General features: G+C 45.3%; 3 protein-coding genes across 3 annotated transcripts in view; 2 read left to right on the top strand and 1 right to left on the bottom strand.

The window, feature by feature from the left end:
* LOC146202257 (uncharacterized) overlaps positions 1–5,810 on the top strand; it is an 8,255-nt gene extending 2,445 nt beyond the window's left edge. Inside the window, exons 3-4 of the mRNA XM_084584304.1 lie at positions 207–251; positions 5,511–5,810. Coding sequence (XP_084440430.1) covers positions 207–251; positions 5,511–5,735 — 270 coding nt within the window. The 3' untranslated portion in view covers positions 5,736–5,810. The remainder of the gene's footprint in view (positions 1–206; positions 252–5,510) is intronic.
* Positions 5,811–25,030: 19,220 nt separating this feature from the next.
* On the bottom strand, positions 25,031–43,663 carry mRpS24 (mitochondrial ribosomal protein S24). The gene is made up of 3 exons (XM_084588053.1): positions 43,588–43,663; positions 38,935–39,133; positions 25,031–25,803 (listed from the first exon to the last, which is right to left on the bottom strand). The coding sequence occupies exons 1-3, from the start codon at positions 43,624–43,626 to the stop codon at positions 25,514–25,516; spliced, it is 528 nt and encodes a 175-aa protein (XP_084444179.1). The 5' UTR covers positions 43,627–43,663; the 3' UTR covers positions 25,031–25,513.
* Positions 43,664–44,051: 388 nt separating this feature from the next.
* Sar1 (Secretion-associated Ras-related 1) lies at positions 44,052–68,858 on the top strand. Its single transcript, XM_084588052.1, has 7 exons — positions 44,052–44,207; positions 44,707–44,763; positions 48,137–48,256; positions 49,118–49,183; positions 54,360–54,463; positions 62,282–62,413; positions 67,670–68,858. The coding sequence occupies exons 2-7, from the start codon at positions 44,721–44,723 to the stop codon at positions 67,781–67,783; spliced, it is 579 nt and encodes a 192-aa protein (XP_084444178.1). The 5' UTR covers positions 44,052–44,207; positions 44,707–44,720; the 3' UTR covers positions 67,784–68,858.
* The last annotated feature ends 3,231 nt before the right edge of the window (positions 68,859–72,089 follow it).

Here is a 72,089-nt window from a genome sequence, read left to right as displayed (position 1 = left end):
CGCACACGCACACGCACACGCACACGCACACGCACACACACACACACACACACACACACACACACACACACACACACACACACACACATATTACCGAAGCATTGCAAAAAGGAAGTTGTATAGAGCGCTGAGACCGTTTCAGTGCATCGAAACCATCTTCATTTTTAATTTGTTGTTGTCACTTCTTTAGATCATTGTTATCGCAGAGAAAAAGGAGACCCAAGTTCCACTTCAAGCCGCAAGAACCACGGGTGAGTGCACTCATCGTCAGGCCACGTGCTGCTCCGCTCGGTGAACGTGTCGCGAGGGCTCGCGATTTTGCCGCTGTCTTCTGCCGTATATAAGCATGATACGCACTCCGCGCTCCACGGCAAAATAAAGGAATTTAGGGTACAGCTACTATCTGGCTTTAGAAGAAACTGTATGTGTCTTGGCTACTCTTATAGCTAAAAGTTGGTACCCGGCAACAGACGCAACCATCACCCGCTGTACTTTGTAAGCAGTTAAATACAAACGGCAGCGTCGTGGTGACTTCGGTTGACATGTAGATGCAAAGCAGAGAACCAGGAGTCAACCTGCTATAGCTTCTGTTAGACTGCATGACGTGATCACTCGAGGCACGAGCAAAGAGTTTGGTTGCCGATGTGAATATGCAACGCATGGGCGGCATATAGCAGGTCCTGAGCCCGAACTAGGTAACGTACTGAAAATGGTCGCTGAACACTTCATGTGCAGCCACCATTTAGTGTGCGTGCATTATTTAAATCTCCGAACGAACTGTTTATAATTCCCGTGCATGCACTCTGCCGAGAGTGACTGTTGAGTTAAGACGCCGGAATGGACGTATTTGCGATTTTTTTTTTTCCAACTTGCTGCTGGATTCTAACTCTGATAAAGCTTAAAAAAAAAAAAAAAAAAACATTTAAACGAATGCAAAAAAAAAGAACAGACAGTAAAAGGTGGTTACATAAAAGTCGCAATTATGCATATAGGCTGGCTGAAGACTCACCCGTAAAAATACATACATTGGAAAGTAACAAAAATGTCACCTTTTTTAAGATAAACAAGACAGCGCTGATTGCTAAACGAGCGTGATTGAAATGAGTGCCTGCGTCTTACTCCGTTGTCCCATCTCCTCCATGTTTCTCCATGTCCCCTGTCTAGCAAGTAGCGCATAAATCCCCATTGTTCCGTTCAGACTTTTGTCTAAAAAAATGTGCCCTCAGAGAAATTCTAGCAACCAGTGAATCAAACCGTAGAAGAAAAACTGTAAAATGGCGTCTGTATAGTGAACACCAACTGTTGGCATGCGGACAAAGTAAACAAGAGAATGTAGGTGCTTTGTAGCTCAATCGTTGTAAAGAATATATGCTGAATCGTTGTAAAGAATATATATGGGAAAGTCCATTTTAATTAGCTCCGAAAAACATAACCCGTTCTATTTCTGAGTGGTTAACATGTCGCACAACTCTGCCTTGAGATCCAGCCACGTTTCACCTCCCATACTAGCGGAGAAATGCCGTGGCACCCTATTAACCAGGTGCAATATGCTATTGTGAAGACCGCCAGTAATATCTAAATATATTTTGGGTGTACAATGGCTGTTGCGGCATAGTAATTGAGTAATTGCAGTGGTTTCCGTTTAAGTTTATTAATATACTCCAGGGTCAAAACGGCGTGTGGACATGATACGGAAAGAGGAGCCGAAGTTAAATACTGTATATAGGAACCTCTTCAGAAATGCAGAGTCAACCACGTCTATTAGCAAATAAAATAAATGGCATCAAACTGAAGCAAGAAAAAAACGAGAGATACTCGAAGAACGATAACAATTACAAGCCTTAAGAAACGTATCGGTAATTATACGAATGCTGCGAAACCGAGAACACTGCGAGAACACAGCAACAAAGGGGCAAAATGCATGCCTCGTGAATGCTTAAGTAAATCAAGAGAGAAATTCTTTTCACAGGCATAATTAAAAAATAAGAAACCATAATAATTGTTTTTTTTTTTTTTTTTTTTTTTTTTGCAGCGCGTAGCTGAACAAGGACAAAGTAGGAACAAGTAGGACGCACAGGCGCTCTCTGTGTGTCCTATTTGTTCCTCCGTGCCTTGTCCTTACCCGGCTGTACGCGCTGCAAAAAACGATGGAAAACCAACTAGCCCGACAGCTTGTCCTCTTTTAAATTGTGCAGATTTAGCATTGACAGATAGGCTCTTTGGGCTTTCGCATGAGGTAAATTACCGTATCCTTCACATAAGAAATACACTGGTATGGCTAAATAGCTGGAGTGGTAAATCTGTGCTCTGAATAAAAAAAAAAAAAAAAAAAAAACGAAGAGACTGTTAACATCCTCCTTACAAGGACTCTGAAATGATACTTACAGCGATATTCAAATGCAACAAATTCGTAGAAGTGGTCTTTATGAGCATTCGAGCCAAATTTAGATGCTCTGCTTGAGCTCTGTAATTTACAAATAATTTCTGATAAGTGTCCCTGGTAACCGCTAGCAACCAGTCAGGACGATACCACACTGCGCTTTCGTAGCCACCCCTTCTCGTTGGCGTCAAGTGGGATTTCTGGGTGCGCTCTCTCATTGGGTGCTTCCACGTGACGTTGTCGGGATGCAGCGCTGTAGCACGGTGCCGTCGCGACCTGTTTAGGCGAAGCGTACTGAGCGCGTTGTGTTAAAAAGCCTTCGCCGTATCCCAGTTTGAGAGGCAGCTTTCAAGTATGAGTCAAAAACGTGCCAGTGAAAACACCTGGCGCCGCATGCAGCGGCACCGCAACTCCGAGAACTGATACTTATTTGCCAAGACGGATGGCGTCTCCGCGTTCTGGTGTTAACTGCGCGCTATTTGCTGGACAATGAGGGGACACCTTGCTTGGAGTGAACACGATATATAAAGTCTTGATTGACTGACTGGGGGTGGTTGATATAGTGTGATTGGTTGAGAGACTGATTAGTTAGTATAGAGTTGATTGGTGAATGGAACCAGCGTGTTATACGCAATCTCAGGCGTGTGTCGCTGAGTTTGAACAATTGTGATAGAACCTGTGGCCAGTACTGGCAACGTTGTCTTGCAATAATGGGGAGGGGGGGGGGGGGGGGGTTCGTTTGAAAGTGTGTCTTCTCATGATGTGGGTACGCGACAAGGGAAACTCCGTAAGACGGATACCTAGATTTCTGACGCAGAAGAACGCTCCAGGCAGTTAGACGGTTGAAGCGAAAGTGGGATGCCTATAGGTACGAGCATTAGAGGTGAGAGAACGCTCTAGACAGCTCACGGTATCGGGTCTACTCTTAATTCACAGTAATGCACAGCTCCTCCTATAGTTTTAGAGCGCAGCTCTTTGGCGCCCGTTCCTGCGTTTCACTACGTCGCCGTTGTCCCTCGTAGAAAGCGCCATAAATAAATAAATAAAGAAATAAATTCTGCCTCCCCCGGTAATCGAACCTCCACCCTTTGGATCCCCGGACGAGCGCTTTAACCAGCTGGACCACGCCCAGGATCGTGAAACGCACATCATGATTCTCCTTGTCTACCCTAAAGGTAATAGTAGCGATGACAATGACGTTAAAGTCAGTGATAATGAGAATGATGACATTAGCCGAGATAATGACGGTGCATTTAGTTGGTAATTATAATGAGAGCGAACGTGGTGCACCGTGTGCACCAGCAATGCTTAGGCTTTCGCATTTCTGCAGTGTATACATTCCACAGTGCTCTCGGAAGTTTGGAGTGCAGCTCTTTGGCGCCCGTTCCTACGTTTCGCAGTAACTATAACTAGTAGCGTATTTGTCGGCGTCGCCGTTGTCCCTCGTAACCACCTCCGCAGCCAAAAAAGAATGGTACCCTAGGATAGAGCGTCAAGAAAAGGTATGCAAGTGACAAAATGGTTGATGTGGTTTAATGGGATAATAATTAGAGACAATAACAATAATAATTGGTTCACATAAAAGGAAAAACGAACGTCTTCTATCGCTCCTGTTCTGTGGACACCTTAACCGCGCCGTAAAGGAAAAGAGGAAGATGGGAGTGCAAGCGGAAAGAGTGAAAGGGGTGCCGTAGTGGAGGGCTTCGGTGTAATTTCAACCACCTGGGGGTTCTTGAGCGTGCACTAACATCGCACAGCACACGGACGCTTTGTTTCGCCTTCATCGAAACTTAATTAGAGCCAGCTAAGTAGCTTACATGAAAGGAAAAGCCCAATATCTGTCACTCGCGGAAGAGGAACTAGTTGGTATTCAATATGTGTGAAAAATAAAAGGTTGTCTGTAATTATACATATATGGCTTGCTCGAATACTTTGCCTCAATCTATCGAAAAGCTGAAACAGCTAATGAGCTGGGCTCAAATCTCACTTTATGAAGTAACATAATCGTCGGGAATTCTTTTTTTGTTTATTTTTCTTGATAGCTGGTCTGCACTGATTTGAAAGGAGATGAGCAGCTTCTGTTCTAATTGCCGATATCTTCTGTGTTGCTGAAGCTGGCTTAAAAATGCTTGCGTTCCGGAGAGGACTGATGGAATACCAATTGCTCGTGTGCGCTTTCCAGTTTTAGTAAATAGTGGTTCCTGGTCTGTTTAAGGGTATGACGCGGCATCGGCCTACCATCATTCTTCATACACACACATGCTCATTAGCGTACATTCGTAAGATACTACTTCACGTTAAAGGGCCGCATCCCATTCATTCATACATTCATATATGCCCCCGCTTGTTTCCACACCGGGCCTTGTGAAAACGGCGAATGCCGACGGGACAACGCCAGTTTGAAATGTGCACAGGACCAAGAATGGATCCTTGCGGAGCAAGAATGTCAACGATTTGTTTTAGTCCCATTGAAAGAATTACACGGCGGCTTTCGACTGACGAAATAACTAGAGTATTTTTAGAATAATTATAATTTCGAAAATGTTCCTATTCCTGTCACTGCGGCACAACTACTCCTGGACAGCGCGGTGCAACATATCAAAATCGCGCGGCCGCTCATACACCAAATGTCCCTTGGCGGCGCACGTGTCAGGTGACCCTGGCTGAAAGGGGAGAGGAGGAAGCCCGTGTGAGACAGAGAAGGTGACGTTTTGTTTTCGAGCGCACGATCAGCCCCAATGCATCGCGCCACAGCGATGAGCAGAGTGGAGGTTTAGAAATTTGGCTTTCTAAAAGCCAACACAACTAATACTGCCTCGCAACAAACCTTATAATAAACTATGCACATAATTATGTTAAAATTTAAACCATTACAATTTCTTTATCGTATTACAGTTACCGTGATTACCCTCTTTTCTGAAGTTTGCCGCTCGTATTACTGTGCCACAAAATTAGTTATACCCCATATATGGTGTTTCTTTTCTTTTTTTTTTCTTTTTTTACTCTTAAGAGAGGCTTTGCTGAAGTACTGTATTCTGTGCATACGCTCCCGTCAGAAAAGAAAATAAGCGTCCATGATGACTTCCGCATTACTTTCGGGTTCCTGTTTTCCTCCTGTCCTGCGCTGCAGCACCGCTTCGACGTCCAGGCACAGGGCAGCGGCAACGGTCGGCGTAACTTCAACGCTGGCGGCGCCGTGCGCGGCGAGTACGATGTGTACCGCGGGAAGGGCGGAAGCCGTGTCGTCGTCTCTGGTGGCGTGGCCGATGGCGTGAGCCGCGTGCAAGGCAAGACGTATCACGGCAAACCGCAGACCAACGTGGGCGTCGAGGTCCGCATACCATTCAAGGGATGACGTGGGACAACGGCCAGGGGACCACAGTGTTTGACTTGAACGACTCAGTGTTAAAATTAAAGGGTCTCTGAAGGACCGTACATTTACTATGGTGTTTTTTGTTAGCTTTTTTCTTCACGTAGGACACCCCTCTAACTTGAGAACATCTAGTCCGCTGAGAACCTATATTTCTCTCATAATTTCAAAGCGGTCACCGGCGCCGGCATATCAGGGGTGGAATTAGAACGCATGTTGTGCGTGATTATAACGCAGTTTTAGTGCCGACTGCCGGGCTACTCCGATTAATTTAACAAGAATCGGCTGGAACTCATCCCTGGGGCAGTAGCCGCGGTTACACGAACTCCAAAAAGTAAGTGCAAAAATATACACGCTTAAAGTCAGTGCAGCGACTTATTCAGTGTCCCATAAAACAAACACACACACACAAACACACACACACACACACACAAACACACACACACACACAAACACATACACACACACACCATAGAGCTAAATGCATTGTCTTGAAATTATTCGCCAGGTATGTGAAGGAACAAAGTCCATACTTGACCTCATCAATCTCAAGCTCTAAAGCATTACAGATCGATAACATATATACGAGGCGTTTTTTTTTTTAATCTGTTTACAGATCGTTATTTAAACCCTGCGAGAGATACGTCGGTAAGGTCTGTGTAGGGGAATTATACAGCATGGCATACATCACATACGTGATAAAGCTCGGTGATGAAACGGTTAATTAACGATAATTAACTAATCAACTTTTTTTACTTATGATTTTAGGGATCAACATTATATAGTGACAATCTGAAGGATGTCAACATGAAAGCTGAGTGGAGTTTTAAATTTTCTTTAATGGCTAAGCGTTTCTAAATATTAAACTTATATGCATGTTTAGCTCGTAAAGTTCGCTTCCCGCAATGCACAATTTTAAAGTGATGTCACTGGGCGTAGTACTGTTGCAGAAGTCACGCTAACTGCGTCTACGGCGTAAAACAGACAAACGGCTTCCGTATTTGCTATTTTAGAAATGCGAGCGACAGCTTTTTTAAATTGTTCATGGTTGGAAGCCACCTTAACGAGCTATAAAATGCGTATTTTTGTAGTTAAGTATTTCGAAATCATCGCCGATAAAGGAAATTTTAAAACTTCAATAAGCTTTTATCTTGACCTTCAGTTTCTAAAATGTTGGCCCTAAAATCATAAGTAAAAAAGTTGATTAGTTCATTTTATTAGTTAATAGTTAAAAAGTTGATTAGTTAATAAATTTAGTTAATTTTGGTAAATTCATGGTTTCATCATTCGACTCTGACACGTATATTGCCGCGTAGTGCTGATAATTTCTTGGGCACCAAAGAGCAGACAGGCTTAGTAGCACTTAAATAAACTGTTTATTGGGCTGACTTGCGCCATTAAAAAAACTAAACTCGGCGGCGGCGATACTGTACATAGCGATGCTCGATTGTGCCCCATTCCTGCCAGGGCCTTTTTTTTTTTTTTGGCCTGCAGTATTGTATAAATAAATAAATAAATAAATAAATAAATAAATAAATAAATAAATAAATAAATAAATAATAGCAGCAAAGATTCTTGCTGGTCGTCGAATTACTAATCCCCGTCGCACCCGTCAACACTGAATTTAAAGGCGGCGAAGAAACATCTAGATAAAGCCGCAAACGGTGACTAGAATAGCCTGGAACATTGTACACATGTCAGTGGCTGGAACCCTTCGAGATACATCTCGGCGCATCTTGGGCAACAAAGAAAACGACGGTTGCGTCTCGCGACAACGAGACTGAACGAGGAGTACAAAATCGATCCGCGCGCTGGAATCACAGTGATAAGGCCGCATGCCGGCGAATGTCGAAAAAGAACAAGAATTGTTCGCAGCATTACTCTCCCCTTAAAGATGCTGTTGTAGCGAGAGTCGTCCGGTTGGAAGCAACCCCTTGAATCAAGTTTCATGTTCGAGTTTCGAAAGCGCTTGTTCTATCTGCTGTGTGCTTGTAGCTTCGATTGGTGCAGACTTGTAACGTTCCAAATATTACACTTGTCCCCGGTTCCATTTGCGGGTACTGTATAAAGAAGAAGGCTTTTTTTTTTTTGAAGTAGTCATCATCATCATCAGCCTGATTATACCCACTGCAGGGCGAAGGCCTCTCCAATATTTCTCCACTTACCCCGGTTCTGTGCTAGCTGCATCCACTTGACCCCTGCGAACTTCTTAATCTCATCCGCCCACCTAACTTTCTGCCGCCCCCTGCTACGCTTTCCTTCCCTTGGAATCCACTTTGTTACTATCAGCGACCATCGGTTATCCTCTCTTCGCACTACATGTCCTGCCCATGTCCATTTCTTCTTAATTTCCACTACAATGTCGGTAACTTGAGTTATTTCTCTGACCCACTCTGCACGCTTTCTATCTCTTAATGTTAGCCCTAGCATTTTTCGTTCCATAGCCCTCTGGGTTGTCCTCAACTTAAGTAGAACTCTCTTGGTTAACCTCCACGTTTCAGCCCCATAGGTGAGTACAGGCAAGATGCAACTGTTGTATACTTTCCTCTTGAGCGATACCGGTAAGCTGCTAGTCATAATCTGCGAGTGCTTGCCAAATGCGCTCCATCCCAATCTTATTCTTCTTGTTATTTCCTTTTCATGGTCCGGATCTGCGGTTACTACCTATCCTAAGTAGACATATTCGCCGACTACTTCCAGTGATCCGCTACCTAACGTAAACTACTGTTCTTTCCCGAGGCTGTTGAACATTACCTTAGTCTTCTGGATATTGATTTTCAAGCCTACTTTTCTGCTTTTTTCTGTCTAGGTCATCAATCATTATTTGCAGTTCATCCCCCGAGTTGCTTAGCAAGGCAATGTCATCAGCAAATCGCAGATTACTGAGGTATTCTCCATCTACCCTTATCCCTAACTGCTCCCATTCCAAGTCTCTGATTACTTCCTCTAAGCAAGCTGTGAATAGTAGTGGGGAGATTGTGTCTCCTCGCCTAACACCTTCGGCACATTGAAGTAATCAATGTGCCGATATTTAATGTTCTCGACAATAATTTTTTTTTTTTCAAAAGTAATGATGGAAAAAGAATTATTGGACATGTTAGATCTTTTATTGCGAATGCGTATAGTTTTAAAACATTATTCGCACTATATGCAGATATTGCGCATAAAAACAAGCAGTGACAGCTTCTTCGGGCACCGGTACCAGCCGATTGTGGCAGGGGTTGCTTCGCTGTAATCAAAACAGCGTAGCAGACGAGGCTCGCTGCAGCAGCAGGAAGTGTGGGCATGCCCTCGCTTGCTTCGTCATCTCGTGCATCTTCCGGCGCAGCAGCGCCAGGCAGTCGACACTTGGCCGGGTGTACTACATGGCAATCTGCGGACGGTAGGCAGCTGTCCTCCGGTGGCTCCTTTGAATGTAATTCAAGATGGCCTGCGTGAGATATGCCGTAAGTGCAATTCCTCTATCCGCGATGAGCACTTCGACGAAACACTTTGCAATTTCTGCTATAGTACCTTTCGGCAGGGTTTTTGCTTCGGCGTCATATAAGCCGGAACCGCATGTCGCGATTTAGGGCGCGATTGCCGCGCGGATGGTGGGACGCGCGCGTCATTCTGACGCGTTCCCGCTAAAGTCCCTAAATCCGTTTTTTAACAAAAACTTCGACGAAACACTTTGCAACTTCTGCTATGGTACCTTTCGGCAGGGTTTTTGCTTCGGCGTCATGTTAAGCCGGAACCGCATGGCGCGATTTAGGGCGCGATTGCCGCGCGGATGGTGGGACGCGCGCGTCATTCTGACGCGTTCCCACTAAAGTCCCTAGATCCGTTTTTTAACAAAAACTTAAAAAAACGGATCAAGGGACTTTAGTTCCCACTACGAAATCGCGCCGCCGCGTGGTTCTACGCTTCGTAGAAAAAAACGCCTCGCGCGGCGCGTCCACTGACGTCACGGCCGGCGTCCACCAATCAGCGTGCAGTCAAGTGTCATTTTGGTTTTTTGGTTTGCCAACAGATGGCTCTGCTCTCCGCGCATCTCGGCGGAACCTTTTCGGCGGAACTTTGTTTCCTCGGTCACGGCCGGTCTCGAGGGAAAGAGCGCTTCTATTCTCGCGCACTCTCTCCCTCGAGACCGGCCGTGCCTCGGTAAAGCTGGTGCGCGCGTCCAAGGAGTCACGTGCTTCACGTGTCGTGCAAGGTCTGTCGTGTTCGTTCGCGCGTAGTGTTTCGCACGCAATGTTGTTGTTCGAAATTAAGTTTGATAAATACACTTTGGAATTGTAGTGTCCTGTAATTTAAAGGGCATATTATATATGCGGTAACAGAGATAACTCATCTCGTTGGGAGTTATGTGGTCTGGCAACCCGGAAAACGCGACGCGACACCGCCGCTCAATTTTTCTCGTGCGGGTGCTCGCGCGCCGGCGGCAACGCGGCCGTACGCCACGCGTCACGTTTTTCGCTCGCGAAAAACGCTCCATGCGGTTCCGGCTTTAATCGGTTGTCACGATTATCCATTTGTCCTCCACTAACGAAGTTGGGAAGGGGCCGAGGAACTCCATCCCCATTTGTTGAAAGGACTTCATCGGGGGCGGTATGCGGTTCATTAGATCAGCTGGTCTGATTGGAGGCGTCTTGAGTCGCTGACACTCACGGCACGTTTGCACATAATGAGCAAAGTCGGCAGGTAACCGTGGCAAGTAATATTTTTGTCTGTATTCGGTGCAACGTGCACGCAATCCCCAGATGCCCTGCTGTCGACTCATCGTGCAACGCCTGCAGAATTTTCTGTCTGAGCTTCTTGGGCACAAGAAGTTGCACGGTTCTGTTGGCTACGAAGTTCTCCTTCACGACCCGCATGTAGCGTTTTTTCGGGCAATTCGTCGGCGTTGACGGCAGCGGAGCGTTTTTTTGCCGCCGGAGAGGACGATGTTGCCAAATCGTCAGGATCTGGCTGAACAGAAAAAAAAACCGACCACGCGCCGACGCCGAAAGTGGGCAGCGGCAGAGGGCCAATGAGAGCCAGAGCAGCCGTCGCGTGATGCCGGCTGAGAGAGTGCCCATGGAGGAGAAAATAGCCTCTAACCGGACCGCGCTGCGTGGCTCCTCCTGTCTGGTATGTGGGGACGCGGGGATAGCAGCGGGGGCGGCAGGGCATTCTACAGAGAAAGGCCACACGTTGCAGTCTTTTGCACACAGAGTGTCTTGAATAGGGGAGAAAACCTGGGCCAGGGGGCGCTGCGCCGCTCTGTGCGTCAGCGCCCTCCATGGAGATCTCGTCAAAACCTACGCGCAGTGCGACCGCGTCGTCTGCTCCGCGCTGCTCTCCAGCACGTGTTTGCGCGCGCGCGCTCGGTTGTTTCTCTCCTCCTCCGGCCGCATTGTGGCTGCCGTCGCGCCCCAACAAAGGGGGCAAGAAAAAAAAAAAAAAAACTGGAATGAAAAAGTGACGGCGCGCTTTTTCGCAAAACTCGTGAAAGTGTTTTTCTCTCTTTCGTGTTGAAACGATGGTTGTCGTTTTTTTAGGTATCTACCGCTCGTATCTCGCACCTCTGTTTGTAACTGGCGGTGCCGCAGCAGCTGCCATCGCAGAACCAAGTCGGCCTCAAGAAACAGATATATGTCATTAATGCCATCACTCGACGCTTATAAAGGGAAAACATATACGCCAATCGTTCTATCCTCATACGCGATCCTGCTTTGGGAGCTCAAAACTGCGCATTCGCTAGAGGAGATAACTGAACTAGGGATTGCACAGCGTAGCTGTGGAATTAAGAAGACAAAGGTTTACTTGGAGAGATGTCCCCGCCTGCATGAAAAGTCGTCAGGCATTTCCTCGCTCTTCGTCTCACGGAGAGAGGAAACTGCCGAAAGAACGGCATGCCTCGGCTTCTCGTCAGTGATCCAGGTCGTTAAGAAACCTCTCATCGTTAAAGGTAGATAAGTGATTGATTTCGGATGGCAGCGCCACAGCAGCGAACTCCCCCTGACCGCTGTCAGCAGGAACCAAAGGGTAAGGCGGCATGCTTTGTGCCTTTGTAGGGAACGCGTCCTAAACGCGCCGAAAGCAGGCACCACGGCGCCGGCAGCATCGCCTAAAACGTCTGTCCCCAAAGAGTTGAATAGGCCCCTTTCAAGTGAGCAGTCAGAAATGGAAAGGAAGCTCCCCAACCAGCGCCCGGAGCACTCGTCGCTGTGTACACGTATCAATTCTCAACGAGAAGGCTGGACCCTTCATTCTCTAAACAACATATGGAAGAGACATCAAGAGATGCCGCCTCAAGTCCTTCAAAATACCTGTCGCTTGCCTCTGCCTTCGAATACCGAATTCGCGTTCATGTTTTTTTTTTTTTGTCTGAGCCTGCCAACAAGCGCTCTTTGAAAACAATGTCCGCGGCGATCAATTAATCATAATTTCTCACTTTCGAAAGCACCGATAAAAAGCGTGCCTCCAGCCAGCCTCTATGTCAGCCGGGGCACAGGAAAAAGCAAAAATAAGAAACACCACTGGCAAAGAGCGCCGGCTTTGCGCGCACAGACGCACGACCATCCCCCCTCGTCCTCACTCTCATTCTCCCCGCTCCGCTTGCACGTGCGGCTGCCTGTAGCACGCGCTCCCGAGCGAGCGGGCTGCGCAGACTCCGCAGACAGCCGCGCGCAGCGCGGGCGCGGATGCGCGTAGGTTTTGTAGTTCCTCTCCGCTCCGCTGGAAACCGAGCGCTGGCGTCGCGGAGCAAACTCCAGCTTTGGTTCCCTATAGTCGCAAAGTATCTAAGCCGATTAGCTGACGTGAGCGATGTGCTTTCTTTCCCTGTTCTTTCTTCTTTCGCCCCTTTCTTTCCTCCATTTCCCTGATCGTTTCATTTCCGCCGGCCGCAGTTTAGCTGCTAAGAGCTGCCGCGGTTAACGCAATCTTTTTTTTTACTCAGTTGTTTGCGTTAACAAAAAAAAAAAAAAAATAACAACCAAAAGGAGATGATTAACAGAAGGTAAAATATTTACAGCGGTGGTATGCGCGTGTGTTGCTCTACACTGTTCCACTTGCAACTCACTCAATTGGGCGAAGACGAGCAGCTTCTGAATTCCCAGCCCCAACCGAAAATGTTTCGCTTTAGCAGCCTTTCGTGCGAGTTCCAAACACAGTATTTGTAGAGTAGGGACCGGAAAAACTGAATACCCGTGCAACAGCGGCAGACTTTGGGCAACAAGCGGATGATATTCCTTGCGGCAAATATTTACGAGATGCCGCCAGGTAAAGAACTATTTCGATTCAGTCACCTGAGGTTAATGCAAGTATGAAAGAACCTGTCCCACTTGAAGACAACGATATACTAATAAATTGATTGTCAACTTATTTAGTGAAACAGCTCTAAAATTTTTTTTAACACGCATCTCGTAAGATTTTGCTGCCGATAATAAATGGGAGTATGATCATAGGAATAGCAGCGATTGCTTGCAGTAAGCAAACCTTGCGACGAAAAATGGACTATATAATTGTTGACAAAAGCAACTTTCGATGAGGTCATTATGGGACATAATTTAAGGTCCCTATTCCATAGGTATCATTTGTCCATTTTATCTTGTATTTTAATGTCAGCATGACGGCAGCGTCAGACAAGCGCAACTAACGCCCAGTCAGATAAATTGCAGGATAGCAGCTTCCGCTTTTGACAAGTCATCGCCACTCCCCGCACATACCGGCAAACAGGTGGTCGAGTCATGTAGGCAATGCTGAAATCCGATTGCCTGGTAGTGGACGCTTGAACACCCTGCCTGATTGTCACCCAACAAAAGTAGCCAGGGTAGAGTAAATAAATCCGAAATGGATAATGGATACTTAAGAATAAAACCCCAGTGGAGGTGTGGGAACTTCCGCAGTAGCCGCTCAAGCAGTAAAGAGTATATGAAGGATCGGTTGACCCAACAAATCTAGCGCGATTAGCATTGCTCCTAAACGTGACATGAAACGGCTACATTCGCTTTCTTTCTTTCCTCAAATTGTTACGGTAAGCCGTCTCTAGAAATCATTTAAGAATAAAAAGTAGATCGAAAGCTGCCATCACTGCCAGTGGTGCGCCGCCGCCTCTCTGTGCCACATAAAAGTTACACACTAATTGTAATCAGGCTTGTAGCCTTCAGCCGACCTGATCAGGAGCATAATTTTTTGTCATTTCTGACCGAATGGCTTCGCTGCTACTGAATTTTTTTTTCTTTCAGCTAGGTACTTTCAGAAAGCAAACATTTGCACACGAAAGCTCCAAAATGCCGATTTCCGCTACTTGTCGCTTGTTCCGCGGATGGGACCCCACATACCAGCGTTGCCAGCATGGCGGTTGTTCACAAGTCGGCCGCTAGATGGCACCACACATACAAAATGGCAAACATCCATCCGGAAGTTGATGCAGGCGCAATCACTGTTCCTGAAGCTCTGGGGTTTAGAGATAACAGTGGCCGGGTGAATAAACCGGCGGTGGAAACCAGCAAAAAACGGCTGGAAGATTGGTGGCTTAAAAGCAGAGAAGTGACATAATGTTAGTAATGTAGGAGCAAAATTTAATAAATAGAATGATGGTTTAGTTAACCATTCTAAATCAATAATTAAGATATATGGGGGAAAATGAGCATGATAGCTACTGCTACCACCCCGTTTCAAAGGGGACGCTCCTATATTCCATCCATCCATTCATCCGGCAGCGCCCATGATAAAACGGTCTATACCTTGGGGTGCCTACAAGGTTTTCTTAGAGGTTCGCTCGCGAGAGCATGGCGAGAGCGGGAAAAAAGACGGGGGTTTGGCGCTCCGACGGCGCCAAGGGTTTCGACGCCGCTTGGCTGCTGGCCATGCGGGAGTGAAATCGTCGACGCCGGCGTCGGGCGTGCGACGCGTTTTCGCGTGCAAAAAACGCTCCATGCGGGCCTTGCTTTAAGACGAACGACGATCGCCTGAACACAGCAGGAGGTGAAGCGATCTTTCCTCCGAAGTAATCGGCTAGGTCTTTCAGGGTCTGAGCGCTGCTGCTGTGCAAACGTCTGGCGCTTACCGGTCCCAAGGCGTCAACAAGGGCTCGTGACCAGCAGTCTGCGTCGCAATGTTTGCGGCCAGATTTGAGACCACTGTGATGTCTATAGTGATGTCAAATTCTTGAAGACGCAGGCTCCATCGCGCAAATGTATTTGCTGCTTTTGTCTCATCAATGTAGACCCATCGCCGACACCTGTCGGCGGTCGCACTGCACCACCGGCTCGTCCTCTCACTCCTTTGACGGTTTCGCCATTGCCGCAGGCACACGAGTGGGGAGGGAAGGGGGGGGGGGGGGGGGGGTTCGGGTAAGGAAAACCGCTCGGGAGCTAGGAGGGGTGCCACATTGGTTGGTGGGGGAGCGATTGGAAATCCTAGGCCTACATGCACGTCGCTGAACGGTAGCTGATTTAAGGCTGCTGTACGGTTACAGGCCATCAGCAGCGGGCTTACTCAGCCGCCCCTCTGACGCAGTCCGCGTCGCATCCAAGATGTGGCGCCACAGGCAACTATAATGTAAGCTTTGATTGCAGCGTTCGTTTTCCTGGTGCGTTTGTTGATTTCAGTTCGTAGTCTTATTTGTTTTTAATTTTGAAACACTTGAGATTCTTCTTAAGCAAGCAACACAGTTGCTTAGGCCACGATATTTCGCTCCATAGTACCCTATGTAAAAGGACGATGGCTTGCTGCCTATCCTAACCGCGAGGTATTTTACTCAAATAAGTCGTCGCTGACGGATTTTGCTCATGCGGAAGGGGCTTTCAAAATTTCCGAATTATCAGGCAACAGAAAAAAATATATAAAAAATCTTGCATTAGAGGATCGGTGGCCAAATATACTGTTTCAATATAGTTGGGCTATTATATGTGTTACCTAAATTAACTTTGTATCAAGATTATGTCCGGTAGTCCGCCAGTGAATGAGAAAACAGACCGCGCGTACTTCCTAGCCGCGCTAAAAAAGCAGACATGCTACTGAAGTTTGTGAATTTGTTAAGCCAAAATGAAATATTGGATGTATGGCTTAAATATTTCCAGAATTTGTTACCCACCATGCAGTTACAATATTGTGTCATGTTTACGTACAGTAACATAAGTGAAAGCAAAATGAAGATAACAGGGCTAGCTGCTACTGACATGCAGCTTTTATTTCCGAGAATTTAAGCGCTACATCCAACAATTGATTGATGCAGCACCTCATGTGCAACGGCTCAACTTGAGCTGCTTGGCCCTTTATGACGACGTATGGCGCCATAAAAACTAATTATTTCAGCTGTGAAAGTAGGAGCGTGTGCAATGTAAATTATTTCGAAGGATAGTCCGTTCTGAACAGCTGCCAGCTAGCATATCCATTATGCTATCAGAAGCATATTCAATATATGTGATGAGACCCTCGAGCTTTTTCACGAAACCGTACAACTGACTGAATTGATAAAGGAGGTCTCTTCGGCACAGTAGTTCGCCTCTCCTCTTTGCTATCCTCACCTCTCTTTTTTGGATGAAGTGCAATAAACACTGAGCAGATATCGCGCGGCACGAAATGGAGCTCGCATATACTGCGCTCGTGTCGTCCAGGCACTCATCAGCTCTGTGGCCTGTAGAGGTTCTACTACTCTTTCCGCTTATTTTAATCCTTGGAAACACCAAAGACAACTTCGGCCCATCCTTCACGTAAACGTTACCCCCCTCCCCCCTTGCGTAACAGCTTTTTACCGGTGTCGCGGCATTGCTCAGTCACTGCTAAGCACACTTATCTCTTGCATGCTGAGTGCGACAAAGCACACTGAAGCAAAAAAAAGAAAGAAAAACACGCGACGGCGTCCACAGCAAACTAACGCAAATCAACAACTTGGGCTATAATGCGCGGGCCGCTCCGCTAGAGTGTACTAGAATGTTTAGCTGCGCTGCTGTACTAGTGCACTAGTAGCTGCGTTGCTGTAGGGACACTAGCGCCGCCGTTCGGCCATTCAGAGAAGCTCATATTGTCGACCACGGCCGGTCATCCTCATGAATAAATGTTTATGAATGAATGAATGAATGGCCGGTCTCGAGTGGGAGCGCACTCTCCCTCGAGACCGGCCGTGTGTCGACGTTCGTGGTCCCCATAGCATCGGCCGCCGAGTTATAGCCACCGTGGTTACAGCACTAAAGCCGAGTCAGACCACTGCCTCCTTCTGGGGCACTGAACAAAGCCTGCTCCTCCCCCTCCCCCATTATTGATAAGCATAAAGGCTGAATCGCATGCACGCGAAAACTCACGCGAACGCGACAGCGGCACGCGTCGCGCGAAGCCTTCGCGCGAACAGAAATGCATGTGTCGCTTGGCTCGTCGCTCGGACAGCTCGGATCTGCCGAAATAGAAAATTTCGCTCGTTCGCCCGGAAGTAACCGTACGTCACTGCCGCTCATTTCGCATGCTTTCTTTATTTTGCTGTGTTGCATTGTGATTGTGCATTACCGCGTAAACATTTCGCTTTGTACGAACAATGGTGAATAGCCAAGTATTCAAAGAACGTCTAATCGCAACCGAAACAACAATAGAAACAAGGGGTCACGTGATTATTCGTGCCGATTACAGTGCAAGCTCACATACATTCGATACGGTTTGCTGTAAATACAATTTACTTTGCCATTTTGTCACAAAATAACTTTAATTCTTGCAATCGTCATGACCGTTGTTGGATTTGGCAATAGTTTTGCGGTGTACTAAGCCACTATGCCAGCCAAATGCCAGCCACACAACCTACGAGCGTTGTCGCCGTTTCGCTCGGTTCGCGCTGTCGCGTCTTCCCCAGTAGGCGACGGAGCGACGCCGCGCCGCCTTGTCGCTTCGCTCACATGCGTTTCCCAGTACTATAGTGCTCTAGAAGATTCCAGTACTAACAGCGGCCGGACGCCCGTATTCGTACGCGCAACTTTCGCGCCAAGCCAAAAAGCGAGCAAAAATGCTGGTATTGGTGGCGCCATCTGACGTCCATCGGCGGGACGAGCGTGGCGTTGACAAACGCCTGCCCCGAGTGAAAAGGGATCAGGCAACCATAAACTACAGTGTACATCATGGAGGAAGGAAAGAGCTTCCTTCCTCCATGGTGTACATAAACGTTGGTTGCAACGGGGAGAATATTTTTGAGATTCTCGGTGCGCAATCACATTTTTTTTTTCTTTTTTTTTTGCCTTTGTGTTATTTGGACAATAACAACCTGACAGGCGCGCTGCTCAGTCACGCGGGGATGTAGAGTGGCGCCGGTTCTGTGCGTTGTAATCTTTTGTTTCATTCTTTTTCTTACAATGGCTTGGCGGGGCGCGCTGCAGGGGTTATGCAGTCTATTAGCGCATTCTTCATTGTAATGGAAACTTACATTACCGTATGCGGGGCTGAAAAAAAAAAAGAGTACCTGCGCATGAATTATTTGCACGTACGCGCGCCCGCACATATGCAGTTTTGTAGTGGCGGAAAATAACTGTGAATACAGAGCATTTTCTAAGGGCGCGTAAACGTTCACGTTTGTAATTAAGCTGTAAAAATATAGATGTTGCTACATAACGGGCGTAACTTAAAGTACAAAATTAGCGGCCTGAGCACTGCGCTCTAATGCGCTGCGCACAGACGCAGACAAATCTTTAGCGTTTCCTCCACTGCTGCTCAGGCCAAAGCAGCTCATACCTCACTGGTCACTGGTTTGAAACCGCGCTGTCTACGTTGGCTAGCCTGCCCGCCCCACTCGCCCCTCCTTTCATCCTTCTCGCACTGCTAGGAAAAAAAAAAAGCGTGCGTGCTGCTGTGTGCTTTGCTTGCAGGATAGCTACACGCTTCCCGCTTCGCCTCCTACAGCTCGAAGCCGCGTTCCAACGGCCAAGTGCCTCCTTTCATCCTGAAAGCCACGGAGACATCTTGCACCTAAGGCTCCCACTCACTTACTCACTCTAGTGGAATGAAAACTGAAAACTAAAAAAAAAAAAAAAAAAAGAAATGGAAGAGACACGACACGCAGGAGTGACGTAGACCCTACGTCACTTTACTTTTGTGTCCCGTGACTGCGCGCCCAGTAACTGTAAAAATATCCTACCGTTGCGACGGTTGCGACGAGTCGAAGTCATTTGGTGGAGGGTGGGGGGAGCGGTAGTGGCGGATACACAATGGCATCTCGACACAATGATACTTACCACAGAAAACACTTTTAACAAACTGCCCAAAGTTTGCTTCGTGCCTGCGGAAACCAGCATTATTAATCGTTGCACGGGCAATCGATTAATGTAATCGGTAATGCTCGGTACAAGCTGCGCGAAAGTTGTTTTGGGTCGCTAATGCGGCATAATTCTGATCGAACCAGGCACATGCATATCATCCAAACGCAGTATTGAAAAAAAGACTGCCATAAGTCATATGTGCGTCAAATTCCAGCGCAGATGAGCAGTCAAGTCTAGAGAAGCATTTTACAGTCGCAGTTCAAGTCGCAACAGTCAATATTTCGACTTTCTGTTGTACTCTCAGAAGCACATCAAATGCAATGACAACTTTAGGTTTTGAGGTTGATGAATTGCAGATTCAGAATATGATATCCTGTTCGAATTCAACACAAGTCTGCAGCAACTACATCACAAAATAATGACTACCAACAATTTTGTGTTAGGAAGAGGAGAAATGTCCAAATTTGCATAGCCAGCAGCATGCACCTTGAAATCCAGTGAAGGTTGAAGCAATTTTATACCATACTTTGTCAAACCTACAGGTTTTCTGCAAGAAGCGAATGAAAATCACTTTGTAGAAAAATGTAACGTGTACATAGTTTCAGCTACTAACCTCGCTACTCCCTCGAGGCCGGAAGCCCCGTTCTCTCACTCATCATAGACAAGACAGGGACCATAATTTGGCAGTGGAATTGCAGGGGCTTCAAAAAGAAAAAAAGCATTGCTGCAACAGCACATTCTAAATCAAGGAGAGCCTCCGCTTGCTGTGGCGTTGCAAGAAACAGGAAAGCCCCCAGTCAAAATTTCAGGGTATCGCACATTCGACAGCGGAAGAGGGGAAAAATCTAGAGTAGCCACCCTAGTCAAGAATAACATTGCGGCCATTGAACATGACGCAAGTACGGATGAAGTGGAGGCCGTACTCGTAGAAATTCTCACCGGCAAAAAGAATATGGGAAGCATATTCGTCCTGAACGCCTATAGCCCCCCTCGTCACAAAAAGGCACAGTTTGAGGCGACATTTAAGAAAGCGTTGAGGACAGCAAAATCATGCCCTCTGCTCATAGTGGGGGATTTTAACGCAAATCATCACGAATGGGGTTACTCCAAAATCGACAGGAAAGGTAGAATGCTGTGGGAAGCGATTCAGAAGACAGGACTCTCGCTATTCACGGATCCGAACAAGCCAACCAGAACGGGCAACAGCATCTGCTGTGACACATCACCGGACCTAACACTAGGACACAGGACGGGCAAAACGTCGTGGAAGAACACGGGCGAAAATCTTGGCAGCGATCCCTTTATAATCGAAATCCAAATTGATAGGAAACTAGGGGTGCCCATACATAATTCAAAACAGGCCACCGTAACTGACTGGGACAAATTCAGGGATATCAGATCAACAGCAGACTTAGGCGAAATCGGAAACATAATAGAGTGGACGTCAACCGTTGTCTCACACGTAAAACAGGCCACCGAAACAATAGAGGGAGATGACCTCCCATTCCGATTAGACAACAAACTTAGAAATATGTGGAACCGAAAAACAATTCTCGAGAATAAGCTAAAGCGCCAGAAATGGAACAGGAAGCTCAGGAAGAAAATAGCCGAGCACAATAGAGAAATAGAGAGCTACGCATTCAAACTAGAAGAGAAAAGGTGGGATCAAAAATGCGACGAGCTAGAGAAGAATATGAGCCATCCCAACACGTGGCGGATGCTGCGTCACCTCATAGACCCCACCAACACCAAAACCCACGCTAACATTGAGCAAATCAAGGCCAGATACAAATTTGACGGAACCGATGAACAGCTCATCGACCGACTTAAAGACATATACTTAGGCCCCGCATTCCCGGCAGTGGATAAAGAATATCAGGGGGCGGAGAATCCGCTACTGGACGAACCCATTCTAGTAGCAGAGGTCAGAGCTGCGCTCTTTGACCTCAAAAGAAACACAGCACCTGGGCCAGACAAGATAACCTACGGCATGCTTAGGAACTTAGACGACAAGTCTATAGTTCACCTTACAGCATATTTTAACAAAGTTTTGGAATCCGGGGACGTCCCTAAACACTGGAAACATGCCAACATAATTTTAATCCATAAGAAGGGCAAAATCCCGGGTATAGAAAATATCAGGCCAATTTCACTGACCTCGTGTCTAGGCAAATTAATGGAGAAGGTAATTCAGACGCGACTGACTCGATTCGCGGAAGAAAACAGCATCTGGCCCCACGAGATGGTAGGTTTCAGACCACACCTTAGCGCTCAAGATACCATGCTAAGGCTCAAACACGATATAATAGACAAACAAAAGACCAAAGATACAAGAGCAATATTGGGCATAGACTTAACCAAAGCGTTTGATAATGTCAGCCACTCGGCAATCCTTGACGGCCTGTCAGATATTAGCGTAGGGAAGAGGACCTTTGATTACGTCAAATCATTTCTCAAAGACAGAACAGCAACTCTGCATATGCAGAGCCTCAGCTCGGAAGAGATTAAATTAGGAAACAGGGGCACCCCACAAGGGGTCATCTTATCCCCCTTCCTATTTAATCTAGTTATGAAAGACCTCCCGCGCAAATTAGGAAGCATCGAAGGGCTAAAAACGAGCGTCTACGCAGACGACGTCAATGTTTGGCTAAATGAGGGCAGTGATGCGTCTATCGAGGAAAGGCTCCAGCGGGCAGCCGACATCATAGACCTCCATGCCAAAAATAAGGGTCTGAGCTGCTCCCCGACGAAGTCGGAACTACTAATCATCAGGCCTCGGACGAGGACAGCCAATGCATCTCCTCCCAGAATCTGGATAGAATTGAACGGGAAAGAAATTGTGCAAGTAGATGAGATCCGAATTCTGGGCATGCTCATAAGCAAAACAGGAAACAATTCCACGACTATAGCTAAGCTAGACGCGCATGCAAACCAAGTAGTAGGCATCATTAGAAGAATCTCGGCCAGAGGTAGAGGGCTAAAGGAGAAGAACAAGTTGAGGCTGGTCCAGGCCTTTATCTTGAGTCGGATCTGCTACTCAACCCCATTCCTTAACATCAAAAAAGCAGACAAAAACAAGTTAGACGCCATAATAAGGAAATGCACGAAACGAGCACTGGGACTCCCAATCTCGACCTCAACCCTGGCACTAGAGGGAATGGGGGTGCATAACACATGGGAAGAGTTAGCGGAAGCAACGAGAACGGCGCAACTCGAACGCCTAAGTCTAACTGAGACAGGGCAACAAATTCTAAGCTGGGTAGGACTACAAGGGAACAGAGGCACTAAACACGAGACGTTCCACATTGAGTCCAAAATTAGGAAAGCCCTCACGATCTCACCGATACCCAAGAACATGCACCCACAACACGATCAGGAAAGACGCCAGCACAGAGCCAAACACTTGGTAACAAAACTAAGCAGAATGCCACCCGAGACGGTTGCCTACACAGACGCCGCTTTTGACGATGACGGGAACTCTGTCTCGGTGGTAGTCGACGGGTCCGGAATAGAGCAAGGCAAGATATATACAAGCGGAGTAGACGCCACGGCAGCGGAGGAAGCGGCGATCGCCCTAGCGTGCGTTAATACGAACGCGAAGGTGATCGTCAGTGACAGCAAATCAGCAATAAGGAATTTCTGCAAAGGCAAAATATCACACTACGCGTTGGACATATTATCGAAAAACAACATAGACAGAGGGATCACCCTAACCTGGGCCCCCGCTCACACCAACATACCAGGAAACGAAGCGGCCAACGCCCTTGCCCGAGCGCTCATTATCCGGGGGGGACGCCGGCCTCAACCTAACTTTAAAGTCGAGATGCTCGCGACCTACAACGAAGTCATTGAGCACTACAAGTTAGGACGGCGGAAATATCCACCCCCAGATATACTCCGTTTCATACATCAGGTGCAACGCAGCGAAAGCTACGCAAGTAGTCCGCAAGAAAAAAACAGGAGGCGTATCACTACGCTCTCGTTCTGTAGGCGAGTGGTTCCTGCCGAAACGGGCTCTATTCCAAGCATACACGTTTGCAATAGCATGCTTCGCATGCTTAGACATCTTCACAGAGCGGATCTTATAGAAAAAATGCGCACCAAGGAACCATTTTCTCAAAAAGGGATGCGCAGCGCGGAGGGCACAGCCAGCGCCATCTGGTGGCACACTGGCAAGGTGGCGGGGCAGCAAAACGCGGCACGAACAAAAACGACATAAAAAAAACATACAAATTAGCCGAGTCCGACCTTTTCTCCCTAAAAAAGGTGCTTTTTATGAAGTTGATGGCAAATGTAAAATGTATTAAGCTTGCAGACAAAGCGACTATTATTTTCTCTCGTCAAAAGCAGGCACTATTTTTTATCGCGGATGCGGAGAGCGCAAACAAGCGCTGTAGCTTTGGTAGTGTTGCACTTGATGTATGAAACGGAGTATAGGTCCCTCACATCCACAGAGGCAGTCACCTGGCGCCGCCTGCAAGCCAAGAACCACATGTCTCCCAGATGGAGATACCTCACGCAAACTGGAAATCCGGAGGACCAGTTCTGCAGATTCTGTAGCGATATAGGAACGTTACGTTAAAACATATCCTCTTGGAGTGCAGCCACTCCCCGGGCTACAATTTATTCAAGGACGCAGAAGCATGGGAGACCGCGCTTCATAGCGAAGACCCGGCGACACAGGCCAACATTGTCCGACTGGCAACCGAAGCGGCGAACCGCTTTGTCTACTAGCCCCTGCCTCTTGGGGTGACATCGGGCTCCCTGGACGCCTGCGAGCGGTGCCGGAGCTCCGGTGTCGCCTCTTCCGGACAATAAAAGTTTTCACCACCAACACCACCCTCAAGAAAACCATAAAGCACCAGCTAGTCTGGCTGGTTCTTTTGCTGGTATAATACAAAGGAACCAAGCTACCAAACCTACAAGACACACCACTTCTGAGGCTACCTACATTTCTTTCTCACACCACATTGATACCTAACAGATGCGCTTATCAGTATGCTGAAAAACAAGAATGCGAGGTATGCAGTGAGTTTACAAGAATTAAGAGTTTAAGCCTGCCATAACATTAGATCATAAGTCATTCAGGTTTGGTACTTATGCAAACATGCTAAATAATGCCTGTCAACTTTATTAGTACAATTCTGGTTAGCACCAAAAGAAAAATCTAAATTTAGGTATTTGCTACTGCCAGCTGCAACAGCAGAGGGGTACCAAGACATTTTCTTCCAGGCAAATTAGTTTTTGTACAGGACTGTGCACCCTGATATAAAACTTCAATACAGTATAATGATGAATTTAAAGACGCTAAGATTGCAATTAGCATGATTCTACCATATTATCATAAAAGTTGTGTTGTTTGCTTTCCAGTGCAAGCATTTGCAAGAGCCGTTACATTCAACAAGACATCAATAGAGGAAAACATAACTGGAGGTGTGGGGACACTTAAACTCCGGCTGGATATGGCGTGACAGCTTTAATGGCCCCTGTTTGCCAGCTCCCCTTACAGATCCTCTTTCACATACATGCACTTTGTTAGTCACTTAAATACTAACCTTTTGAGAAGACAGGCAATCACGGTGCTCATACAGCATATTTTTTTAACAATAAATTGTGCAGCAGGAAAAGAAGGTTGCATTCATGCAGTAATCACCAATTAAATGGCATTAATTTCAACTTACTAAATGCATCATTTGGTACAAACGCATTCAACAAAATAGTACAAGAAATGGCAACGAGTATTAAATGACCAGAAAAAATGTTACTTGTAATCACATAAATCCACTTGATGGGGACCTGTACTTCCAGTAGCAGGTCCCTCATCAAGCAGGTAATAAAATGCATCCCTAAAGGTAAAAATCATCTAACAGCTCTTATAAAATATTTTCTCTATGTACAAGGCGAAAAGTAAGTAGTTAAAGCCCAACAGGAATGTGCAAGTTGTTTCAGTGTTTAGATTTGGGCCCCTAAGGCAGATTCAAAGTGCTGTAGAAATCAAAATTCATTGACTGCAGAGTTTTCTTTATGAAGTAATGGATCTCACGTATTTAGCAAGACTAACACCAAAATATAACTTAGTCTGCTTTGCATTTCTTTTTATTGTCCCACAGTGTACACTCATATCACCTGTACAAAACATTCTGAACAGCAGCATAGATCAACAAGTAGCAATCAACATGATCAGAAATATTTTCTGCTGTAGTCCTAGTTTGACCCCATATCACCGAATGACTGGTCTCCAGAAGCTGCCCATTTAAATGGGTAATGTAAGACGTCTGTGGTGCAGCCAAGTTGCAACACAATTTAGTGCTTAAAAAAACCTCTGAACTAACATGGCATTCAATAAATCCTAATAAAATACGAACAAAAATGACAAATCTTCAACAGCCTTCCTTAGAGCACAAAACTGGCGCAGGGAAAAACCTCCTTTACCGAGATGCAAACATCGAAGGTTGTAGTGCGCTACCACAACACATTTGTAATTAATACATCAAGTCCAGCCTAGTCCAGGGCAGCTTCAACTTTCCACACAGAATGGAAACACAAGGTGGACATGACCACCTAGATATATTTGAAGACCATGTCCTTGCGATCAGCAACTGATTGCAGCTCCAGCTTGACTGGGCACTTGAGGATGTAGCCAAGGATTTCCTCAGTGTAGCCAATTAGGAAGTACAACTTGCGAGGAATCACCACTCTTTGCACAATGCCCCCAATGAAGATCATGTTGGCACGGCGCTTGATGAGGATTTCCGAAACAAACATACGGTGCCATGTGCCAGTCATGAACTTGCGAATGAACATGTCTTCCACTAAGGTTTCTGAGCGCCTTAAGCCACCTTGTAGATTGCCTAGAAAGGACACAAGGTGAGAGGTGAAGAGTAGTACCTGAGAATTCCCATAAAACCAAGCGCATTGCATATTCTTTGTCAGGAGATACTATAAAGAAAACAACTGGGCAAGGAACAAACAAGGCAGCTGGCTTCTTTGGTAAAAGAAGTACAAGGAAAAAAAACTCCATCACAAGTCATAGTTCAATCCATTTCTCCAGCATCCTCTTGAATCTTCATTGGTACTCACTAACAGCACCTGGTTCATATACTGAACTGCTTAACGCAAAACAGGAGTAAATCAAGTTACTCTGAATGCCTAATGACCTTAGCAGGAGTTCTGAATTATCTAGGTACAGCCTGGCTCAGTCATGTTATCCCCGACTGGTTTGTAATGAAGCAAGCATGGTATTATTCCTTTCAGATCCTTAACTCATTTTTGCTACGTCAAGTCATGAATGAACATAAATGTAGCTCGGACATTTCAGACATTGCTAGTACTAAACATCCTGCACTGGTGATTCTTCAGATACCAGCCAACATACACTACTATTACACCTTGACTATAGCACGTCAGCACGTTTTAATAACGAGAAGTCCTTTCCAAAAATCATTTATATTTATAGCTCGAAAGCTGCCTTAGCTATCATCTCTAACAGCCTCATTGAATTGCTGACCATAACTACATAAATAAATTCAAAACCCAAAAGTGGTTACTGCATCCCATCATAAGGCTCAGTGGTTATGGCGCTCGACTACTGATCATGAGGGCAACTGTTTGAACAGCCACAGAGGCCACATTGTGGTGGAGACAAAACACCAAGTACCCATGTACTGAGTGACGTCAGTGCACGTCAAAGAATCTTAAGTGGCTAAATTTTGTGGAGCTCTCCACTACGACATCCATAATGTTGGTTTGGGATGTTAAGCCCTATAGACCGTTTACAGTGAGTAGTTCCACTGTTCCCTAACAGGTGGCGCCACTATGACGGCCATCGTTGCTGGCCTTCGGAACGCATTGGCGTGCAGTGCAGACTGCTGCTGTGCATCTTGTGTAAGAATGTCAGCCGACTTTCAAACAGCTGATTTGATGCAGGTGTCATCTGTATTGTTAAAGCATTCTGCAAGGAAGCAGAGCTAATGATCCTGTTGTTTACTGGCGGGAAGAACAGACGATGCTTTCTACATAAGGTGCACATCATGACCTAGGCTACTCTTTTCTCGGAGATGTATTACGAGTTATTGTTCCTTTCTGGGACAAGAAACGGCCTGTGAAATGTAGAGAAAGGCTATACTTCACGCACCAGCTCATTTTAGCACCGGCAGTAGCCATGGGAACTGTATGACGTTTTCTGAGAAACTGTATATTGCGTCTTTACACTGCTGCCGCGTTATTTTTGCAGGGCGTTAAGAAGTACCTTGACGTTATAAGCAGTTATAAGAATTGATTGTGCAGAGAAGGGAAGTCAGTGTGGGCATGTCAGTGAATCTGCTTACTTTAATTAGGTACTCTTTCCAAGGATATGCGGGATCGAATCCTGGCCTCGGCGTCTGCTTTTCGATGCAGCCGAAAACCCAGGCGCCTGTGTGCTGTGTGATATCAGTGCACATTAAAGAACCCCAAGGGGGTGGGAATTTCCGCAGTCCTCCACTCAAAGCCTGAGTCGCTTTGGGACTTTAAACCCCACAAACAAAACCAAACTTTAATTACACAAGCACTGCTGCAATACATGTAATAACTGCTGCTTTTATGAAACTAATGCACGGACAATGATGAAATTTACCATGATAAGATTTTTTATATCCCCGCTTACTTGGGTTGCCTACTGTGGGTTCTGAATTCTGATGCAGTTTCCAGCAGCGCCGATGAACGCTGCTGAGCGCCTGATGCAGCCTTCAAGCAGCAATAGTCTTTTGAAGCCAGGACGTTTACAGGAGGTAAAATTATACCTTATCAATTGTCGGGGTTTACACGTGCGTCCATATTGAGCAGTAAATATTGTGCACAATGTTAAATGGTGAACATTCATAATGCGTCTCAGCCAGCACGGTCTGAACATATGCATTCGCACTTTGCGCAATAAAATTTAAAAAAAAATAGGTATGAGGGGATAATCAGTTTATAATCTATTCATTTTACAGAAAATGTTTTCCAGAGAGCTAGAGAGGGAATTGATTAAAAAACCAAATAAAAAAACCAAGTCGACGGCTGACGGGTTTGTCGAAACGTTCTAGCCAATGCAGACAGTTTGGAAGACGTAATAAATGAACTGCGAGGTTAACTTAAAGCACTTACACATACTATGGGCATTCACATGAAGTCTTTTGTGTGCCTACAAGCTCATTGCCCCAGTGATAGCGGGTACGCCGCACCATGCAGCCGAGTACCAGCACGCTGGAAGCCGTCAAACCAGAAGGCCGGCGATGGCGGAAGGGTCACATGATCAAATATGGCAGCGCCCATGCGCTCGCACTGTAAAAGGTCTAGACTAAACAGAGAGTGATTGCTGCTTACAGTACACTTGAAAAGAAATCCATCCTAAAGTTGCAAAAATGTGTAAGGAGTGGGTTGACTGAGTTTCGACAGTGAAGAAAATAAGGAACTGCTAAAAATAAAACATAACAAGGCCAACTATTTTGCTTTGTGTAAACAGTGTAAGGCACAGTTTTGCAGCACCAGAAGGTTGGAGAACCAACAGGCTTACCATGGCTTGTGTACTAAAATGGCTAAAGGCAATCACAACAAAGGCAGCCTCCTGATGCTTCCGTGGTGACCAGTGCAAGCCCGGTTTCAAAATTCCTCACTGAAACCTGGTGTCCTCTCATAAAATCTGCAATGGCTGACAATCTTAGCACCAATATATCTGGCTGAAACTGCAAGACGTAACTGCAGTGACTGAAAATGCCTAATTCACCCAAAATAACGTCATGTCTGTCGAACCTCGACTGCTTTGAATGTGCTGCCTGCTTAATAACGGCTGACATAACTACACCTCTTGAAGAAGTCGGCAAATCAATAGGTGGTTTTGTCAAACATGTTCACTCTCAGTGCCAATGAAGTACAGCAGAATAATTAAAGAGAACTGCTGTGTAATTCTGTTATGAGAGAACCTGTATTTATGTCTGCAGATTCTAAATATGTTATTTAATTTAATGTAAAACAATTGCCTGAGCACTTATGCAATATGTTATGTGCATTTGAGATGACCTTTCAAGAACTGTTTCCTGATGGATTTTGCTAAAATGCATACATGCCATTGGATTTGCCTGACATCAAGAAATGCAATAAGGTTAAAATTAAGTGCCGTCTGTCACAGACCTCGAGTTACAAAAAATTAAAACTTCCAATTCAAAAACAAATACAAACTTTTCTTCCTGTTTCCAAAGTGGCAACTTCAAAACCCTATAATTTAAATTCTGTGATATGCAGGATGACAATTATTTCATCCCTTGATGCAAGGTAAAACTAATGACATGGATTTTAGCAAGTTCTCCAAAGCAAAAATTCCTGAAAGTTAATCACAAAAACATGAGTAACATATAATGCAAGTGTAACGGAAATGCTTGACCTGAAATTAAATGCCACATTTAGAATCACTACATAAAGATGCCTGTTATTTCAATAATCCATAGTTGTGATTTCATTAATACAAAATTGACCAAAAGTACTCGGTACTGTGAAGTTAGAGACCAGCTCTTCAGGTACTTCAGTTTTGCAATATGCTGAGGTAAAGAATTTGAGTGAGATATGTTTCTATATACATGAAGTTAGAGGCTACTCTATATTTTCGCACATAATCATCCTTCAACTGGCACTCGATGCTTAGCTATCCCAGTGGTTGCATATCTGAATGGGAATCCAAGGCTCACAGGCTAGATTTTTATCTCATCTAGCCATCTATAGTCGGATACAGGATAAAAAAAAAACGCCATCCAGCTATCAAAGGATCCCTCAACCAATAGCTGCCGAGCTATACCATGACGTCACGGTTGACCGCCTTGCACCTACGAGCAGTGCTTGGAACGTGGTTTCTTTGAGTGAGTGCGTGCTGGTAAATAGTTCCTAAATGCTTTGTGAGTTCCAGCAAAAATACATGCATTTACTTAATCCGATCAATAGTTGCTTGCTCATCAGAGTACAACAGGTAAAACACCAAATTCTGAACAATGCAAACACGGGGGCCAGTTGGTTGATCATACTGTGGAATACTGCGCTACTTGATAGACAGAGAGAAGTGGAAGACGACACACGAATGAAGCGCAAACTTACAACTATTTATTTTTATCGACGAAACACGTACATATATACATATAGCATTCTTGTCAAATCACAAACACATCATTCATGCGCGTGATCACGCACGTTATCACTTCGACCACAACTCTGCATCTGCACAGCTATCATATCTAGCTCCTCTTTTGTGAGAGCCACAGATGGTGTACTAACGCACATATCTTTTTCTGCCGACTCAATTAAGAAGGCTTCTACGATTTCTCTTTCAATTCTTTCCTTTTGTTTGCCTACAATTTCAGTCCTGTGGAATAATGGTTTGCAGCCAGTTTCGCATCGCAAGCAATGTTGCGCAAGATTTCCAGGGTGGCTGATTTTCCCACAGTCATTATGATGTTCCAGGAGCCTCTTATTAACACATCTTCCCGTTTGTCCGATGTATTCTGAAGGTGATTTTCAGCACAGTCGAGTTTTCACAAAACCGCTTTGTTGTTCTGCACTTCACTGCATCTCTTTTCCGTTATGGAGCCCTACGAGGTAACATCGGAATGCATTTCATCCTTCTTGAGTGAGGATTGTGGAGAGTTAAAGTCCATGCCTCATAAGTGGTACGAGAAGAATAAGAGCGGCCGTATCATCTGCAGTTGCGGATGGAAGATGATCTAAAATGCGTATGTTCACTTGAGGTATCAGCACCCGGAGCGTAGCGTGGAAGAAACATGTGCGGTAGTGAGTGACCTTCTTGGAGTCAGCATGGCATTGGTGCTGGATGTCAAAAAGGAGGTGAAGGAAAATAATGGAAAAGTTACAACGCCCTCCCGGAAGCACCCTCGAAACGCAGGCAAGAGACGACGCACAGAGGTGTATGATGACTTCATAAAGTGCGCATTGCAGTCTTGTGTACATCGGTTTTTTTCGCCGTAATGAGATCCCAACTGTGAAGAAGATTGCTGCCGATTTGATCGCGGCAAAAGCTGCTTCAGTATTATTGTTTTTTCACCTGCTGTGATTAATTCAGTGGCGTGTGTGTGTCATATGCCTGGCTTGGTGCTCACTGCCATTCAGATATAGCAGTCGGCACGAGGAAAGCAGTTTGGGTGTTTCATTCCTGATCTTATTTGCTGTAATTAACTCAACAGTGCATAGCGTGCAGCTCGTTCAGCCAAGATTGGCTTCTGATTCAGCAGTGACATTGTCATTTTCCAATGAGTTTAGTTCTCTTCAAGACTATATACGAAAGAAAAGTGTCATTCAGAATGAGTCATTTTCTGGAAATACAGTATACATGAAAGCACGAACTGATGGGCGAATTGGTTTTGCCATGTGGACATGAAACGACACATTTCGTTTGGCAACAACATGACGAACTCGGGGCCAACATATTGGATACAGTGTTAACGTCTTCTGAACCCGTACTGACCTACCCAAAGAGAAGCATCCGATGAACCTGCTTTTTAAATCTGGAAATAAGGAGATTTAGTGCCATGCTGACAGTGTGCTCTGTAGCAGGTCTGTGCACTGACAGCAAGCGCACAGTTACTCTAGGCTCCACAACACTGGCTTTGTTCTAAACTTTTTCTGGAAATAAGGCCACACTGTCACCCTATAGGTATTTTCTCCACAGAGAGAGACTTTCCTCTCCTGTACAGCATGAGTTTTGCCAAACTCATTTAGAGGTTAATGCAATCTGCAGCGAGCGACACTAAGGTTTATCATGTGACACTGTGCAAATGGCATCAAAGACTTGTGGTGCTCATTGAAAGTGATGTTAAATTTGCCCATGTTATGGTATAAATGAAAGGTGCATGTCTGTGTAGCTGGCTAACCCAAAATTGTCTTCTGGCACATTGAGGGTTAAAAATGACCTGCTTCAATGTTTCAAGCCAAATGTGTCTTCTGACACATTAGACAGGACGAGAACAGTTGCTTCAGTGTTCCATATCTCATCAGATTTGCAGTCCTGATAGTATGCGTGGTGTGGAAGTCAATCTGCCATTTGCATGGCTAGCTGGCTTCTAACACAGGTGTTGAGATGTGCCCACTTTGCAGCTTTTTCTTAGCCTTGAGTGACGACAAAGAGCCCAGGGCAGCGCTGTGGAGCTTAAAATGGATAATAACTTAATTTGCACATACATCTTTGTCATGTACAGGGTGCCTTTAACCTACCTATATTTTTTTTTTTTTAAAGCAAGTAATTTTCTACTCGGTGGACTAGCGTCTGCTTAATGAAACATGCAGTGGCCTTGACCTGTGTATCACGTTGGTCTTTCAGGCTCTATAACTGTTACTATAACTCAGCAACACCATGCCATTCAAAAATTGCTCAGGCTCTCTCATCCAATGTATGCAGCCAGTGAGCACATAAGAAAGGTGTTGTTCACATTAACAGTATGTTGGTGAATACTGGCACCACAAGGTGAAAACTGCATGTAGTGCAGCGTGCAAACCATCACCATGTCCACTACTGGCATGTACCGGTGCTATGCTGTGCCTGAAAATGAAGAGGCCCACTCTCTTGGCGCTGATTACACCTTATTGTGCGCCACAAGGTTAGGCATAGCGGCTGAGTATCTTTGAGCCCCCCGAATAAACGCATGCCTACGGTAGCACAAATGCCTCGTAGTGCTAATTGTGGATGATCATTGTTCACCATGGTCTATGACATACACAAATGCTTAATAAAACTGCTATTCCTTCACTACAGTGTTCCTTATAATCTTTGATGTTAAACTCCTCTCCTCCGCTTTGGTATGTTAAACAATGTGAAACCAAACCAGAATACAACAGTGTGCAAGCATGTTCAGCACAGTATCGACAGCACTTAACGAGTGCTATAGTTTCGGCCTCTAATACTAGGTTTCAGTAACATGTGCAAATTAGCTTGACAGAAGAGAAAACTGACAAAGGACCGCATTCTTATACAGCAGTGAGAATGTGAGAAATGCTGAAGGGTGCACTTCTTTGTCTAGAATGGTATAATTAGTTTCACAGCTTGTGTTCATGCAGGCGGCTATGCCAGCAAAGCTTCTTATTTACAATTCCGAGAGCTACTCAGACGACAGAAACACAGGGCAGGTAACATAACAGTGTTATCTTAGCACATAACCGAGTCGCACAAGCGAGAAAAGCAGTCTCGAAACTAACTGGGCAGCATGTATGCATTCACGATCAAGAAATGCAAAGTTTTTGTTTTGTATTATTGGCGCTTTTTGATCACATACAGATTTAAGAAACAAAGCAAATTAAAATTAGCAAAACTGGATCACAATGCACCCAGCACAGCTTTCAGACAAATAGGTCGGTATATATGCTCCAAAAGGGCATGCAGTGCTTGACACTTCATTTACATTTCTCTCTGTTCATCTCATAACTCTTTCTGGCTTTATCGCCGTGCGCTACTCACCAACCGAATATCAAACACTTACAGGCGCATTCCCAGATAAATAAGAACCAGCAGTTGCCATCACCTTTCGCGCTCGCTGGTGTGACAAGAACATGGGCAGCAATGTATTTTCGCCGACATCGGAGGGATGAAACGGGAGCCCGATCAACACACACGCTTACACTTAGAAGTTCACGCACAAAAAAAGCACATCCTCGGAAGGCGATTACCACTGCTGTATGGCACACAATGTTCTGAATCACCGAAGAATGACACAAATAGTACCACAGTAGACAGCGGCGGTCTCCCAGTAGCACGTCAAGTGGTACCGAAATGCTACAGCGATCGTTGTCCCCCCCCCCGCATACAAATACCTCTACACAACCCACAAATGACGCTTTTTGCCGAATCCCACCTTGAGATATCAGTACATAACACTAACGTTGGAGTATGTGCGCATCTATCTGGCGACAGCGGTGGGGAAGGACGCGACAACCCCAGGCGGCCATTTTGGTAAAAGTCCGCAATACCGCGAGCGTAGAACACATTCCTTTGTTTGTTTGTTTCTTTTCCCGTGTGTGCCGTGACGTCACTGGAGCGATGCCATTGGCATCGGTCAATGAAGGGGGGTCGTTTTGAAAAAGGGGGTTGTTTCAAGGCTGTTTGCCGCTTTTTCTTAACCTGTATCCGACTATAGCGGCTGCCAACGTCAGGAGCAGTAGTGCATAGGGTGTGTCCGGAAAGTAATGCAATTTTATCAGTAGCAAAAATATTATTCAAGACAGCGTTACAAACATTAAAAATTCTTTGAGTAGTCCCCTTTGGCATCTAGACACTTTTGCCGGTGACTTTTCCATGCACTGTACGCATCCTGGAAGGCATTGACAGGAACCTCGTTTAGAGCCTTCGTCATGGCGGTCTGGATCGCTTCAATGTTGCCAAAACTGACAACATTTAGGGTGCTCTTGATTCTCAAGAACAGGAAGAAATCTGCCGGATCCAGGTCCCGACTATAGGGGGCTGGAGCAGTAACACCAAGCTGTGCTTGACCAGAAACTCATACGCGCAGAGACGTGTGGCTGAAGTGTTGTCATGGTGCAACTGCCAGGTATCAGTGATCTCCTTTCACGCTCGGAGGACCCTTTCTCAATTTATAGGGCACATTCAGTAGTAGCAGTGTTGACTGCCTGTCTTTGGGGCACAAAGTCTTTGTGAATGCCCTTGGCATCAAAAAAGACAGCTTGAATTGTTTTCAATTTCAACTGGCTCATTCTTGCCTTTTTGGGGTGAAGGGACTCTGAGGTGTGCCATTCAGAACTTTGGTGCTTTGCATCAGGGTCGCACTCAAATAGCCATGTTTCGTCGCTGGTAATGCCGCTTCCCAAAAAAAATCAGGTTGAGTTTCGAGATTCAAATAAGGATCAAACATTCGCTCACAATCACCACTCGGTTTTTATTGTGGTTGTCAGTCAACAATTTGGGGACCTGCTTAACGCACACCTCTCGCATGTTTAAATTTTCGCTTACGATGTCGTGCACGGTTATTTTTGGAATATTGAGCGTCTCTGCAATCATGTGCACATTCATTCAACTGTCGGTGTTCAAAATATTGCGAACACGAGATACATGTTTGTCCCCTTTTCTGGTTGATGGCTGTCTAAGCGGGATTCATGATCAACATCTTTCCGGCCAACCTTTAACTCCTTCATCCACCTTAAAACATGAGAACATGACAAAGCAGGTTTCCCATAGGCTTGCTGAATCATTTGATAGGTGTCAGCAAGACTCTTATTGAGTCATCACAAAACGATCACATACAGTTGTTCGTGTGCGGATGCCATCGCATGTCGTGACAAGGGTACTATCGTGACAAAGGTACTATAAGTGGGTACACGCAAACAGCAATCCTGACGCTCCCAGAGCTTACAGCAGACTGTAAACAAAAGTTGAGCACCGCCTCCACCTATCCCAACCAAACCAAGCGCAGTAGGACCGACAGTAGCGCCCCAAAAAAATAATAATAATAATTGCATTACTTTTCGGACACACCCTGTATCACCCCCATGCCCGCAATCTCCATGACCTGCCAACTACCACATGCCAGAGGCATGCTCATTATTTTTCGCACATAATGCGCACCGCCATGATGTGCCCTCCTCCTCCACTTCCCACCTTGCACATCCACCTTTACTTCTTCTGCTGCTGCCTTGCTATCCCTTCAGGAACCTCTCACTCCTCTGCATTTCTTTCCCGGCTTTCTGTACAGTGCAGTCATGCCCTCTCGTCATATTCTATTCTTTGAAAATTCCTGGAAGCATTGCCAACAGGTTACGCATTCTTCAGCTGGAAGGGAACAACAAAAACAGTGCTTAAAGATGGGGCAGCAGAAAAAGACTAAACACATGTGTTGCTTTTCTTTCCTTTTTCTGCTGTCTCATTTGTAAACGCTGTTTTCGTCCTTCCCTTCCAACACGAACAAACAAGCCCAACTCTACCTTCTGCTTCCATTCTTCAGCCCTCGTCAACACCTACTCTTTCCACAGTAGCCACTCAGCAGATTCTTCCCATCGCTGCCCCATTCCAGCTGTGCAATCTGCACACGTTACCTTCATCCTCTAACCTTCTTGCCTCCGATCCCAGCATATGCGGGGTGGGAATTTCCATCTCTCCACTCTGCTACCTGCTAGTCATGGCAGGTAGTGTTTCACTCTGCATGGCCACGCAAAGTTGCCCGAGGCTAAGCAGGATCTTGTGTTTTATCGGTGCAGCGCATACAATGGAGGACGAGAGGAGACACACACACACAGCACTGTGTCTGTGTCTCCTCAAGTCCTCGTCGTATGTGCTGAACCAATAATGTCAAACCAACATGCCCAAGTGTCTACCTTGTCAGGATCTTGTGCCCCCGATTAGCCTTTGCAACTTGCAACAGGGTGGCCCAACGGGTCACTTTGTCCCAAGTACACTTGAGCTTCGCCTTTGAGTGTAGAATGTTGCGATTCCAATGCTGCCATTCACCAAACTGTCCGTGATGTCTGTTTTGGGTGACCACAGCCAGTTGCAGGAGGCCAAACAGAATTTTGCACACCAGGTTGGCCAGCGTTAACTATGATAAGATGGCCCCACGGGCCCCTCCATAACTGCCTGGCTGCCACGCCAATGTTAACAGCGATGCCGCTCAAGCCAGTAACGGGCACCTAAAAGCTGTGCTCCAAACAAAACTTTTAAAGCCCAGTGTACCCATTTAGTTTACACATGAGAGTTAAGCTTTGAAATTTCAACCAAAAAACAATGGTATCCTTGAAGTCCTGATAACTGGCTATTGAGTGGTAGTAGCAACTGCAACAGTTAAGCAGCAGTTCCATAGCTGCAGTCTCCACACAGACCATGTCATGTCCCACTCCAGCCCAAAGATAACTGAGGCAACCAAGGTTTTAGATGTAAGCTTCTTTTAAAATGGGTTTTTAATGTCCCAAGGTGACTAAGGCAATGAGGTTTGGTTTGGTTTTGCTGGGTTTAACATCCCAAAGCAACTCGGGCTATGAAATACACCATAGTGGAGAACTCCAGAAATTTCGACCACCTAGGGTTCTTTAATGTGCACTGACATCACACAGCAGACGTGCGCCTTGCTTTTTGCCTCCATTGAAAAACGGCCACAAAGGCCGGGATTCGATTTCGAACCCTTAGGAACAGTAGTCGTGCGCCACCTCGGCGGGGCTCAGGCTATGAGGAATGCAGTAATGAAGGCCACCAGATAATTCAACCACCTAAGGTGCTTTAACACGCACTGACATTACACAGTACACAGGCACCTTGTGCTTTGCTTCTACTGAAACAGAGCTGCTCCAGCAGGGATCGAACCTGGATCACCCAGCTCAATAGTAGAATGCTCTACCCGCTGAGCCACAGTAGTGGGGCACAGGTAAATTCTACTAGCGTTTTTGTCCGATGGATCCAATATTTACCTTTTGCCATTTTCTTTGTTTCTTCCCTTGTACTCCCTTGTAGGAACAAACCTCTAACTGCAACTACCCCTTCTGGTAAATCTCTAGTAAATTTCTACTTGAATAACTATACTGGTAAATTGACTTTTGCATTTAGCGCATGATGGCCTTGCTGCCTGTGTGCCATAAAAGCCAGCAGAATCCAACCAACTTCTGGAATAACAACTTATAAGTCGACTTCTCATGTTGACCAAGATACCAAGATAAGCTCCAAGTGGCTTTTCCCCTAGCAGAAATGCAACATCATATCAGCAAAGTACAGGGGCAGATTGAAGATAGGGGGCAGGGGTCCCTTTTCTCCCATGCAGCCCCTCCAGAAGTGAACTGACCCATAAATTTATTCCTGGCACAGCGACGGTCTTATGGAAGAGTGCAATGCCGCAGCAAGTAAATTTGTGAAAAAAAAAAAAAAAAAAAAACAGAAACAACAGAAATAAACCTGCAAAAGCCTACTGAATTCTGAAAAAAAAAAAAAATAAATAAATAAATAAATAAATAAATAAATAAAAAATGCTCCAACCGATATCTATATAATGTTCATTGCCTCAAAAGCAACTAAAGCCATCGTGACTCCCGGATATGATACCACAATCCTTCTCTTTCAAACACATAAGTTTGTTCGATGAGTATGGAGGAATAAATATATGAAATGGATGCCTATCTGTGATCAAGGCAGCAGCCGAAATATCTACTGCTAAAACTGCCACTATGTTTAGACACTTTTCTTTAGTAATGATTCTCTGAACCCCGTGCAACATTAAACATATAGATTTCAGAGCTCTGATTGAATGATAAGGCACTGCAATATCTAACCCTACGCAAGCAAAAAAATGCATACGCGATATGCATTTCACAGTGCTCTAAACATGCGCAAATTAACGTACAAGAACACCACTTGCTCAACAAGTAGAATATAAATGCTTCTTGCAAGTTAAGGATGGGATTAGTCCTCACTATAGCAGCTGCTATAAAATTTGTAACCCTAAGTCTATGCGTTGGGTCAATTAAAGCTGCAAAATGATGCTTTCTGAATTTTGGACACTTCTCAGCCACTAGTTGAGCTTACTTGCAGTGCCGCTAACACCCATATACTCTGCAGTGTCATCAACATCTCTACCTGCTCAGTGTGCTTGAATCGTACTCTCGACACACACTAGAAAGCGCCATTGGCAGCAATGTCGCTCAGCAGGCCACCTATAGATAAGCAGCAACTGCCTTCCGTGATCAGTGGGTTCAGTGGCTGTACCATGGCAAAGTCATTGAATCTGATTTTTTTCATCATGCAGATGTCGACCCACTGGGAGTCATGATTATCTCATTAATCAATAATGGAGTAGTTCAAGACACTTCTGTTGTTCCTGACTCAATAATTTGGTAACAAGTGATAAAGTTCAAACAAACTAAACTACTCTTCCCAATTGCAACATGAACTCATGATTATTCTTATTAAAAATGGTTGAGCTGAATAATTACCCTGTCTAGAGTACAGTTCCCTCCTGTAAAACACAAACTATTACAGAAACTATACGCACTGGTATTCCATGAGTTCCAGGCCTTGCGATGAGCAATCTGATGGGGGGGATTAGCCATCTCATAAGTTAGTGGCCTGCTGCGATTGCGTGTCACCCTGTAGCGGCCCGCGCGGTTCTTCTCCAAAGTGGCTGTTGTGTGCAAGGCAGCAGCATGGCCAGGTGACGGCAGAATCTCTGGAAGGCATAGCCGTCCGAGTGCCTGGGCATGAAAAAATGAAGCCACTTAGTGCCCTTACACAGACACCATGTTAGCACTTCAACAGAGCATTTTGAAGAAAAATCAAAGTGCTATGTGCATATGTTTTAATTTCTAGTTGGCCAGAGAAACCGAACAATGCGCATGATGTTATTGTAGCTGGAAGTGAGGCAGCCAATCAAAAATACTGATAATAGGAGCATCAGACAATCTGGCTTGGTACAGAACATGAGTTTTGGCATCACTTCAGTTAACCAATTCAATTTAATCTCAAAATTCAGCTTGTCTCAAGTATTGAACACAAGCTGCGTTGAAGGCAACGTGGCGGCGCAGCAATAGCGCACCAGAGGTATTCGCTGCGAGATCGAGAGGTGGCGCCACCGTCGCTCCGATAGTGGGCATCGGCAGACGGCGGTGCTCGCAGAAACGCATGCGCCGTATGTCTGCTTTCGAGTTTACAGCGGGTTTGTTGGCAATGAAAACATACCTGATGCAAAGCATTAGCGATTTACTGTTTAGAGTGTTCCAATATTACAAATAAATTCCGTGGGTTTCGCCAATGCAGCAAAACAAAAAAAAAAAAAAAATAGGTAGATGCATGTATTTTCGGAAAACAAGGCATGCAACCACCTGTCTTTTAGATTTACTGGCATCGCTTTGGACGCTTTTTGCGTTGTATGGTGCTCACAGGCCTGACATTTGAACCTGAGCATGGCGTATCTTATCACCTTTTCAACAGTGTGCACGCGTCTAATAGGAGTGAGACAAGCACATTTAGTGTCAAGCCCACAGAGATACAAGGTTCGTGCTCTGACCTGCAGTACTTTAGAATGAATCGAGGCAGCCTGGTTCATTATATCGTACTTGACTCGAGGATTAAGCAGGTTAAATGTTGCACTGACAGCGTACTGCCTGGCGGGTTGCCATAGACTGAGTGGACATCAACACTGGCTAGACAACCAGGCACAAGTATTATCCAAAAATGAGATCACGCCAGCACTATACAAGAAACCTCACTGCACAGGAAAGCTGACTGCTCAGGGTAGAGCGGTGAGCGGATTGAGTTTGCCGAGCTCACAACAAGGCGGATGCTTCTTGCGGCAGATAATCTGGTAGTGTTGCACTGTGAAACCGGGGGAAGTATAAGGAATTTCTTATGAGTGTGATATTCCTAAATGGTAAATTAGCAGTGTAATTTTTTTTTTTTCAATGACGATGAATTTCACTATGTGACAGAACTTTTACACACTTGACAAAATTTAGGAAATTGGCGATTAATTTTCAGTAACAAAGTGCAAGATATGAATCAGTAGCTGCGAAGACATCGTAAAAACTGCGCTTGGTCACTGTCATGTTCTGGCAAGGAATTTTGAAGGCTGAAGATTTCTTTATCATGGTAATTATTGTTGACTTGGGGCGGTTCTGTCGTTTACTTCCAACAGGTGCTGGATATAAAACTATCCTGAAAGAAATGGAGTTCATCTTATATATGCGATCATAAATTTGTATTTATTGCCTAACTAAACACCGAGCCCGTATGAAGCTATTTTACTTCCCTTGTCAGAAACCAGTTTGCTTGAAAGACAGTACCGACAAAAAGGGGTCCTAATCATTCTAATGGGCTACCAGTGTACATTGATCTAAGTGTATTATGTAATATTTAGTGTAACAGGTGCTGGGAAGATTTGCTTCCCAAACATTCGAGCATTTCAATAGCCGTTACGGATATGCAGTGCCATGCAACATCGCCTATATGACGGATGATGTAGGGGTGGGCCTCAGTGTCGTTGACCACGTGGGATTGTTTAAGATGCAGTCAAATCCCACAGCCAAGGAGCGCCTTTCGAAACGGTTGGAATCAATACCCCCGTTCTCGAAATCAGCAGTCGAGCACCCTACCACCGAGACACTGCGACAGAGGTTCAACAGCAAAAAAAAAAAAAAAAAAAAAAAAAAAAAAAAAAAGAAACACTCGGCCAACTCTTTCATGAATGCAGAAGGCACTGAGTAGCTTGTTCAAACTCTGCGGTCGCAAGTTTCAGTAGTTGTGGTATTCCAAACAGAAATGAAAATGTATGATTTTTGAGCGTTTGCATTAAGTTTTATTGGCGTCAGCAACCTGCTTTGCTTTGACACAGCGCCTAACGACAGCATCGCTTCATTTGAGACACCACTTGTCAAAGAATCTCAGGCGCCAAAGACCGCAACTGATGACAACTATTTTTTTTTTAATGGAGCATGGGGTGGATAGCCTGTGTTCATATTTCATTTGCAAGAGACAGATAGGTAAGCAAAAGTGCACAGGAACTGCGAAACAAGCAAAAAGCGCTCCTGTAGATGCTGCACGCACGCACGTAAATCACTAAGGGCTGAAGCACAATGCGAACACGCATCCACACTGAGAAGGGTTTGCCGCTATGCCGCTAGGTGGCGATTCTGCTCAATCTCGAGGCAAATACGCACTGTCTATAAAGCTACTGTACCAAACAGAGTCAGGCCCACTTATAGTGAACTTGACAATCATGTGGATTCCAGTCACTGTATCGTTAGTTCGTAGTAAGCAGGTTTGCCCTTTTGCAGCCCCCCCCCCCCCCAAAAAAAAAACTAAGAAGAGCAAAGTGTGACAAACATTGCCATTGATTTCTTTTAATGATTGCTTGTGGTTGCCAGTTAGATATTACCAAGCTGCTTTCTAAGTTCTTCAGCATGATCACATCTTCCTGGCCACTTTATGAATGCAATAACAGCGATAGCGATAGAGGCATTCAAGGCATCTGGTGATATGTTGCCATCCACCTCTTTGATTTCTGACAAGGACGCAGCAGTGATGATACTACAGCGTATGTGCCCGCAGAATGTATTGCATGTCTACTGTCTGTGCAATGCCTCCATGAGGCAGCAGCGCCGAGAGCGGAGCATTGACCCAGACAGTAACACACACTCTGGACCTGATGGGCCAGGGAGGCATACCAGATGACTATTCAGATTGGTTATGGCTACTGATCAGCGGCCGTTTGTAGCATTTCCTTCAACATTGCTCCTTTCTCGCGCTTATCACTAATCTGCTTCAACATTAGATGCTCTACAAAACCAGGGTATATGCATGCACATCAGATCGATCTTATAGCCTGTTATATGGAAAGGCCGGCACATGTTTCTTTTTTTTCTGTTCTGAGGGGAGCTACAGGGCTGTAGTACCTGGGAGACGCTCCTCGGTCTCCGCTTTGGCGAGAAGCGCGCGTCTTCGAGCTGCGGTGGCGAATACCCAGTGGCCCCTCTAGTTATAACCGAGCGGTGGTGCTATAACTAGTTCGTTTTGTCTAAGACGCGGTGCCATAGCCTTAATACTAATTTTGAAGGTAGCTCCACCCTCGTTCGTAATAAGCGAGCGTTCTTTATAACAGCGGCCATTAAAAGCGGGCTCGACTCTATCTACTTCGCAGGTGGCCCCGGCAGTGGAGAGATGTCAAGTACTCGGCAGGGCAGCCCAGTGTTGCAGTAGCCGGCACACCTGTCTTTTCTGTTGGTGTTACATAACCTCAGCATAAAAGACAGGAGTGTCGGCTTATTGGCCGCGATTAGCCAAAGATCGCAAATATGAGAGGCACGCGTAGCCGAAATTCGCAGCCGCAGAGGCAGCCATAACAGCTGCTGAGGTTCGGTAACGCCAGTAGGAAAGAAAGGCGTGCCGGCTACTGCAACACTGCTAGGAAAGTCTGTGCAGTGACAACAGGTCAAGTTACGCCAACCGGAACGCTGCCCTCTGCAGCACAAGTGATATGCTGCATTTTCCAAGGAAATGCAGGGTCACCCAGCGTAGACATAGAAGCGATGCAAAAGTGTACGACTACCTTCAGGTGCCCGCAATACGGAAATAACAAACCCAACACTGAACCAGAAAAAAAAAGAAGAAAAAAAAAAAAAGCAAGCACGAGCGTGTTTGAAGGTTTGAATTCCACTTTTTTTATCAAATTTTCCAAACAGGATACACGAGCACAGAGGCAGCCAACAAACTTCCGGTACCTAAAGGTATTTCATCAAATATTTCATACGCAGGTTTAAGTTCGGAGCGAAAGAAAAGACGCACCACAGGGCTTGTTATGGCACGGATACATGAGGGCACAGCAAAAGGAGGCTCCGATGTTTTATTTTTACCACCAATAACAACAACTATTCAGGAAGTTTATAACCATAGAGGCACGTCACAGAAGTAGCTGAGAGCACACATGCTTGAGATTTTCAACTGAACGCTCCGACCATCATCACACTCTGGTGCCCTTCACGAAGCTTGCACGATGCGCAATTTCAAACCCTCCAAAAGAGAAAACCCGAAACTGACTTTAACAGTTTTGCATATTAAACTATCACTAGCTGTTCGAAAAATATCGAAAACATAACTCATGCAAGCAAGGACGAACTCAGTGATGAGAAATTTTGTTTACATCAAAGAAATTTACCTTGCACAACGCACTCATCGTACTCATGGGGGCCGCCATACCTTGCTATTGTCGGGCCGCATATACCCTTTTAAACAATAACATATTTTATGTGTTTAATTTTATAAAATGTTTTAATTTTTTTAATTTTGTTTTTTGTTTATTTTATGTTTTAGTAATTGTTTTAAGTTTTAATTTGCTGCTTTACTGTATGACGTAGATTTTGCCATGTGTTAGAGAGTTTGTACGGACGGGTAGTGCAACGCTCAACGAACAATTAATGTGTCTAGTTTGTTGTTATTTAAATTATACAACATAATAATGTTTTAAAAAATAAACTTTAGGTAAAATTAAAACAGTGTTAGTATTTTATTGTTAGTTTAATGTTGTTTAAAAAATATTTATGAGTAGTATTTATAGTTTGGTACTCGTCCGCTAGAGAACAGAAGTGTCGCTCGCATGACTCCGGCCAATCATAGTCTGCCTCATCTCAAATGAAGAAATTCGGTACCCCCTTTTGTCGCCGTCATCCCTCCTAAAGCCAGTGCGGAAAAATCTGGCGTTGAAAAGTGCTCATCTGATACCCGAAGAACGGGCTGTTGTATTTATTTCCCTTTAGCTTGGCGGCAGGGCACAGGAAGGTGAGGCGCATGCTTTGCGCTTGATTTCGCTCAGTGGCGTTTATTTTGGGTACTGGAAACTTCAAATACGTAGGTATAGAAGCTGCTCGCGGTGAGCACTGTGGTCAGTTTTATTTTTTTATTTTTTTTTAATATCTTCAAGGTTCAGTGAGGCCAATGACGCCGCTAAAACACGTTTAGTTGGAGCCTCGGTTGTAGTAGCAGTAAATATTAGTGTCTGCTACAACAGGGCTTGTTAACGTCCCCGTACCACGTAGAATCTAGCATATCAGTAAAGGAAGATTGGTTTTTCATGCGAGTTGCCCAAGTGGGACGTCCTATTCTGTGCTCTGGCTCCTTGTTACGTAACCACTAATTCGTATACTTCCTCAAAATATTACCGGTGCCACGCGTAACCAACCTGTTTCAACGCTACCGGCGATATAAAAGCGTAATTGGACCCGTCCTTTGACGAGTACATTGACAAGTAATTCATACCTAGTGTTTTTCTTTTTTGCAGTTCGTCGCCCAAAAATGTTCCTCCTCGAATGGCTTGGCGGTGTTCTAGGTTACTTGGGTAAGTACATTTTTCCTCCATATCAAAGCTGAATATACAGTTTCAATACCTTTCCAAAATCTTGACACGACCATGCCTACCTCCTTCAACATCCGCGTTTCTAATTCGCCTATCGATCAACGGATTAGCGGATACAGTCTGCTCCCACCGTCTCCCTTTGCTTTGGAAAGTGGCATAGACTTCGTAAGGTCCCCCTTTTTGATTGCTATTTCATAATACATTGAGCAAATTCCATCTGGTGTCGATGTGGACAGTCTGCCATCACGGCGGCTGGCAGCTTAGCTCCCCAGGAAGGTTACACTTTGAAGGTTTGATGTAGTTGTAGGAACATATACGCGGGGCGTGTTTTCCAGAGTATGATACTGTTATGCCCATTTTGTCTAATCCAAGCTTGTACGTTTGCCCTCGCGCAGTCGAGGGAGTTGTCTTGCCCTCCCGTATGCTTATCGTAGTGCTCTTGGCCTTGTGCATGTGACCTGCGATCATTTTCGCAATTTCAGCTCTCTTCTAGCACTGGTTGCGCTTCCTCAGCGCTACTGAGTGTGCTGTGACAATGCCTAATGGCGATTTTCACTGGTCGATTGGAGATAGGCGTCCAAATCTGAATAGAGCGACCTAAACCCCCCACTGAAGCGGATCAGCTTTGGTCGACCAGCGGAACATGCAGAGCTGGTTCCTTCAGTTGAAGCCACATCCTAGCGCAAAATGTGTTGCGATTGATAAATAGGCGAGAGTGCGGCACTTTGCAAACTTGCTTCCGCATGGTCTTAACGCCGTAACCATTTTTAGATAGACACGCTTCTACTTACGCGCGCGCAAACAAAAAAAAAAAAAAAAAGGCACTGGTGCTTAGTGTTCTCTGCCGATATCTCTGAAACCGCAATAAGCAGGTGAACAACAATCCCGCAACATCCGGAAGTGACATCTCGGACGAACTTTTGGCGAGATCCGACCATCCGACTCTGGTCGGCGTATCGAGCTAGAGCGCCCGCGGTTGCTCCAAACGATCTTGATCGGCCGGTGGAATTCAAAATAGTCATCCCGGAGCGAAAAAACCTGCTCCGAAGCGACCGGTGGAAATCGCCGTAAATAATGGCAGGCTTTGCAAACTTTGAACTTTCCTTCGTGGCATCCTTCTCGCCTTCCCGCGGGCGCCATGTGCGAAGTTTTGTACTGTGTAGCCACGGCCGCTCGATTTTTGAAAGTGAAATCGAGCGGCCGTGGTGTAGCTATAAGACTGCATTTTCCTGAAAATTGAGACGTTTACTGTGAAATGAATCTGTGCATCTCGCATATGCGTGCTTGCGGCAAACGATTTATAAGCTTTGAGGTGTGCTTTGCAAACAACCTAAACAAGAAGGTATTTTGTAGTTTATTCTTGTGTTTAGGAACGCTCTAAAAGTAAAATGTGAGCAGTCTGTGCTTCTGTTTCATGCAACCTTGTGCAGCCTAAAAGATGGGTTGTATGCCAACCTAATTGCACAGTTAAGAGAATGTATGCTGTTCATTGTTGCTTGTGACCACTTCATAATTTGCATACAGCTGTTGCTTATGAACACAAGGTGCTTGCCAATTCAAAGCCTAGCGCATATTAGCATTGCTAACATATGGTTCTGTATGTTGATGTGGCAAAATGTTGTGTGTGAGGAAGGGGGGGGGGGGATGAGGGCATGTTGGTTCATTGTTCTGTCAACAGTTTGTCAAGCAATGCCTTTGTATAGTGATTGCATATAAAAGCCTAAAGGTCTTCAAATTCAGTTAATTGCACCCCCACTTTAAGGTCCTATGCTTTCGCTGCTGCAGTAGCCAAATCAACAAACTGCAATAGTTAGTGTGTGCGTGTCAATTTAGTTTTTGAAAACTATACTCACTATACGTCTTACATTTTGCTTAGTCTGATGACATCTCATTAAAATGTTACAGTTGAACTTAAGTGCTTGTAAAGAAGGGTAAGGATGAGAGAGAAAATTAAAAATGAAGCTTTATCACTTATTCCAAATTTTGTGGTTTAGTTTCAGAATTCGTCTAGCTTTTTCACAAAGAATGGCCGAAAATATTTTCCACTTTTGATGGTAGCTGGGTGACTTTTCTTCATTGCATGCAAACATTTTTCACTGTCACTTCCGATATTTTTAACAGAGCAATGCCTCCCCCCCCCCTTTTTTTTTTTTTAACATTGGTCTTTTGGCTACATATTATTCACAAATGCAGTACCTTTTTTCTACTGGTGAAACTGTTTACTCAGCACATTGGCAAATTGGTATGGGAGCTCTTCAGTGGGAAGGATATTGTTCATATTAGAGGGTTGGAAAAATTGCTGACATTGAATACTGCTTGTATGTGAGGACCTGGCTAGCACAACCATAAGCAGTGTTAGTGGCAAAAAAAAAGTGTGCTTGCTAGGTAGGCTGCACTTAATTTCCTCAACACAGCTTAACAACTTCTCTTGTTTGCAGCTTTATACATTCTTTCCTGGTAAATTGGCTATGATAGTACTTGCAACACTGTTCCTTGCAGCCTGTTAATATTCATGGCAGCTAATGAATTGGAAGACATGCAGGCAGGCAACTAGACACATGTTGAAGCACATGTGGAAAGTGTTATGTTCTAACAAATCACATGACTTTATTTTTGGTTCTGTTGTATGTGGATAAAAAGCTTGATAATGTTTGGAAGTAGAAGTGCTCACTGGGACCAGGGTAGTAGTGCTTTATTGCCTTCCTTTTCTCTGCAATGGTTAGTTACAATGGGATGTGTTTTCACTGTGCATATGGATTACGGTGTCATGTTGACTTGAACCGGCAGTTATTTGTATACATAAGCTTAATTATTTTACTTCTACTGCACCTTTCCTGTAGGTGTTAAGCCTGATTGGGCCTTGCTCTTTGTATTGTAGGGTATAGCATTGATGGCAAGTGAGCAAACATTTCTCTACCGAGTCTTAGATATTGCTCGTAGACTGTGTTGGGCCAGTAAAATTGCAAATGGTTGTCAGGGCTTAGAGAAGGAAACTGAGTAGTTTGGGAACGTGTTGTACTGGCAAAGTTTTCAGCAGTCTCATTGCCTAATTCTGGTTCTGTACATTGAAATATGTCTTGTAAAATAGGAACGTCATTTCAAGTTTTTCTAATGCATATGTTTTGACGGACATTTTTTAGTGGTGTCTGTGTGGAGCTCTCAGTGTGGAGCCCTCCACTGAGAGGCGTCCCTCATAATAGCCAGAGTTGCTTTGGGACATTACACCCTGTAGACAAACCAAACCATTGTTTTAGGATCTGTTGTGGGTACCATGCAGGAGTGGAAGCTGCATAATAAGCTCTGTGGCCTACCATATTAACAAGGTTGTGACAGATGTTTAAATTTTTCTCTTCAGGTTTGTGGAAGAAGAGTGGCAAACTCCTCTTTCTGGGCCTAGACAATGCAGGCAAGACAACGTTGCTGCATATGCTCAAAGATGACCGGATGGCTCAGCACGTGCCCACATTGCACCCCAGTGAGTTCTTGTTTGCTCACATTTTTTTGCAGCTACAGCTCACATCTCTGTACTTTAGCTGTTGGAGTGTTTGTGCGTAGCACAGGTTCTAAGTGGAAAATGGAAGGGAGCTTTTGTAGCAATTGTGACAGCCAGCTGCTAGAGTGCACATTTTTTTTCCAGAAATAGGGCTAGCCCGCTTCTGCTTCTAGCTGCTTTGCTCATTATTCCATTTGCTCTGCAGTCAAGAAAAGAGGCTCTTTGTGAAGCATTGTCATGAAGACTCTTTTCCACTGCTTTATACCTTCATTCTCACTGAACCTAATCATTGATTTCCAGGTGCAGTTTGGGCTGTTAACAGCTGTATACATACATGCCTGTGACGTTTTACAATGACCATTGAGCAGTAATATTTCAGGAGGTGGAAAAGGCCTCTTCTAGCGTAAATGGTAATGGCCTGGATGCTTGACTGTCAGCTGTTCTTCTTTGGATACTGTGAATAAGCAACAAGGTAGAATCTACATCAGTCCAGATGTATCCTATCTTCGTAAAATGCATTAACATGTTTGGGAAGCTGTGACAGCTAGGTAAATTTTGGTGAAATTCTAGCATTGCTCTAATTCAAGGTTAGCAAGAGTAAATAAAATGCCACATTCTGATGCTTGGCGGCAGTTTAAGTCCAGAATATATGAATTGCTAGTACTGTCAGAAAGCAAACTGATGCTGTAGTTTGCACAGTAAATTAGTAGCGGCAGGGGTTGTGGCAGTGTCTGAAGTGGGACTTTTAATTTCTGCTTGTGTTGGCTTGTTCTAACCGGCATTAACCGATTTTGCATATTTTGTACGTATGGAAATGTGCAGCACTTCTTTTTTTTTTTGCAGCCTCTGAAGAACTGTCCATAGGCAACATGCGCTTCACCACTTTCGACTTGGGTGGCCATCACCAGGGTAAACAACCTGTACTTGTGCTTATACCTTAGTGTTTTAAGCCATTACCACTCGAACGTGCCAGTGGTAAGAAACTGCAGTATGGTGGATGTTAGTATTATTATGGTTGCTTGCCCGTCTTTTTTATTGTTCATTGAGGGCCACTCTGGAAGACAGGTCAAGCTTACTAATGAGGTGAGCCTGCTGCCCAGTGGGTTCTGACGGCCGTGACATACCAGACCATACTGGAACATTGAATATTGACAAGCTTGCTATATTGAGTATTGACAAGGGCTGGGTGGGCTTCCGAAAAATTGTCATGCCACAGCTAATGCTCAGTCATTCATATGGCACGCTGGTAAGAGTCAGAGTTTAGAAAGCATCTCACTGTTTCGGCGCAAATTGGGCTCCCTGTGCCCAAAATCTGCACTTATCACGAACTGCTCGCTGTTAGTGTGGTGAAGCCTCCTATGGCGGACGCTGTCGCTGGTGATGACCGCTACTGTGTCGTTGTGCCTGTCAAAGAGAATTGAGAAGCTCTTCTTTGATATTCCCAATGGGCATGCAGTGCAGCAAGAAGGAATTATGAAAAAAATCGCCACTCCCGTCCCTCTCCCTCAAAAGCAGACAACCTTTGCATACTTTTTCTTGTACGTCATTTGATTTTGCTACAGTGCAACCTTTTTTTTTTTTTTTGAGTGTTTTTAGCCACTCTGCGATTTGACCTTTGGATAATTTTTTTTCCAGTCTTTGAAGTTCTCATTATTGTGGTTTCGTCATTGGTTTCGTAAACCAGTGCATTACTGACAATTCTTTTTTTCCCATTCACGCGACTAGTTAGGTACTGCTGATTGAGCATTTCAGTGCCTTTCAGGCATATTTTGTGTTGTGCTAATTCTTTTAAAGCTACATTTGCACGAATAATTGTTCCAAAATACAATTTGTATGCGTAGATAATGATGAAGCCAGTCACATTTAGTCTTGATCATATTGTGATGCTCTCTTAATTCAAACAATAATCATTGGTCCCTTAAAATGTGAATGAAACTTCACTGTATGAGGGGGTGCCCAAAAGAAACCGAACTTATTTTTTCTTGAACCTATTTATTCACATTTTAACACAAACCTTCAACCTCCTTCAAAGTACTCTGCACTTGTACTAATACACTTGTCTAATCTTTCATTCCACTTTTCAAAACATTGTTTAAATTTATCTCTTGTGATGCTTCACAGCACCTTTGTCGTTTTTTCATTTGCCTCCGCAACATCAGCAAAACTTTTCTTTCATGTGTTTTTTCATTCTGGGAAACAAAAAAAGTCACGGGGGGGGGGGGGGGGCAAGGTCCGGTGATTATGTAGGGTAAGGTGCAGAGGTCGTACTATTTTTGGTCAAATATTGTCGCCCAGACAAGGCTGTGCGAGCCAGAGCATTGTCATGATGGAGAAACCAGTCACCCGACTGCCACAAATCAGGCCGCTTGCGCCGCACACTGTTGCACACCTGGTTAACTGTCTGACCCTGCAGAACAAACTGAATAGACAACTCCTGTCACGTTGAAAAAAACAAAATAGCATTGTTTTGAGGTTTGATTTCACCTGACGTGTTTTCTTGGGGCGAGGCGAACTTGAAGTCTTGCACTGGCTTGATTGTTGCTTTGATTCAGGATCATAAGCATAGCACCAAGTTTCGTCACCTGTGATAATCATTTTGGGACTATTCTTTCAAAACACAGCATGCTTCCAAGTAACCTTGTTTTTGTTCAGCAGTCTGCCATCGTGGCACCAATTTGGCAGCCGCCTTTTTTATTCCCAAATCTGTCAAAATTCGCTGCGCTGAACTCCAAGTCACTCAGACAGCTCCACAATTTCTTCAATCGACCGTCGTTGATCTTCGTTGATCATTGCACAAATTTTTTCAACATTTTCATGTGTTCGGGTCATAGAAGGACGACCAGAACGAGGTTGGTCATCAATTGACATTTCACGATTTTTGAAACGGGAAAACCACGCAAACACTTGAGTTTTCCCCATAGCATCATCCTTGTACGCCATTTTTAACATTTCAAGTTTCTTTCTTTCTGAGCAGAAATCAGCCATTGCAAAAACTACACTCAAAAAACAGTTATCCCTGTAAACTCTTCTGAAGCTAGTACGTCTCATTTTCAGTGACTCCAATCTGCTGACTCTGGAATGTTCACTCTATGTGCTCCTAGCGGCAAAACACGGTACTATGAAAGCGCTGCCCACCGAAAAATTAGTTCGGTTTCTTTTGGGAATCCGACGTATGTATATGTTGTGGCAATGCTACGATTGTTAAGGGGAGATGCTACTCGAAAACATTTTTTTCTTAATATTGATGCTAGGTGAATGAAAATTGCACCACTTATAGAGATTGATCTCCTCTTTCTAAATATGCTTTTAGTTTTAAAATAGCTTAATGTTTTCATATTCTAAATGCCATGCATAAGTGAAAAACAATGCATGTTTGTGCAGCTGCTGTACACAGCAGCAAGCGTGGTAGGGCAGAGCCAACTAGTTCTTCTTGTCCCCAACACCACACTGAGTGCAAATAAGCAACATAGCAACATTCCCTTGGCATGCAATGTTTTGAGACAATTTTATATCTGGTGCCTTGTTTTTAGTGGCTAGCACCAGATAATTTTTTAAATTTGCATGCCCAAAAATACTGCTGATTGCATTTAAACCTAGATACTTGCATTCTACACATCCTAAAGATTATGCATGCCAAATTTGGTGTTGATTGAACTAAAATAACGACATAAAATATTGTGCACAAAACTCATATTCGGCCCAAAATACGAATTCGAGAAAAATGCGATTTAAAGATACAAAAGCTGTTTATTGCTGTTGTAGCAGCACTATCTGCATGAAAATTGCACACAATGCAGGCCAGGGTATTATGATACAGTGCACAGTTTTAGAATTCACCAGCATCATATATTGCTCCCACAGTGACATTGTGAGCAGCATTCTCAAGGCGTGCTTTCTTGGCTATTTAGTGATGCTGAGACCTTGCTTCTGTCAGCCACTGCTTTGTAACCACAAGGTGCACATTTTTTGTTATGGCATTAAACTCCTTATGGTGCACTTGTTTCGGCAAACCAAGAACCACACAAAATCGGGAAAGTTGATTGTATCCAGCACCAATAACGAGCGCCGCAACCCCTGCATTGACGTTCACGGCAAAACTCTCCCTCGGGCTGGCTGAAAGGCGTCGTCCACCGGAGCTGCACACCGCGCACGACTACGACACAACGGACGTGGCACACGCTACACTGCTGCAACGCAGCTCTAGAAACGACGAGAGTCCTTTTCACTTCTTGGCCAACTCGCGAACGGAAAGTTAGCAGCGTCCGCGCTCCCGACATGCTGCTCGCTCGCCAGTGCGTTCGCGGCACCGATCTCGCCGATAAAGGCACTCGCCGTACTAGGTCTCCTCAACGCTCGAAGATCCTTATCTTCTTATCCAATGCACTGACGAAATCGTCTAAGCTGTCACTGAAACTTCAGTGCCCAGCCGGCTTCGAGCTGTCAAAAGTGTCGCCTCCGCCGAGGTTAGGCCTAGCTTCCGCGGACGTCTCCACTGCACGCCGTTTCACTTTGCCGGTGACTTCCCTTGAACGCGTGGTTTGATCGGTACTTTCGACACCGAAAGTCACGTTTCTTCTCGGATTCTATCGCAGCGACGAGCACGAAGATGCATGAAATTTTGAAAACACGCCGAAAGAAAACTAGCGGGCAAGCGTGACAGCGAGCTACGCGTCGCATGAAGAGCAGACGAGCTATGGCCGCTTCCCACACTGACAGCCAATGGCGTGGTCGAAATCGCACCACGTGATTTAAATGGCCAGTGAAAATGCTAGGTTTGGGCGGCGAAACTTTTTTTTTTTATTACTTGCTGGAGGTTTGTGAAGCGGCAAAGCCAGCTTTAGGGAGAAAAAGCGTAGGCCTGCCGCCTTGCAAAATTTCAGTGGCGTGCGACGCCGCGATTTGACGCGTCACGCGCTTGAACATGGGTCGTATCTGCCCCTTCTTTAGCCACCTTGCGTGCTTTAACAGACTTTTTAAATGATTTCGCGACTGTTTTCGGCTCTGATTTTTTTATATATTAAAGAGGAAGGATCAGTGTTGCTGAAACAGTCAAAATCACAAAAGTGACTTTTTTACTGAAAATCGCCGTTTTTCGACCCGCGTCTCCCCTTAAACAGGCCAAAAGCTGAATTTTTTTGCTGTGAGTCTAGTGCATATATAGCTTTGATTGTACTCTCTCGAGGACAAAGTGTCTGGAAGATTTTGTTGACTGTATAATGATCGTTAACGTCGTGTCATTATTGGGCTTGGGGGAGAGTGTCTATATATATATAGTATGTATATGCTTTCTCATTATTTCCTAGCAGAACTACCAAGGTTGTGATGAGTGCAGAGGTGGCATTCTGAAACCGCGAAACATGGTTGAGATAGGCTTGTCATGTGGAGCATGTGACATAATGTGTAAATGCGCATTTGCCAAGAGCTATTTTTAATGTAGCCTTGAAGGTGTATAGGCACCCAATTTTTAGGTTCGGGTTTTATCCTTTGTAATGGTGCATAAGAGGTAATTTTATACGGATCACCACTTGATATTCGCCTTACGACTACTAAATAACTCGTAATTAAATTTATTTTCTCACCTGTTTCGGTTTCAACAGCCGAGCAATGGCTGCAGTATTAAAGTCAAGACTGCCTAGCATATTCTGCAGTCTCTTCATTATCTCCCTTGCCTCCTGATTGAATGTGTGAACATGTGTGTGCAAACTTGTGAAAGCATGTCAAGACACTTAAACACTGTCAGTTGTTCCTTGTGCTGTTTTATTTTGACTTGGGAATGATTAGATAGCACTTTAAAGAATGTTTTGCCCAAATTTTTGAAAGCTGTATATTTTGATTTGAAGAAGCAGCCATGCATTAATTAGTTTGGATATTCATGTGACACAGTGGCAATAACTCCAGCACGGTGTGTCTTGGTGTAAGGTTAGTCTCAATGCGATTTGTTAGATTTTGTGGGCCAACTTTAGTCTTGTTTACCTGCTTTCACATATCCTTAATATAATAGTATGATCTATTAAGACCATTGTGCATTTTTGGCAATGCAAAGGAGGGAGCTGTTAAAATTTGTTTTCCTTTTACACCTCCTCAGCTCGTAGGGTGTGGAAAGACTATTTCCCTGCTGTGGATGCTATTGTGTTCCTCATTGATGCCCATGATCGGGAGCGGTTTCCGGAGTCCAAAGCAGAGCTGGACGTGAGTCTTTACTTCTCTTGTAATGTTGCAAATTTCTTGCGCATTTTTCAGATAGGCAAATGTAATCCCTCTTTCCTAGTACCGACGCTGCATTGGGAAAAGGAAAATGTCCTTCTTAAGAGGCGGCATAGGAATCAAAAGAAGCTTGCTTCACCGCAAGTTGCCTGGTATGGCATCTCATCTTGCTGTTGAACTATTGTCACGTGAGCAGCTGTATAGTGGTCCCTTTTACATCGTTATGGCATTCTTTCATACTTTGAACTTGTTGATCGAGTGAAATAAAAAATTGACTTCCAGTGCCATGAGTGAATGAGGAGGCTTAAGTTGAGCTGACTTACATATATACACTGGAAGGCTAATTGTACGCTGTTTGTCCAGTGATCCTGTTTTGCAAAGAGCTGGCACTGACGTGGCAACATCTTCAGAGATGTGCTAGAGGTTAGCGTTACAATTAAAAGTTATACACACCCAGCCTCACACAACCGGTAGGAACCTTCTGGGATGAAAGGCTGGTTGAGCACTTTGTTGGCAGAGTTCCAGTCACGTTAAGATACTTTTAATCTGAATCCGGGCAGAGATGTGTGCACAGCGATGTGATTTGGTGCATGGCATGCTGGCAGCGACAGTTGGCCGGTGGTTCAAACAACGGTCCGCGTGTGTAACCCATGTCTGTTGGTGCAATGAGACTCTCCTGGCCTGCTTTGCTCCTGCTGCATCTCTTGTGATTTAAAGGCCTGGAGGGAGGCAGACCAGATTCCAGTACTTCAGTGAGGCATTGAAGTTGCTACAGAGCAGCAGATGGCGAGCTCTACCATGTGAGAAGGGGAGAGAGCGAGCGCCGGGAACATGAAGATGCGCTCTCTTCGATTCCTTTTTCAATGGTCTTAGGTGCCGCCCCTGACTTTTCAACAGCTAATTGCTGGCTGACACGCTAAGCCATCAAGCTTAACTCTACCAGTTTGCTTGTTTTCTTGCTTTTTTTGTTTTCTACTTTCTTCATTGATGAAGGCTTCGTGGAAAGCAACTGCGCATTAAGGGGGGATGAGGGTCTTAAAAACGTTTTCTTTATTTCTTAACCTATCTTGCTGAAAATTGCCATGTGATATAATCTTTGAATGCTGATTCCAAATATGTATTTAGATTTGAAATACCTCATCTAGACATGAAGATCTGGCAAGATAATGTACTGCACATAGTGTCTTTTCTTACGGGCCATTACGGTATTTTCTTAATTAAAAAAAACTGGTTTTAAAAATATGCTGTCATTTCCAAGGGCCTACTGCACATCCTAAAGTTAAGGAAATTTTTAAAAAGTCATTACATAGGTCATGAATGAATAACAAAGTTGGGAAAAAAAAAAAAAACAATGTAGGAGTAAATAGTTTACATCTGATCTAATTGCTAGTTTATCAGACTTTATCAAAAACGGAAAGCTTTAGGATGTAGCTGAGATTTTACTGAAAAAAATGATACCAAGTTAATAAAATCCGTGCATGCAAACATTATGAAAAGTTCCATAAGGCAAAGCTTTTTACCAAATAAACAAAGCTGAGAAAACTGCATTCAAAGTTTTACTCACTGTGCCACTTTTGTTTTCCAATCACATGGAAAAATTTAATGCTTTAGCATGCAGCCCAGTTATTGCTGAACACAGTGACACCAAATTTACATAAATCTGTTCATGTAATGGCTGTGAAAATCTATTTATGGCATTGGCACTTGACAAAAAAAGACGCTCAGAAAGTCACTTGCTACAGTCTCTGAATCTTAAATCATTCACATAAGTCCTGGGCAGTAGTATTGGGTTTTGTCAGGCCTGTGCCTCTTGGCCATCTTCTTCTTCACCTTTTTACTATCGATGTGACCCTTGTCAGACCTGCACAGCCTCTGTTTATCTTTTTCAAGGCTCCTATGAATGAGGCACCTGCCAGGACTATAACCAAGCTGCACTGCAACAGCTCTGCTGGTTGCTGCCATCCCATGATTGAAGCGAGAAACTGCTTCCTTTTGAACAGCCAGCAAAGAGTCATGCGTGTTTTTGGAGCATTGGCTCCAGATGACAGAGTGCAGGCACTCGATAGCATTCTGTGTCATGCCATCTTTGCAGCGCTTCAAAAGGGCCTCGTCGCCCAGCCTGGCAAAAACTGGCTAAAGCGCTGTGCGAACATGGCCTGGCAGAGGGTTCTTGTGTGGTGGAGGCTCCACCTGGTTTGCCAAAGCATGATTGAAGGCACACCATGAATCAACTCCTTGAGGGCAGCAACTGTGATCTGGGGCTTCATCTGTTGAGGTCAGGTGCAACAGCGTGGCTTGCACTGCCTTTTTCATGCCTGCGACGTCGTAGCTATGGCTCCGCCAGGCATACCCATAGTAATAGGTGATCTTTTTCATCTTTTCTTGGGTAAGGTTGCCCTTTCCACCAAGAGATTGCCCTTGTGCCTTCTTTTTCTCAACCAAGTTGCGAAGAGCCGTCCCCATCCGCTTGTGGACATGGTTGAGGCAGTCCTTCTTTTCGATGGATATATATCCATACACGCCTTCCTGGGTCAATGCATGAAATGTGCAGCTATCACCATCCGAAAGTATGGTTGTGTACTGCAGCCCATTTTTTTCCAAGGACCTATTGAATAAAATCATAGCTGCTTCGGTCTCCATCCGTCCGGCATTGCAGTCAATGTTCTTCATACACTTGTGGTTCACAGCCCAGTCAGCGTAACCATCATCACTGGGATCAGGTGCCCCTTGGCACCCACGACAGTACCTTGAAAGCACAACATGGTCCAGTACAAGGCCAGTGTACAGTTCTATAATGCAGCCAACTGCAATATTTGAATTGTGGCCACGCGTTTTCCATGTGCCATCAAATATCACGTCTGCGTTTCCTGTTGGGTTCAGCAAGTCTTTGTATAAGTCCTTCACCACTTTGACTCTTGCTGCTTCTGTAGCAGTAGCAACTGCCTGGCAAGCTTTCACCATGGTGTTCATGTGCCCCCTGAAAATTTTGTGGTGAAGTCCTCGGTGGGAGAGGTTCATTGTTGCACAAAAATCCGCTAGAGCAGTCACTCCCTTCCCTATACTTTGTATGCCTTTCATCGCCCGCAGATTTACTTCAAAGGGTGTGATGCTAGATTTCCCGGGCACTCGTGGAGACGAAAAGTGCCGCTCGGCGAAATCTCAATTCGAACATGTGAGCACTAACTTCACAGCTAAGCCATACTCTCTTCCGCTGCATTTCGCTAGTTGAACACTGGCCATCCCACACTTGCTGCAGCTTGTGGATGCAAACAGCTTCTTTAGTATGCTCATATCAACAATTATGTACTCAGTGCCGCGATCGTCGTCTACACTTACTGTGCTGACGTTCATCAGCTCGAACTTGCGGGAAGTCGCGGATTTTTTCACCAATGACGTCTTGGCGTTATGTGCGTATTTTTCGTGTCCCGCGCACTCCGCCTCCGTAAAAAACTGTGTCCAAACGTTGAGCACGCGAGCTCGGTTTAGCCGCTTCCGTCGGCGCTGAAGCGACGTGCAGAAACGCCGAAGTCGACGTTAGGCTTAGCTCAGCCGGCTGGGCCGCTTCCGATGACACTGAATTCGAAGCGACTCGCAGAGCATCAAAAGTCAATATTTTCGACGGGCTAAGTCCAGGTGCATTCACTGGCACCGCAGACATTTGCGGCAACACCGAAGTTGATGCCGATCGGCACAGTCCAGCCGCGGCGTCCACCAACGAAGCTGACATCGACGATGCAAGTCCAGCCGCGTCCTTTGGCAAAACTGTGGTCGACGAGTTCAATCCAGCCGCATCCGCCGACGGCCCTGTAGCTTGCGGCAACACCGAAGCTGTAGTTCTCGATGTGGCACTCTTCTTATTCCACGCGCGTCTCTTTTTGCCGACTGCTTTTCGCGTGCTTGCTTTCAAGCGCGCATCCCGCGTCATCGAGACACGCGGAACAGACACCAGGTAGGCAAATACACGCGAAAACAATAACTTCGAACCTAAGAGGAGCGAGTTAATAGTCAAAATATTTACAGGAACGATGAGAAAAAAGGCAGAACGAGAAATGATAGGAAACAAAGAGGAGCGCAAAAAATCACGTGCCAGCGGGCGAAAGCAGACGACGAAGAGTTGGCAACGTGGGAAGCGAGGCATGCGTCACGGCCAATCAGAGGGCTGCGCCTCTGAGAGCGCTCGCTTTACCCAATCAGCGGCTGTCTCGCGACGATTCACCCCTTGCGGACGGATGCCGAAAGCTACGCTGTGCGAAAACCTACAGCGTGTTGAGAGACGCCAGGAGAGAGCGGGAAACGAGCTTTCAAACGAGACCAAGATGGCGCCTATCAGTTCGCACCGCGCGGAGTTACGGCGGCTTGAAAATGGTGCAAATTTTTGTGTTTGGCATTCGATTTCGGCTCACCGACGTTTCTAAATTGCCGTTTTTTTTAATACTTTGAGTAGGAATTGAGCTATAACATTTTGTAGAGGCATAGTCGGAACATTGAAGACTTCAAAACAGCAAATTTTGAAAATTTCCTTTTTGACCATTTTTCGTAATTTTAAGATCCGCGTCCCCCCTTAATTTCAGCGTCAGGTTGTATTGATGGCAAACTGGTAACAATATTAGACATTCTTTAACAAGTGGTAGCTAGGTCTGAATGAAGGTTTTTGTCCTGCACTTTCGGTGTGAAACAAATCAAGCCTAGCGGCGTCAAGTAAGCAGTGTGCTTCAAACTGCTGTTACCCAGTATGCCTGTAGACATGTAGACTTGTGGCAACAGCGATCGAGGTAGTCTAACACTGCAAGGCATCGTTAGCCTGATTTGAGGTGCCTTTGAAGGGTTATGACTGTATACCGTACTTCCTTTCCACACCAGGTTTATAGTGGGCAATTTGCCCAGGTTAAAATAGGTTAAAATAAAAGTTCTTGTTTAGATTAAGCTATGCATGGGTGTGTAGCCCGCACCTAGAAGTTTTGGCTGAAAACAGGTTTTTCAAATTGGTAACAAGCACTATAATCAGGCAGTGTGTCAGCACTCGTCCGGTTGTGCAAGCCTCGTCATGCCGCAGTTTGGGGTGGGTACCCACACACGCACCCGTTGAGCAATCGCCAGGCGCTCACCAAAGAGGCAGCGCAGACGACCTGCAACAGGTAGACCACGCATGGCAGCGTGGTGGGTTATACCATGCTTGGGTAGCTGGTGAAGATTAAGTCTTGCGGCATCAGGAAAGCCTGCGAGGACTTGGCCGTACGGGCATGACGGGGTCAGCTGCTGAAATCAACAGCCTATATAACGCCAGTGATGGAAAGGCGCCACTTGCTGTCGATGAGACGATGGCGACATATGTGGACATCCAGACCAAAATGTGTCGGGAAGTCAGATCTGAGGATGGGTTGATGGACATCGTAGATGATAAAGACTGATCGAAACGTCCACCGCACAGCGAATGTACAGTGTGTGGGACCGGAGACCATACGTGGTGATGGAGGTTTGGATGGCCGCACGTAGAGTTAGTCCAGGGGACTTGAGGTGCGCTACCCTGGTGGACAGAACGCTTACTTCGGCATCAGTGTCGAAGAAGCGTAGGCCGGAATTGCGGTCCGTGGGATGAAAAGGCCCACACACACTACCACACAATCATGTTTGAACGCGTGATGGCAGCAATCTGCTTTCGAAGCGAACGATGCTAAAAGCCAGTGTCGTGATTGTGGCTGACCGCGTGCTTTCGTTAATTGGACAACTGTTGCAAAAAAAAATTTTTTTACCCGTGCGTGATGATTTGGTTGGAGATCCGTAGCACCCGTCCGACATCATGGTCTTTCATGGGTGTTGGCTGGGACCTCACCAACCGAAATACTTTTGAAAGTATTTGAGATCGCGTGAAAGAGAGAGCAGGCAGCTGCCACCGTGGACGCCAACCCCTACCCACTGCCGCCACGCCAGTCATGGCACCAATTTAGGCTTTACCCACTCTTCATTGGTTTTATCTGGTGTTATCTTCCTTCCCTGTTTTGAACATGCGCGGTCTCTAACTATGCCGCCCTATTGCGGAAGCATTTCTTTCGTCATGGGTTGGGCACCAGTCCAAGACGACGCGGCGCTTGGTTCAAATGGTCTGTCGTGGAACTGACTCGCGTTCGAATTAATGCGATTTTGGTACACAGACCTCTATGGAGCTTGGCTGGATCAAGTAGTGTAGTTTGAATTATCCAGCTTTCAGTGTACTATAGCCAGGCAGTAAACCATATTGCTTTCATAGACAACATACAAACTGGTTCTAAAACTAATCAATCATATTCCCTGGGCAGTCTCAATAAGATAATTTATGCATGTCTGATTTTGCAAATGGCTTGTCAGTGTCTTCATCACTGTCTGAATGCTGCACTTTTGTTGCCCTAGCATCTCGCTTGGCTTTATGAAGCCGGCGACAGCTTGTCTTCCTTCTTTAGCAGCCATGATATTGGTCGTTGACTTTGTCACCCCTAGCATCATGCGAGGTGTTGAGCACCTGCTCACAAATAAAGCACTAAAAAGTGGCTGCCACATGTTGTGCTCGCTTACATATCAAAAGCTGATTTCTTGTGAGAGGGGATTTCAGGTTGCACTTTCTTTTTTACTTTGACAGCCATCCTGGGCTTCATTGCCTGCGACGGACTTAGCTTAAACCTGTATATAGTCTGCAAACTGTAGTCAAGGAAATATGGTACCCCTGGCGTAATATATATATATTTTTTTTTTTTTTTTTTAATATAGGGATTGGCAGTTGGTTGTGACTGCTGCTTTTTTTGGCAGGCTCATGTCCTTGGACTTCCCGTGCATGTTAAGCCCCTATGAGCTGCGTTCAATTCAGCCGTGGTTCTCTGCACCACCGAAACTAGTTCACGTTGCGCTGCACCAAAGCGCTAGATTCTCAGTGTTTCTTGCACCACCGTCCACTATTGATTTTGGTGCAGTCGTGGTGCCGCACTGGTGCAAAGAACCGCGGCAGCCTCCGAGGAGGAGATGCAGAAAAGTTGTGCGCACGTTGACGGCACTAGCAGACGCGCGCTGCCAATGAGATGCTTGTAAACATCGATGGTCCACTTAGGGACATCTTTTTTTCCGTCTGTGACTGATTCGGAGTTCATGAAAATGGAGTTTCTCTAAGGTCTCTTATGACAACCTGAATATCCTCCGGAGTTCAAAACTGAAATATCTAAGCAGCGCGGTCTGTCCGAACCAGTCAGTCTCTTTCTGAACTGTGATGTAATCACTGTGTTGCCGCGAAGGAAAGCATGGTGTCTGATTTCTCCTCCTCACTGTCTGAGGACTCCTGAAATTCCTTAAATATGACTTCAACGATTTTGTCGTCCATGACCTCGCGAGGCATGAAAATAGACGCACTGCGAGAACTTACAGCTCGCTGCGCACCGGAACTGTCGAGCAGACAAGACTCGATTGAAAAATGCCACACCAGTGATGTGCGGCGCTGCTGACGCACTGCACCTGAACCACAGAACTGGAACTGTACCTCGCCGGTATCTGACTGGCGTCAGCGGAACTTTTTCAGAATTGGTGCCGAGAACTTATTCTGAATCAAACGAACCTATCAAGTGGTTCGAAATTATATGCAGTCTCACTACAGCATTTCTGGTACCCTGTTGTTATTCATTGTAATTCAGGGTCTTATTCTTGCACCTGCGGATGTTTGGTGAAATGTCTTGGTATGGGAGAGTGCAACTCGAGAGCATTTTCTTCATGCCGGGCAGCTTTGCTTGTGTGCATGTGTGTGATGCGAGTGTGTTGCTGCATTTCTGACTGGTCAAATGTATTTTGCAGAGCCTGCTGACTGATGAACAGTTGGCAAACTGCCCAGTGCTGATTTTGGGCAACAAGATTGACAAGCCAGGCGCAGCGAGTGAGGATGAGCTTCGCACCTACTTCTGCCTTTACTCGCAAACCACTGGGAAGGTGAGAGAAACTGGCCTTGTTTGCTGGCTACACCCTTGGTTAGTCCTAGGAACGTTTGTGTCTGCTAGCAACCTCACATTACCTGAACACCAATATATCTGAGCCCCGTCACGGTGACTCGGTGGTGTTAGGGAGCTGAACTGCTGATCCCAAGGACTCTGGATCGGTCCTTGCCCTGGTGGCTTCGTTTTGATAGGCAAAATGCAAGGCGCCCATGTACTCTCCGATATGTTAATGGGGTCATGCCACGGCCATCCGATATACAGTCGAACCCGGATATATCGAACTCGAAGGGGATCGCGAAATAGTTCGATATATCGATAATTCGATATACAGAAATCTGCTTGTGACGGTACTTACGATGCGAAAAAACGATACCGTATTTGTCGCGTAATCAGCCCACTCGCATAATGAACCCACCCTCCATTTTTGCACCCGAGAATTTGAAAAAAAAAAAAAAAAAATGCGTTAAGGCCAGCTCGCTCACTGCAAGCGACTGAGCGATCTCAGCGATGAGTGGCAGCGACAGAGCGAAAATTTTCAAACTTGTGTGAACTGCGTCCCTCTCGCCGCTCGAGCCACCGCGGCAGCTCAAAACAAGGTTTCTGTGTCGCCGCGGCGATTTGGCGGCAGAAATCGCGAGCATTTTCGCTTGCATGTCGATGGCGCGCGTCAGTCCGTTTCGGTGGTCTCATCCACAGCTCATTGGCAGCGTGCCAAGATGCTGCACAGCGATAACGTCGGGGCACGTTTATCTTTTGAAAGCTCCTGCGGTGGCGGGGAGCGAACTTGGCAGAGTGCCCGTGATGGCTTGATTACGCAAGCCTGGTTCGATTTATCACGCCCTTCTTGGGGCGGGCGTCATGATCGCAGCAGCTGACCGCGTGCTTTCACTGATTCATACATGCAAGGATAAACGATCAAAAAAATAAAATAAACATCCCCACAAAAAAAAAACCCTGCCGCTTCCTAACGTCCGCAGCCGCCATATCTTACGCTACGCCGCGCGTACAGCACTACGATAAGAAAGGATGACTCTCGCAAAAAAAAGAAAAAGAAAGGAAAGAAAGAAAAAAAAACTTCCGCTTAAAATCCGCAGGCGCCATAGCCACGTCCGCCGCCGCACGCAGAGGGTTCAGAACACACGCTGGAGAAAGCGTCCGACGTCTGTCTGAAAACGGGCTGAGCTGGTTTGGCGCATGCGTTGCGCGTGCTGAAGGAGAGAGATAGCTCAGCAAAAGAATGGGCACACCCACGCACATGGCTTGCAAACGTCATGTGTTGGCGCGCGGGAAACAACTGCAGATGCGTGCGCCTTTGAGGAATGGGCGCGGCGCTGCCCAGACCATCCGTCACTGAACTGTCCCCTCTCATTCCTTCCGCGCGTGGCTTGAAAATGTCACGCGACAAACGGCCAAGGGTAATGCGATCACCTTTGGGGAAGACACACTTTCCAGTGCGTGGTGCGGAGTTCGATATATCGAACGACCTGTGAAATTGAGTTCGATATATGACTCGGCTTTCCTATACTTTTACATGGGATTTTCAAGGGGACATTTCGTGAGTTCGATATAGCCAAAATTCGATATATCCAGGTTCGATATAACCGGGTTCGACTGTATTAGTTTTGTAGTCTGGCAGATAATAATGGACCCTATTATCCTATTTCCGAAATTTGAGCACCCTAGATATAAGTGGCTGAAGGTAACACCGCGAAGCTCCTCCCACAGACTGATCGCCATGTTGAAATGCTTGGTGACGTCGCAGAGCGACACCGGCCACCACATCGTCTGCTGCTATGCCGGCGCTGATAAGCTGTTGATACACTGTACTGTTTGTGCTTGCTAACATGACTTCCAATAAGTGTACTCAGCATGTTTCTGAAAACAGAGCACAGACTGTAGTGAAGCGCAGTTTAGTTCTTGGCCAGGCATCCACCTTCAGCGCAACCGCCGCAAGTCTGATGCCAGTAGTGTGCCCACCGCCATAAACAGTGCCTTCCGCGCAAGCCGTTCGCACCAGCGATATGATGGGCCCCTTGCGCCAGTGTCGTAAAAGGATGCTAAAATTTGTTTTTCTCGCAATATTATTAAAAACTCTTAAAAAAAGGGATTTCAAAAATGAATGCGTTCTGTCAGTGTGAAACTTGCTTGCATATTGATATGGCAGTTTGGCATGAATACTTGCTCTTATCCTTGCCAGTCTTGGTGCAGAAATTATGGGGTACACTTAAGTAAGCTCAGTTTTTAAAGGGGCAGAACACTGGAATTTAGGTCTCAAATTTTTTTCGCTGCAATGGTAGGATTGATGTCTAAAATGTTTGATTCCATTACGGTTTTGGTAGAAACTCTGTAGAAAATCTTTACAGAGAATTTTTTCGATCAGTGCATGCGCCCGTTTTTGTGTAGCCCGATGCTGGAAACCGTGAGTAGCGAACGCGATGGCTGGTGGTCGAAAAAAAATACGTACTGAAAACAAATATAAATTTCACTCACAAGGCAGTAATTCGACATTTTTTGCGTAGAGTGACGTCCTTTTCAGTTTCACACTCAAGGCTGTTACTCACACCGCGTCGACGAAAGTTTTACTGGGTTTTCGCTTCATTCATACAATTCTAAATACTGTGGTGCCATCTAGTTGCAAAACTTGAAAGCATGCCTCTCGCGGTGCAAAAGTACAGCTGGTTTTTATTTAAGGACCCAGTAGAGAGCGCAAAATAGAATAAAGTATGACAAGCACTCCTAGAAGAAAAAAGAACTGTGTGCACTTACGAAAATGAGCAATATTTTGCTGACATGTAGTCACGTGGGGTACTACACCGAAAGTAATAGGGTTTCTCTGCTAGATAGTGCCTCAGGTTTTATGTGATTTTCAATGCAAATTAAAATTGTAAGGTCTCACGGGAAAGAAATGTCCAAATTATCCAAATGTCGAATTATTGAATGAGCAACAAAAACTGCATGTGAATTTTTTTATTTCATACCTCTAGTTCGTGAAGCAGTCAGAAATGCTTGTTTGTTTTTTTCGCGGAAAGCTGGGCAGTGAGGACCAGTTTGTGAACATGGGGCAACCCTTCCAGGGCGAGCGTGTTGCCAGGAGCATCATAACAGAAGTCCTCTAAAACTGCGAGAGCATCCGCGACTTCTGTAGCGGTACGACGCACCAGGGGCTCATCATTATCGAGCGAGCCCTTTTAGCCGGACGCCTCATCTGCCACATTGAGTGCATCGCTGATTATCTCATCGCTTACATATTTATACGATTGTAAAGTCTGCGCCCTTTTTTAAATTCGTATATCCGAAGTTGGGGGTCGATTTACTATCGAAACCAAAGCATGGCACTGATAAGAGCAAGACAATGATCATATCTGGGAGGCTTCGGCGAATTTGTTTGCTCTACGGCTTTAAGTGTAACATTGCATTGCATTGCAATGTATGCATTGCATTGCATTGCATACATTGCATATTGAATGCATACCGCTGTGACTGCCGTTGCCCGCCCACAAGCGCTTGCGCTTCTGCGGGCACCCGCTATTTTTTTGCATGTATATTTCTCGCAATAAAGTTCATGTATGTATGTATGTATGTATGTATGTATGTATGTATGTATGTATGTATGTATGTATGTATTCAGTTAACTCTGCATGCTTAGAATAATTTTTTAACTTCTACTGCGTAGCCCAAGCTGCAGCTGCAGGAGTGTCGGTAGTTTATGGAAGAGCTGCTGTTCGAATTGCGGCGACTCTCCCTTTTTGCACGTCAGTCTCGTCGGGTCACATGACACGGTGATACTTCCAGGGTGTGCCGATGGCTGATGGAAGAGCCGACACGATCATTTGTTCAGTTCGGGCTCATTGTGCGTTCACACTTTTAACTTTACGACCAGCTACATGCTTCGTCACGAGCTCTCTAGTCCGAAAAGCACTCGGCGCTTATTCTGTGTTCTGGACATGGGATTTGGGGGGGGTCGACTTACAATCGTGTAAATACGATAACTGGCCAGCGACAACAACGCCGTCATCAATGGAAGTGTAGTCGGCGAGATTCACTTCGATGGGGAGCAGCTGCTGGCGCTGCAGGCTCAAAGCTTGTGGCAGACTACACAAATCCACAGTGCCTGGCGACATGTGCGCCCACACGTGAGCCAGAATATGAATGCCACTCGGAAGCATTATGACCCACGCCTGCTTCCGATCCATGCAAAGAAGCATACGCTCTAGCACTTGCTTAGGATACTTTTTTTTACATATTGGATAACACCTCAATTCATAGGGTGAAGCGCAGTGGTAGTGTTGGAGGCAGAAGCACGAGCCAGGTCATCAGCGCAGCAGAGGAGTTGCGGATGGATAGATGATGGCTGTAGCAATGCGCGCCATGAGCGCTCCTAGTGTGTGTGTGTGCGTGTGTGTGCGTGCGTGCGTGTGTGCGTGTGTGTGTGTGTGTGTGTAGAGCAGCACCGCCTTCCGTACGTTTTTGAAATAGTGGTTTTCAGAATTAATGAGGTTTTATTGTACTATATGAGGCAAGATCTTTCCATCTCCACCATAATCTCATGACATATTTTGGCCAGTGTTCTGTCCCTTTAAGGGTATGATGCCAATATGTAGACTACCACCCGACATATAAAGGCCCACTTTAACCAAGCTGTGTGAACGTGTCTGCGTGGCCTAGGGGTAGCGTGAATGCAAGGGTCCTGACAAGCTGATTCTGATATCACCCTCCCATGTGAAAGGAGAGGCCTGAGTCGGCAGCTCCTGCCAAACGTAATATTAGGCAACCCTACGTCCAGTCGGTGCTCGGTCATGTCAGCTGCCAGCTACTGCCTGCCAACGCCATGCTCATAATTTTTCGCTCTCAACGCCAGCGCCAGTGGCAAACGCTGACACTGGATTTTTGGTGAATGCAATAGCATTAAAGGTTTAGTGTATTCGGGAATAAATTTGACATAGAAAAGAAAATAATTCTAGAAACACTTCAAGCTTGTATGTATGTACTTGACTCGGTTGGTGACGAAGCACCATGCTAGAGCGGGCTGTATTGCAACCTGCACAAATGCAGGTTGCACAATTGTTGCTTTGTTTGCAGTGGTAGCACTTTTGCCAGCTTGCTGGAATGCCAGTGTTTTTCCTTGTTTTAAGCAGCATACCTGTGTTTATTTGTTAGATTTGATGGGTAACAGCTTCGGTTTAACCCCCTGGATGAAAAGCAGTGAAATGAAGTTGAAGGTGCAACTTTTTTCTCTTGTCTTGATCTGCAGGGCAAGGTTCCAAGGTCAGAAATGACAGCACGCCCTTTGGAGATGTTTATGTGCAGTGTCCTCAAGAGGCAGGGCTACGGCGAAGGGTTCCGCTGGCTGGCCCAGTACATCTAGATATCACCTGCCCGAATGGAAAAGGGATGAACGAAAGAAAGCAATTGTGTTGGAGGCATCTTGTGACTGGAAGAGAGTGTGGTGGACAACTACCGTTGGAAGTACCCTTCCCCCTCCCTTTCCTCACCTGCGACTTTAGCCTCCTGGCACGTCCCTACCATCTACCCCCACCTGATGCAAGAAGCTGCGGGACTTCTAGGAAACTTCTTTTTACACATATATAGGCTCATGCCAAACCTTAGTTTCAGCCCCTGCATAAACACTTACATACGTCCTGTATAAAGAGTGAGCACTGTACAGACACGAAAAGACTCAAGGCAAATTAATCTTGCCAGGTTTCATCCTGTCTTGTTTTCATTAGATGTGCTTAAAGAGGCAAGGGGTCATAAACCATATTAAGTGTTTGTGAAAAACAAAGTGGGTGATGGGCTGCTGTGGACAAGAACTAGTGACTGACACTGACTGGCCACTTCCTCTTATTTGTGCTTAGTTTGTGAAAACAAAAATGGCTAGCACATTGAGAGGTTCTGCCCTTTGATACTTTACAGTGTGTGCATTGTAGCTTTTCCATGCAAAGTGCTGCACCGCAGTGCTCTCCTTGTAGCTGCTTTTGTCATGGAACAATGTGCAGCTTTAGAGAGGCATCGTCGGTATACCACTGTAACCAGAGCGTTTATAAAGTGGCTCTGCAACCGAGGTATGGATCATCTCCTCGGTTTTTCTTCTTGCAGAACTTGAGAGGCTTCACTTGGAATGTTCTTTTTAACGTTTATGGTGACTGGGCCCTCTTTGACAAGTGCAGTGGCCAAAGGCGCATGGAAAATGCCCCGAGAAGTTCAAGGTTGCTTGTCGACATGGGCATACTGTTCAGAAGTCTCTACATTCTAGAGAATAGCATATTGCAAAACCCATATTATTGTGAATGCATGAATATGCAATTTTGCTGAAGTCTTTCTAAGTTAAGTGCTTTCATACTTTTTTTTATTATTATCCAAGGACTCTCTCTACTTTGTACATAATTGCGGTCCCAAAATGTGAAGCTTTACATGCTAGATAAAGAAAACCATTGACAATGCTTTGTTCCCATGAGTCATGTTTTTTTATAATATGCATGGCACTGTACAACACCGAAGAAATACAAAGGGTGTGTGCTTTGCATGAACTCTGCCAGATTTCTTCAAAAATAGGTGTTATTCACACTCCTCGCAGGCCACTGCCACAGCTAGAGTTGCCTGAGAGGATGTGCCAGAAGCTTGCTCGAGCATATCTCATTATTATCATTGTCTAAGTTCGAGATTGGTGCATCATGTCTTGCAATTCTGTGAAATAAGCACATAGAAAAAAACTCTATAAAGCATAATACATTACATATGTACAGGGTGGTCCTAAATATGTTCGAACAAAGCGAAGCGTCTGCGCATTCGGTGCTGCCGCGCATTGGAGCAAAGTGGCTTAGGTGCACAGGGGCCTGGGGGCGGTGCATTGTGTCTACTGCAGCGCAAAAGCACATTGTCCTTACACTGCTATATAGTGTTTTTATCACTGGGACAGTACAGTTATTAAGCAGCAAAAAAAAAGTGGCTCTCCTACTTTCAAAATTTATAGTGTCGATTGTCAGACGAACATATAGATGACATGGAACGAGTTTTGTCAAATCATCCGAGCACCATTCACGAGCCTTCCATAGAACTGAGTGAACTGCGATAATGCCATCTCTGTGCGTTTGGCTGCTGCCAGTACACATTTAGGTGTGCTTCTCAGTAAAGAAAACCTGTGTGATTCCGTGCTGCAGTGGACACGAAGCACCTCCTCCAAGCCCCTGTGCGCTTGCGTCAATTTGCTTCTATGCGCAGCCGCGCGGAATGCGCTGACGCTCCGCGGATGGCGGCCACGCTTTGCAGTGTTCGCACTTATTTAGGACCACCCTGTACAAACAGAACTAGGGCACTGGGCTATGGTGGCACATACAACACACTGTGGCACTAGGCAATTCAGAGGGGTTTGAAATGGATAGGTACTGTTATACACATGTCTGGGCAAATGCACGTAAATCATGCTTGCATACCAGGTGTCTCATGCAGTCCCGCTTCCGCTCCACGAGTTGTGCATCTTGCCCACATGCAGTGAAGAGGCACGCACATGTAATCCAAGCCTCCATTTGCTTGTGCAAGTGGCCATAAATGGATTAGCCATGGGCGTAGTCTTCCGTCACGCTACACTTTCCAACATCGCATACTTCTGCCGAGTGGCAGTGGAGTGTTCCGTAACGTTTAGTCCATTGTCTAATGGTCTGTTTTGTGAATCCACTTTAAAGCATGATCATTGTAAAAAAATAGCCTTCAAACCTTAGCTGGCTGGTGCAATTTTGAATTTTTTTTCTCTATACCTTGTCTTCCTAGCAAAAAAACTTGGCTTAGCTTGTACCCAATGGTACTTCTGCCATGTAGTCTATATCACTTGTGTGCTCATCTTAATTTTCCTGCCCACTAGGGTGGAACATGGGGTCGTAAGTTCGATTCCATGTTACAACTTAATTTGATGAGGGGATGTGCGAAATTTCGCACTGTTTTTGTGTTGGTTTAATGTACACTATAGGTGGCCAGCAGCAATTTGAAACACATCCCTGTGTTAAGCTCTAATGTACTAATTGGGAAGTTTTTATTCTAAATGCTGGCAGTGTCCTTATTAAGCAAGTGTTTTAGGCTCTGTTTGCAGCTGTAAGGCATTATGTGGGGTTGGTCCAATGGTATTTTTACAGAGTTTCAATACAACTCTTCTTTCATTACCATTTTGTCATTTATTACTCGATGTTGGAATCTCTGCTGAAAGTTTTCTTAGTAATGACTTGCAAGATGTTAGTATGCATGGATCACTGGTATTTGCCTACATTCAGTAGATGATCCTTAAAACTGAATTCATTCACTCGAGGTGTTTGGTTTGAACACTCGGGCAATGGTTGTGACGTCGGTTAGTCTAGGTTACTTGACGAATGAAAAGCTGCAAGGATTCACGCGGTTGAGACAGAATTGCTTAAAATAGTGATTGCATAACTCTTTCATTACGCCTATTCTGTGTCGGCCATCATTTGATTGTTGGAAGTTACATAGCACAAGAGATGATTTACTGGTTATGGGCACATCAGTGCAAATAAAATTCAAAATTTGATGTGTATACCTTCTGCCATCTGCAGCAGTCAAAAAGTATTATACATTGGTTTACTTGCCTATTCTTTGATAAATGTGGAATATACCTGTCCCCGCCCCTTGGGCCCAGAATGTAAGGAAGGGGTCTTTGTCCTTCCCTCCCCGCCCGCTACCGAAGTTCCTGTGTCCCTGATGGCCATGCTCTTTTATGTACTGAGCCAAGCACTCAAACCCTCGAACTGATGGCCTGCGATATTTAGTCTGTTTTCAAAGCAAAAGCTTCACAATGCTAGGTATTTTGTTGTAACCTAACTAGGACTTCAGCGTACCCATAAATGGCCACTACCGCGACGTCGCAGTAGGCGATTTTAAGTTCACACCCACAGCATGCATTAATAACAGACGCTAGGGCGTCATTTTGGTTTTCAGAAAATGGCAAATTTGACAACGAAAAGCTTGAAGAGGTACAACGCCGAGCACAACTTTTTCGCCGATTTCGTTACGCAAGAGGGAGGGTTGTATGAGCGCGTAAAGGTACATAGGGTAAAAAATACAAAAAAAAAAAAAAGAACGAAGTACTTTCGTTTTTATGAGATGGGGGTCCGCGAAAGAAGAACGGAATAGCGCATACACGTGCAGAGGGGGATAAATGGAGAATAAGGAAAGCGAAAGGTGACTGAGGAACTCGTGGTATACATGAAGCTAGGGCGGCGCCGCGTGCACGTATTCCTTACTGTCAAAACGGTAGAATGCAAATCAATAAAAGAATATTTTCCGGCTGTATTAAAAAAAAAACCCACAAAATTTCACTCAACTACATCATATGATTAGAGTGTACCGTAATAACGTGCTCTGGAGTACTTATTTTTTTTTTTTTTTCTAAAAAGATAAGCAAATGGTGAACCCGCATGCATATTAAAACAAAACTTTATATATGAAACAAATCACGTATGTGGTAAGCAAACATATGTGCCATGTTCATGGAACGTACACTCCTTTATTAAAAGAGTAAGCTGTATTTTTGCTTGCTTTTCGCATTGTGGAAAGGCTGTTCAGTTCATTAACTGCAGTGAGTGCATAGTGCAAGGCAAACAAAAAAAGGCAGTGTTTAGGGCCGACGTTTAAGACATTCTTTGGTGATCCCTCGCTGCCTGCCGCGCGAA

Source organism: Amblyomma maculatum, chromosome 1, assembly GCF_055883805.1.
Source record: "Amblyomma maculatum isolate TAMU_Amacu chromosome 1, ASM5588380v1, whole genome shotgun sequence".
Classification (NCBI taxonomy): Eukaryota; Metazoa; Arthropoda; class Arachnida; order Ixodida; family Ixodidae; genus Amblyomma; species Amblyomma maculatum.
Note: the sequence above shows the minus strand (reverse complement) of the source record. Positions and strands in the feature narration are given on the sequence as shown.

Coding starts and splice junctions, on each gene's coding strand:
- mRpS24 (XM_084588053.1), bottom strand. CDS start 43,626: ATGGCGGCCCCCATGAGTACGATGAGTGCGTTGTGCAAG. Junction 39,134..43,587: donor CGATGAGTGCGTTGTGCAAG/GTAAATTTCTTT, acceptor TTTCATGCCCAG/GCACTCGGACGGCTATGCCT. Junction 25,804..38,934: donor CTGGAACTCATGGAATACCA/GTGCGTATAGTT, acceptor TGTCCTTTCTAG/GCAATCTACAAGGTGGCTTA.
- Sar1 (XM_084588052.1), top strand. CDS start 44,721: ATGTTCCTCCTCGAATGGCTTGGCGGTGTTCTAGGTTACTTGG. Junction 44,764..48,136: donor CGGTGTTCTAGGTTACTTGG/GTAAGTACATTT, acceptor TTTTCTCTTCAG/GTTTGTGGAAGAAGAGTGGC. Junction 48,257..49,117: donor CGTGCCCACATTGCACCCCA/GTGAGTTCTTGT, acceptor TTTTTTTTGCAG/CCTCTGAAGAACTGTCCATA.